We start from the raw sequence: 72,089 nt of genomic DNA, 5'->3' as shown, positions 1-72,089 counted from the left end.
ATCTTTTCTATGATTTCGAATGGTCCGACGTATCGCGGATTCAGTTTGCCCCGTTTGCCAAAACGTACCACACCCTTCCAGGGTGAGACTTTCAATAAAACCCGGTCCCCGACCTGAAATTCCAAAGGTTTTCTAGGCTTGTCCGCGTAGGCTTTCTGACGGTCGCGTGCTGCCGCCATGCGTTGTCGTATTTGTGCAATCTTTTCTGTGGCGTCCACTACAATCTCTGGACCCGTGATCTGACTATCCCCCACCTCTGCCCAACAGAGAGGTGACCGGCATTTACGCCCGTACAATGCCTCGAATGGAGCGGCTTGTATGCTGGTGTGATAACTATTATTATACGAGAACTCCACCAAAGGGAGATGCTTTTCCCAGCCGTTGCCGAAATCGATAACGCATGCCCGAAGCATGTCTTCTAGAGTTTGGATCGTTCGCTCAGACTGCCCATCCGTCTGAGGATGATATGCTGTGCTCATGTCTAACCGTGAGCCGAAAGATTTGTGCATTGCTTGCCAAAGTTCTGACGTGAATCGTGCATCGCGATCCGAAATGATGGATGTGGGCACCCCGTGCCTCGAAACAACTTCTTTAAGATATACGTCTGCGAGAGTGGAGAACTTGTCCGTTTCCTTTATAGCCAGGAAGTGTGCAGACTTGGTGAGTCGATCCACGATCACCCATATGGTATCATTCCCACGCTGGGATCTAGGTAGGCCTGTAACGAAATCCATGGAAATTTCTTCCCATTTCCATTGCGGTATCTTAGGCTACTGAAGTAGGCCAGCTGGTTTCTGATATTCAATCTTGACTCTCGCACAGGTCAAGCATTTTCCAACGTATGTAGCGATGTGGGCCTTCATGCTAGGCCACCAATAAGTAGTGCTGATGTCGTGGTACATTTTATCCGACCCTGGATGTACCGAATAGCGAGACTTGTGTGCTTCGTCCATCACAAGTTCGCGTAGACCGCCATAAAGTGGGACCCAAATACGCCCCGTTACATAGTAGGCGCCGTCTGCCTTCTGTTCCATTTGTTGTCGTGAGCCGCGTAAGGCTTCAGCCTTGACGTTTTCGGGCTTCAATGCTTCTGCCTGAGCATCTCGTATCTGTGCAGGAAGGCTAGACTGAATCGTAAGCTGTAGCGCTTTCACGCGCCGAGGTAAAGTGTCTTTCCGACTGAGGGCATCAGCCACAACATTGGCTTTGCCTGGATGGTACTTGATGGCGCATTCGTAATCGTTCAGTAATTCAACCCATCGTCGTTGACGCATGTTCAAATCCTTCTGCTTAAGGATATGCTCAAGACTCCTGTGATCGGTGTAAATCGTGCACCTGGTACCGTACAGGTAGTGTCGCCATATCTTAAGCGCGAAAACAACAGCTCCCAGCTCTAGATCGTGCGTCGTGTAGTTCCGTTCGTGAATCTTAAGTTGGCGTGAAGCGTAAGCAATAACCTTGTCGCGCTGCATTAACACACATCCAAGTCCCCGAATGGATGCATCACAATAAACCACGAAGTCGTCTGTGCCCTCTGGCAAAGAGAGGATAGGTGCACTGCAAAGTCTATCCTTTAGGTGCTGAAAAGCAGTCTCCTGGGGTTCTCCCCAGCGATAGGTAACACCCTTCTGTGTTAGTAACGTAAGCGGCTGAGCAATCTTCGAAAAGTCTTTAATAAACCGTCTGTAATAACCCGCCAAACCCAAAAATTGGCGTATTTCCGTTGGCGTTCGTGGTGCAGGCCAGTTTCTGATCGAGTCTACCTTGGATGGATCGACATGGATCCCATCCCTGTTCACCACATGGCCTAAGAAGTGGACTTCACGAAGCCAGAAGTCGCATTTAGAAAGTTTGGCGTACAACTGTTCCTTTCGAAGGAGTTCAAAATAAGGCGAAGATGCTGCTCGTGTTCCTCCTGACTCTTGGAGTAAATCAGAATGTCGTCGATGAATACTATGACGAACTTGTCGAGATAGGGTTTGCATACCCTGTTCATAAGGTCCATAAATACGGCAGGCACGTTCGTTAACCCAAATGGCATGACGAGAAACTCGTAGTGACCGTAACGAGTTCTGAATGCAGTCTTGGAGATGTCCTCATCCCGGACTCTCAGCTGATGGTATCCCGACCTCAAATCTATCTTCGAATAGTAGCACGACCCTTGCAACTGGTCGAATAAGTCGTCGATGCGCGGAAGAGGATAACGGTTCTTCACCGTCACCTTGTTGAGTTCACGGTAGTCGATACACATCCTGAACGTACCGTCTTTCTTTTTCACGAAAAGTACTGGAGCTCCCCAAGGCGAAGAGCTTGGACGAATAAAGCCCTTTTCCAAGAGCTCTTGTAGCTGCTTTGACAGTTCCTCCAATTCTGATGGAGCTAGACGATATGGTGCGCGAGCTATGGGTGCTGCTCCTGGAGCGAGCTCGATTTGAAATTCGACCTGACGATGAGGCGGTAAGCCAGGTAAGTCTTCAGGAAACACCTGAGGAAAGTCACGTACAACTGGTATATCTTCCAGTCTCTTTTCCTTCGTCGATGCATCTGAAACAAGAGCCAAAATGGCTGTGTGACCCTTACGTAAGCATTTCTGAGCCTTCAAGAAAGAGATGATGCCGACCACTGCACCACTCTTGTCACCTTGGACTTCAAGAGGTTCTTGACCAGAACGAGGAATACGAATTATCTTCTCGCTGCATAAGATTTCTGCCTGGTGTTAGGATAACCAATCCATCCCAATCACGACGTCGAAACTACCCAAAACTATAGGAATGAGATCGACAGAGAAGGCTTGACCAGCTAGGATAAGATTACAACCCTGAACTACGTGCGTGGCTTCTAGACTTTTACCGTTAGCTAACTCTACTACATGTTTGGTGGGTAAAAGTGTTGGTGCACGTTTTAGCAGTTGACACATTTTCACAGACATATAGCTTGTATCCGCACCCGAATCAAACAAAACAGTAACGTAAATATTGTCGAGGAGAAACTTACCCATAACCACATTGGGATCGTTCACTGCGTCGCCTCGACCTAGTACGAATGCACGACCACGAGCTTCATTGCCGTTGTTGTTGTTGTTTCCACCGTTGTTGTTATTCCCGTTGCCCTGGTTATTGTTGTTGCGATTCTGGTTCTGGTTCAACTGAGGGCAATCGCGTTTGTAATGACCTTCAGCCCCACACTGGAAACATCCCCGGTTTCCACGATGTGGCTGCTGCTGCTGCTGCTGGTTTTGTGGAGCTGGTTGCTGAGGCTGCTGATTCTGGTTTGCAGGACGAGGGCTCCTACAGTCTTTAGCCTCGTGCCCCATCTTGAGACACCTTTGACAACGACCCTTGTTACACGGGCCATTGTGATGTCTGTGGCAATTGTAGCACTTAGGTTGACTTCCCTGATATCTCCTCTGTCTGTGACCACCAGAGGATTGCTGACTGGGACTCTGATAGTGGTCGATCTTCTGCTGCTGAGCTTGTGGCTGAACAGTCGCTGAACCCCTGCTGGAATCTCCATCCCATTTTCTTTTGCTTTCGCTAGTAGTGGCAGGAGTAGCTGAAGGAGTGACTGTAGCAGTAGCGTTGACACGCTTAGGCAGTTTATTCTGATCCACTGCCTGGTCGGTGATGCGATGAGCGAGGCGCTGGATTTCCTGGATGTTGTCGAGGTTAGCCGAAGTAACATGGCTCTGGATTTCTGGTGCCAACCCCTTGAGATACATCTCGATGCGCTTGTATGGAGGGTCCACCATAGTTGGACACAGAACGGCCAGCTCATTCGACCGTTTAGTATACGCTTCGATCTCTGACCCAACCATTTTCAAATTATACAGCTCGTCTTCCAGCTTGTGAATATCTTCACGCGTGCAATACTCACGCTTGATGAGTTCCTTGAAATCGTTCCATGGGGTGGCGTTAGCTGCTGCCAACCCAAGAATTTGCACCTGTGCGTTCCACCAGGTTAGCGCGATTCCTTCCAAGTGCCAGTTGCATACTTAACCTTGCGAGCCTCAGGGCACTCGCACATTTCGAATACTGATTCTAGCTTTTCAAACCAATGGAGGAGTCCCACTGCCCCCTCGGTGCCGCTGAAAGAATTTGGACGACAGTCCATGAAGTTCTTGAAAGTGCAGACAGGCTGCTGCGCGTGTTGACCTATTGTGTACGAATAGGACGAAGTTAAATACGAGAGTTAATGTAGGATCTAAAGATCCTAGTGTGTGCCTATACTGCAGGATATACTACCTGCTTGAGCTGCTGCAACTGCCGCAGCAACTTGAGCTTGAACAAGAGCCTCTAGCTGGGCTTGTGTCATGTTGATTCGTCCAGACATGATCTTCATTGTAACAAGTAGCATAGGTAAGAATGGTTCGCGAATAAGGCGATGACAGAAAAGTGTAAGCACGTAGGGATTCTCATGCTATATATCATGTGTATCTAAGCGTAATGCGAGCAAAGTTCTAAACAGTTCTAGCAAACAGGCAATAAACATAAACCTTATTACCTAGGATGTCGAGTCTTGCACGTGGAGCGAAGCGTCGTTGTGGATCGTTGAGAGCACTGTTCTGGTTATAGTCTGGTTTTAATAAAAACGTTTTTCCCCATATTAAAACCAAGTTCTCTATAACCAATGGCTCTGATACCAATCTGTCACACCCCCAAAATCCCACACGCGGAGCACCACCGCTTGGGAGCGTGACTGACCAGGATCAAGCCACCAATTATATCAAACATAGCATTTAATAGTAACCATAGACATAATTGATGTTCAAAACCAAACATTGTATATGTAGCGGAAGCATTAAATGTAAAACCCAAAACATAAGTATCAATGTGTGAATGTAAAAGTGTTTAATAAGCATTCACATGTTCTTGTCCACAACGACCCGCTTCTCCTCTGGTGCAAGCTCCAAGTATACCTAAGGTCCTGCAAGGCATGCAGCAAATAATCAACAAACTAGTTGAGCGAGTTCACAGGAAGTAAGTTCATAACATAGTGCATAGGTATAACTAGTGGGGGCTTCCCATACTAGTGTGTACTAAAGGTGGGGGCTTCCCAAACCTTGTGTTTATATTACCGGTGGGGGCTTCCCACGTTTATCCTTACTAATGAGGGCTTCTCATTAGTGGTACTTACTAGACTAACTTCCGACCATGTGTTCTTCTTTACCGAGAACAGGAATACGTACTGGGTCACGTAGGCTTTACGTGACGTGCCCTTCCCCGAGGACAGTGGTACGCGTGAGGGGCTACGTAGGCTTTACGCAGCGTGTCCTTCCGACCCGGAAGACAGTAGAAGGTATTGGGTTACGTAGGCTTTACGTAACGTGTCCTCCCGACCCGGGAGACAAATGGCAAATACTGGGTTACGTAGGCTTTACGTAACGTGTCCTGACTATCCTGAGGACGATGGTCTATAGTCTTGTGAATGCGTAAGTACGAGTAACTCTTTCAATATCAACATATCCAACCCAATTCCCAACCCGGGAATCCCATGCCTTGGCTGTGTGAACTCACCTTGGTTTGCTCGGCAGATACACAAAAGAGGGTTCTTGAACTAACAATGATCAATCACGTCCTAACAGGGTTATCACACTAGTCAGGTTCGGTTCAAGTATTGCACTTATGTATCATACAGGTGAACACGTTACTAGCACGTATATATCATGGCAACATCGAATAGCACGTAGGCAGTCAAGAGTATACTATAATCGTACATTTGTGCAATTGATCCACTAACCCCAATGATACCCGGCCCAATCTAATTACCAACACCATCTTGTGCGGTCCGATCTGTGATGTGCGATCGGACTGCCCAGCCCAAAAACCTTCCGGCCCAAACAATCAAACAAACAATTTAACATTCACGGCCCAAAACATTAAATCAAATAACAAGTCTTGTGCGGTCAGTGAACTTTGTGCGACTGATAAGGTTATGCGATCGGTCATTGGGCCTGTCCGGCCCAACAGTGAGGTACAACATATAACTTGTGCGCATGGCCCAACACCTTGTGCGACTCACACTGGCTTGTGCGACCCACCAGGTGTTGTGCGATCAGGTCTGTTTGTGCGCTCAGGCCTCATGTACGATCAGAGGTCTTGTGCGTTTAGTGATCCTTGTATGATTCGATTATCTTGTGCGATAGGCACTTGTGTGATTGGTTTGAATATCCGGAAATCATGCATTCGGTTACAACTTCACAGTTTCCATCTTTTGCACCATTAATCCCAATTAAATCGGTTTCCATGTTTATTAAATCAATTAACAGTTTTTCCATAATCCAACAAGCATACCATCGATCAAACTAGGGTTTCTACAACTAATTCACATAACCCTAATATCATACACATGAACACTATACAACCGATCCAACTAAGCTCAAACATGTTCATGCAGCCGACAACCACTATTCTATCCTTAGAACAATAATATGGAATCCGATTTATCATGAATATCCTATAGTACGCATAAGTTGATTTCATGAACACTAAAATAAATTCTACGGACCCAAATCAGACACACATAAGGCCGATTACATTTATACATTCATAATCACAATTGTTCAAAACAAGCATAACAATTCATCCTCGATCATATTGAGCACACATCATAATACTATCATCCAATAGTTAATCAAACTAACCGAATAGAAAAGGAACGAGGATTGATTTGGCAGGAGAATGATCCGAATCTTATGCACTTCGATGAAGGGGATGCTTGGCTGCCTTCGGTTAGAGAGAGAGTGTGAAGCTAGGGTTCGTGTGTGTGTTCTTGTGTTGGTAACAAAATGAGAAACAAAACCCCTTACAGCTTGTTTATTCACGTGAAAGGGAAGTGGGCCGAACCCTCAATGGGCTGCCCTAATAGTCCGCGTACAAGAATGAGGCCCAAACGGCCTTGTGCGAGTGATGTGTATGTTGTGCGGTTTGGTTACCTAGTGTTGTGCGATTCGAGTTATTAACATACGTACATACACAAAGCACACAATAATAAAACATTTATTAAATCCAAACATATAACTTAGTTCACATATGCACATAGCGTTACACAAAGCGAGTCTAAAGTTCGAGTTGTCACAAAGAGTCACTGACTCGAGTGGGTTAGTTCGTTCGGCTCCTGGTAGTTGATGCTTATTTGAAAAGAAATCATCGTCCTTCTTCTTGATGAGCAGAATTTGGGGTTACCCAAAAGGGAATTTTTGGTCTGTTATCTTCGTTCTCTATCAACTTCTGAAACTACACTATCAATTCTTGCATCCCCGAAGGTGTAAGTCGTTGAGGGGTATTGACTGCAGGTGCGATGCCTGGAATCAATCTGATGCGAAACTTAACTAGCCGTGGAGGAGAAAATTCTGGCAAATCCTCGAGGAAGACCTTAGGATATTTCCTTGTCATAGGAATATCTTCGTGCTTTGGTTCTTCGGCTCCTCATGTCCCCGACATGGGCCAAGGAACAACATATCCTTTACGCAACATCCTTCGTGCCTTCAAGCAATTTGCAGTTTATAGAGGCGTATCCTACTTCATGAGTCACGATTGCTTTGTCGTTCGACATCGGGATGCGGATAACGATCTCTGCTTGGTTGCTCGACCGCGGGTCCATCCTAGTTACTATGTCGAGGCCGTTTATTAACCAGTCTTATCAAGAGTGGGTCGTCTAACTTACCCTCTACTATACTAAGTATATCCCTAAATTCATGAAATGCGAGGCTATGGTCGGCACTGGTATCAAATAACATGGATGCAAAAATTTTGGGTTAATAAAGAATGTACCAGTAACCATATCTAGATCTTGGCATGCTTCACGAGCTCCGATGTTGGATGCTCCTTCATGGTCTTGGTTAATCTCCCTTGGGCAATCTTTCCCAAGTTGCCCCATACCACCGCAGTTATAACATCCCTTACCTTCCTTTCCACTTTTCGTCTCCTGCCAACACGTTTCCCTGTTGTGTCCCACTTTGCCACAGTTGTCACACTTCCTATTACTGCATTGCCCGGTATGATGGCGCTGGCATTCTTCGCACTTAGGTAGTTTACCCATGTACTTCTTTTCCCTTTTGGCCTTGTTCTTGTTATTTGCCTGATCACCTCCTTGAAATTCACTGAGCTTTCTTTTGTTCTTCTCAGATGTCTCCACTGGAGTTTCCTTCTTCTCGTCCGGGATTGAAAGTTTTACCAATCTAAGTGCTTCCTTAGTGAGCTCCAGGCTTATCATATGGGCAATAATAGGTGTTGGTGGCATTGATACCGTCATCAAGCTCAAGGCTTGGGGTGTCGGTTCCTAAATGGATTGCTCCATTCTCTTCAACTCGGGTTCCACCAGGTATGGAACGACTCGCGACAAATCGTAAAGCCTTCGCACGTGCTCCACCACATTTGGACCTTCCTTCTGTAGTTTCCAGAATTCTAATTCCAGCCTTTGGATATCTATCTGAGAACAATACTCCTTACGCATTATTTCCTTCAGCTCGCTCCATGACATCGCATATGCTACAGCCTCGCCCAATTCTCGAACCTTAAGGTCCCACCATAACAGAGCCCCATCTTGTAGCAATCCGGAAACGTATGGGACTTGTTGCTCTGGCGTACAGCCACTCGTTCGCACAACGGCGTCCACATTCTCAGCCCATTTTACAAAAGCTATGGCACCTCCTGTGCCACCAAAGTTCAGGGGTTTGCATTCTAGAAAATGCTGGTAGGTACAACCAGTATTCAAGAATTCATCATCACAATAGGTATTAGCAAGGCACTTTGGGGACTTTCCAAACGTGTCGAAATGTCTTAGATGACTCAAACATTACCGTTAGGTAGGTTTCTCCTTGAGGTACCTTCGCTATGTTTGAGCGAAGAACCTCGTGCCGAGCTCTGACTCGTGAGGCGTGCGCTAACCATTTTGCCTCGGTCAGTCGTGTGATCTCTTGATGCGACATCTTCTAGGAAGAAGCTCAGGTTAGTTAGGTCTCTTCTATTCTGGAAATGTAAATAGTCGTTTGGAATCACATGCATTCGTACGTATTTAAATCATCATATTACACATCACGCAATTCTACAAGTAAGTAATTGGAATCATGTTTACTGAAAGTATAACAAACAAACACGTGTTTCTCAGTCATAGCACATTCCTGTTATATTGGTAGCACGTTTTATGATTAGGTTTTCATTAAACGGGTAAGCACATTGCATCATAATCATAGCATCCGCACGAAATTTGGGGATTTTGTTTAATGAGAGTATAGCAAGTAAGCACGTAGTATTAAAATTTTAATACGCACATAAGCGTCTCTGATCGTACTTAACAAGGACATAGCGACTGAGCTTTCGTTGGTTATTGGCCACAAAGTATTGTCGCATGTTTGATGATAATTGGCTCCCATCGTTTTCCGGCCACAATTTCATTGTCTTACAAAATGCATCACATTATCAGGGTCACCGGGTCACCCTATCCTTGCCCAACAAGTATATCAGCATATCTAAACTACGTAGTCAGACGTGGTCTTAAAAAGTCTTCACAATCTCGGCTCATCATTAGTGCCTTTGCCCGAATGTAATGCAATCCGCATAGTCTAGAAATCAACCATACTGGTGACTGAGGTGGAGGAGGAAAGAAAAGTAAATCGTTAACCTGAGTGGAATCCTCCTCGAGCTTGTGTATGCATCGAAACAATTAGCTGATCTGTCGCTTGGCAGTAGAGGAATAAGCATCAAAATTCAGTGTATGGTGTAATAGCAACGGTCGAGAGCGCAAAAGGAACCTTGATGCATGTGGCGGATGGAAGTATACTGGCAATAGACAGGGTGGAGGACGGGGTGTCTTGCATAGACTTTTCAGACAATATGCTGTCTTGTGATGTAGGCGCCTAAATCATGTTTTTGGTTATGTAATGTTTTGCATTTGAAGTTGCCCATTGTGGTGTCAGCTCAAGCTTCAACATTCCGCGTCTCATATCCCCAAACTGCAGTTGATGTTACAGGAGCAACTCATCCTGTGTGTGGCCTCCATAATGCGAGGAATGGTAAGGGTCTAAAGTTAGCATAGTCTGTTTATAGGAACCATTAAATCGGCTTATCGAGCGTTGTAGGGGTGAATGTAGCAAGCGGTGCGACCCGTAGAAAATGCTGCTATAGCAAAAAGGATCGTTATGCGGGTGCCGACCTGGAGCATCTCTCCGGGGTGCGGGCATGTCCTGAAAGAAAGTGATAGGCATGATGGCGCAATGGGCGTCGGTCTTCTCAGGGGAAAGGAGCGATGTTAGCGGTTTCGGGTGTAAAAACAAACATCTCAACAAATGAGGAGATTGCCCGATGCAGGTAGATATAAGGGGTGCAATGTCTGGCAGACCATAAAGAAGCAAGACCGTGACCACGTAAAGGTGTAGGTTCAGCAGGCGCAACATCAAGCTGACCTAAATGATGTAGAAGCTAGCTCAAGAGCAGGCTCTGGGTAGTGTAACGGTGTGGTGAGCATCAGCGATAAGTGTGGGAAACAAAGGTGCATCCATAGGAACTGAAACAGGGGCTGAAACAGGAGCCACAGGGGGTGTAACAGGAAACACGAAAGGTGGGTAATCATCGTCATCGTCTATCTGCCCATTACGGGTGTAGGCGTATCGTGGATCAATATGGGTCGCAAAAGGTGCACGGTCGATCGTTACCGGCACAGGATCAGGAAGTGGGGCGACAACAGGATCTGCTAACAAGAGTGGAGCATCAACATAAGCATCAACAACATGCTCATCCACTAATGGTGGAGCAACAACAGGTGCATCGGCATGAACAGGGTCATGCTCTAATGCGGGGTCAGGAGCAACAACTGGCTCAGGGGCCACAGCAGGCTCTGGATCAACAAACTCCATGTCAAAGTCAGCTGGATCAACAAACAAGGGATCAACAGGGGCTACAAGATCCTCCATGGGCTGATCTAAATGAATAAACTCAATGTCATGGTCGGGATTAAAGCCAGGTGGAAAAACAGGATCTGAATCATCACCAGCATCATGATCGAACTGAAAACTGTGCGCAGGAACCGGTGCGACTGATGACGCCATGTCCGGGTCGGCGTCGTGTGAATGGTGCTGCACTCCCTGTGTATGCGAAGGTGCGGATGCCACAGACTCAAATGAGTATGGGACAGCTGAATGGACGGGTGCCTCCTCTGCAGGAGCATCAACAAGAAGTAGGAGATCACCAGCAGTAATATGGGCCTCGCCCTCAAAGTCATCCTCGAGTGGGTCCTCATCCAATAAATCGACATCGTCATCCGAAACGATATCAAGGGGCATATCAACAGCGGGATAAGCGGCAAAGGGTACAGGAGCAGGGATCACCGCGAGCGGCAAACCCCCAACAAGATGGCCATCAGCGGGCTCTACTACGACATTGGGCAGCGCAAAAGGGCTGGAAGTCGTCATCGTCCGTGTGGTAGTATCTGAAGTATACACCTCGTGCTCTGATGAAACTATGTCGTCTGATACTATAGCCATGGGGTCCGTAATGTCTAACTCTCCAGTACCAGATGAAGGCATGACGTCTGTAACACGAACACACATATGCGCAAACAATCCATCATATAATCAAACAGGCATGTTAGTCACCAATATGCAATCAAGTAATTCTCCTAGTCCCACTAGATTAACCTCCCAGCCTCTCAGACTGAACCTCCTAGTCCCACTAGACTAACCTCCCAGCCTCCCAGACTGAACTCCTAGTCTCTCAGACTGAATCTCCTAGTCTCTCAGACTACTCACTCAGTCTCCCCGACTGAATCCTTCAGTCTCCCCGACTGAATCCCTCAGTCTCCCCGACTGAATCCCTCAGTCTCCCCGACTGAATCCCTGGTCTCCCCGACCAAACCATAAATTTTAAGAAGCAAAAGTGCTCAACTTTTGTTTGTAAAAACGTTTTGTGACCTGGATCTGGACGTAGTGTATGCAATGTAAAAATGTTTTCGTGAGAGCCCTAGTGATCTTAGTCTAGACTCGAGAAGGAATCCTAGTTTGCTATGATCAAAGCTCCGATACCAAGCTGTCACACCCTGGCTTTGCGGAAGCGTGGGTTTATTTGGTGTGACTTCTTAATACCATAGCTTAATCACAACAAAGCTATAGGAAAGTAAAACCATGCAGATCATCCATTGATTCATGTTTTAAAATAAAAGTACTACAACATTGTTTTAAAACGTTGACACATGCAGCGGAATTACAACAAGACAAAATAAAAACATTGTTCATAAGACATAACCATAACCATGAAACAGACACAGTTTAAGGACTGTGACTCATCCAGGTAAAAGCCACATCCCCTAAACTTGGATGACCTCATAACTCTTACGCAGCGTGAAAACGTAGCATACCTCGCCAGATCCTTAATTCCCTGAAATACATGTAAGTTGGAAAAATCAACAAAAATGTTGAGCGAGTTCATGTGTAGTGAGTATGTAAAACCTTTATAAGTATAAAAATCCCTAATATGTAGCAAATAAGGAAATAAAAAGATCACCAATGGTTTGCAAGGCCATTGATATGTGTGAAGTGCAGTAGGAAGACTCAAACCTAGCAGATTTTTGCGTCGGGTACCAAGTCACCCCGAGGTCCATTCTGTTGGGCCTGGGGCTGGGCTCGCTACACCCAGATAGATCTACCGCTAAAGACCCTCGGTCCTACAATGTGGATTAATGGCCTCCAGTTCCCGCCTACCCACTCACATGATCTAAGTAGTAACCCTCCTTACGTTAACCATACCATGTAAAAAGTATTCGTAATCATAGTAACATTTATTTCACCTCCGAAGTATAAAAACTGAAAACCGTTAAGAGAAAAAATGGGGGGGGGGACATGAACTCACTGAAGTGCGTCTCGAAATAGTAATCTCCTAGTCAACCTGCTGCCTGACGACCTACACGTACTAACTTCTATTAGACGGATGGCCGTGCTTTGTCTTAAGGTTCAACGTTTTTTGGAAATAGTTAGGCAACTATTTCGTATTGACACTTCTTAATTTTTTAGTAATTATATTCCTTCCCAAGGATGGGGGTTTTAATACATGTGCGTTTATATAATTTCAAAATATATTATTAAGTCGTACTTAATAAAATATATTTTTATTCATTTGTCTAAAATATTCTACTTCCAAAATATACATAATTTTTTCCAAAAATATTATATTTTATTTCATACCATTTCCAAAATAATACTTCTATCAAAATACGCAATTAAGAGTATTTTTTGAAAATACATAAGTTACATATTATGGTTCGTGTGGTAATAATAATACCGGTATAACTTAAATATTTATTGTGAGGGCGTTAGTATTATTTTGGAGTCGTTACTGTTCAGTGTATTCCAGTAATATTATTTTTACTCTAAAAATAATATTTATGTAGTTCACAAAATAATCATAAAATTCTCACAAGTGTTACTATGAAAAATATATATTCTAAATATATATTTAACAAGTTTTATTTACGAAAATCCACCTCCGACACTTGGTAATTTTGTAATAAAAATCATGGCGAACTTTATTTGGAAAAACAAGTTAAAAATATATTCATAACACTTGTTGTAAAAATATTTTCCAAGTGTTATATTTTTGAAAAAAAAATTTCACCAGAGTTTCCTCTGTAACTAGAGGTGGCCACGCTTACAAGCGTATCATTTTCTTTTAACAACTCAATCAATCAATTTTCAATCATCAATATTCAATATCAAAACATCAAACTAGTTCAAAAGTAATATGCATAAATTGCAAACACATGAACTTGTAAGTTGTGTAAAAGAATGTAGTAACTTTCCAATATTTCTAGTAGATCTTTCTATTTCTAAAAATAAAATCGGTTTCTTGAAAACTTTATTCACAAAGAACATGTAACTTTACAACTTCTTAGTCAAAAATTACGAAAATATTTCTTTGTTAAAACCTTTTGTCACGCAAGTGTTTACACACTTGTTTGTTCACAAAAATGTTTTTATTTCATGAAAGATCCGGCTTTTAAACGTGATTGCATCTTACACTAGGTTCTTCAAAAATACCACTTGTAGATCTTTAGATCTACTAGTTTAGAATTCCATTTTACAAGAAAAACTATTTTTACACAAGTTCATGTTTATGTATGAAAGGGTTCGTCATCTTGCAACTTTCCTACTTAACATAATGCTAGTTCATGTTCCATGAACATGATCTAGCGTGGTTTGATGACGATCCGTTCCACTACTAGCATCCAACACATAAAATAACCATAACTAAACAAGATTCATGAGTTTTACACCATTATTTACTCTTTAACCATCAAGTTTATCATTCTTACAAGACTTTTAGATTTGATCTTTAGTGTTCATGATTTTTATCCGTTAAATCTATTATTAACCATTTTAAACATGAACAAGAGAGTGTTTAGAAGCACTTACAACTAGCTCAAGGCTAGGGAAGAATCAAGGCGAAAACTAGGTGGATAAAAGCGATGTAGAGAGGTCCTTGTGATTCCGTAAGCACCGGGTCTCCTCGTATGAACTCTAGCACACTTGTATGTATGTAAAATTGCAAGATCAAAGTTTGAAAGTGATGATGGGTGGGTGTGTGGGTTTGGCCGATCCAAAGGAGAAGAGGGAGAGAGAGTGAAAAATGTTGAAGTGTTTTGTGAAGTGAATGAAGTGGTGGACCTCTATGCCTTCTTATAAACCACCCAACTTAATTAACCGCAAGGTAATATGTCATTTAGATATGAAACAAGCTTGATTAAAATAATCAAAAGTGTAAGGGTGTGTCCCCATGGGGGAAACCGATCGGTTGGGGGGGGGTGTAACGCCCTGCTTTTTCATACTTTCCATAATTAGAAAGCTCGCCTTGTAATGCTATTTTTGGAAATCTTGTATTATTGTAGTCGTCTTTTCGTTGTAAAATCCGAGACTTGAATCATAAATAAAATTCGTATTTCCTTAAATTCACCATCTACATATTCATACATGTTCATACGTTCGAATTCATTGTACATCGAATCCTTATTTGTAATTCATACTTATACGATACTTATTCACGATGCATGTCCATGCTTATCCTTAAATTGTTGATACCTAGAAACCCCTAATAATATGCTTATTTATACAACGGTTAATCATCTAATACGTGACATATACTTGTCACTTACAAACATGTTACATACTTGTACATTACACTTTTTACCTAGTTAAATCATGTTTTATTTCATATTTTACATTGTTACAAGTTAGGGGAGACATTGTTGCATATTATTACACAACTTCATTAACAAAATTACTCGTTATAATGTTTTAAAAATAAACAAAATAAAGAAATATGGCAGCCCCAATTCAGCAAAATTCAGCCCCATATAGTTGGGTTTTGTGGGCTAGTTTCAAGGTGTAACCCCTTCTAAACACTTCCAAAGCCCAACCCATTGAAACCCTAATCCTTCCCCCTATAAATACCACTTATAACCAGCCTCCCTACCACTTTTTCAACACTAAAAACTCTCAAAACATCCTCCAAACCGTAGCTGAAAGCAAGGGTTCGAGCAGATTGACACCCCTTCACGAAAATGAGCATAACTCACTCAATTCTTATCCGATTCACTCGATTCTTTTTCCTACTACTTTGTATTGACCTTATCTACGTTTCCATGGGTTTTTCACAGTAAATAAGTCCCTGGAACTCCGGCAAAAAGGCTCCAAAGTCCACTGATTGTTTTTGTTTTCATGAAATCCTTGTTATTTCTTACCAAACTTGAGTCTATCTCATCTCAAACCTATGTCCTAATGCTTACAACCTCACTTATGGTTGGTTAAGCTTAAAAACAAGGTTGAGACACTATAAATCAGAGGTTAAAACCTCAAATACTTTCTGTTTTGTTAGGGTATTTAACCCAGAAATCATGTCAAGCTTAGATCTTGATGAATGAGTGATTATGGAACAACTTGGGTTGTCCTACATACAATCCTCACATGATTTGATGATTTCTCTATAGTTAGGTTGTTTATGTTATTGTGCTAATCCTAGTTCGTGACCCTCCTTGGTTGTTTTTACATCAAGTGAAGTGGTGAACATTCAAGGGGTTCCTAAATGGAAGCATGTTCTTCCTACCCCATACATGACATCTATGATAACACGAGGTGCCTAAATGAAGATCCTAATCTTCTACCTTCTACTTGAATTATTGGACTAAATAATATGTAGTACTTAACCTAGATATATATATATATATATATACGCTCATTCGAACCTTTGATGTTGAACTTGTGTTTATATGTTAAAGTAGTAGAACACCACCTAAGACCTAAACCTTGTTGTGATTCTTATGGGTGTTCAACTCATGAAAACATTATCATAACCCTTGTGGTTACCAAGTGTCATACAAGTGTTAAGTGTTGAAGATGATTATTTTCACATGCTATTCTCATATCTTACTTTTATGTTGTTTTAAATACCGAATCTCGATTCTAAGCATACTTGAACTTTAACCCTACACATTCAATCTTCTAACCTCATCAACTCGTCAATAATTGGATAATTGGAAAGCATATGCAAACTTTGTGAGTATACTCGTATTTCCCCCTTTTTACTTTTACCACTTTTGGGGTATAACATGTTTACTTATCAAAAACTTACACATGAATATTTTGCTTAACACATGAACATTCCTATAACATGCTTGTATACGTGATGGCTTGATAATTTAAACTTGGGTGAAACTTATGTGTTGAATTTATCATTAACTTCGTACGAGCCAAACCGTGACATATGTAGCGCTATAGGATTAACGACCCGCCCTTTATCATCGGTAATGTCATGAGCATATTGCGTTTCCTTGGTTTGATATGTTAGACACATGCCATGTTTAAATGTTTATCTTGAATCACATGCTTGCTATGAGGAATTGTTTAAAACTTATCTTTTGTTATGTACGTACCAAACTTGTATACTCGCCTTTGCTTTTGCATTGAATTGTATTTTAAACATGTTACAGGTTGATGATGACGATGCCATAGAAAGAAGTAGCGTTGATGCCTAGATACACACATAGACATTTAGGTTTAATATGTCGTATCAATTTTGCTTATGTTATCATGTATTTCTTTTGAAGTTGTTGTTACTTGAGTTTATGTAATGTTGACAATTGAAAGTTATGAAATGAAATGGGAATTATTTAATTATCGTCACAAATAGTGTTATGATGTCTCGAGCAATCTTCACACTTCGTCTCATCCCGATGTTTCCGCCATTGGTTGGGGTGTGACAGGGGGTTAAGGGGTCTGGTTTGGTTTGAACTAGATAGTTAGGTGATATTTAGTTTAGTTAGGAGGTTAAACTAATTACTAGTGTGTTATGTATTATAGCGGGTATTAGGGTGTTCGGGGACCCTAACTAGCTCAGAAAAGGAAAAACAATGTCATTATCAATATTTTTATGTTCCGGGTAAAGTCCGGTTGTTCGGTTGGATACTGATCCGTTAAAGTGCTCAATAAGCATTTAAAGTGTCTTTAATATTATTTTTAGTGACACAATGAATTCCCGACACTTTGGAAAGTGTCTAGTATTATTTTCCCATGTTTTTGCACTTTACTAGTTAGCTTAAATGTTGAATTTTGTATTAAAGTGCAGAATTTTGTAATTAAAACATGTTTTTGGCACATCCGGTCACTATAAGTATCACCTAGTGAAGCAGTTCTACAATCCTCACCTCCCTACACTCCCTACTAGTGTAGTAAACTATTCCCGGCTCATACTGGCCTTAGAGACAGTGTCTGTCTGGTGCTGGCTATGTCAGCACGTTTACTGGGTTATCCGTTCATTGTGTTACTGTGCTTTTGTGCAACAAGTTTGTCACTGTTGTTCTGTGTAAATAATGGAGTGGCAGTAATAAAGTATGATGCATGTATATGTATGTATCAGAAATCAAGTAGCAGTTTAACCACAATTGTAAGCAAGCACAGTAATTAAGCATTAGTTAAATATTAATTAATTCGTACGGATACCTGATTTGGTGAGGGTTGTCACAACGTTTGTGTCTTTCAATCAATGTATAATTCCGAACAACTTTGTATTTAATGAAACATGTGGTTTTCTTTCCGGGATTGTATAATTACATGTGACAATTGCACGTTTTAGTCCTTGTACAATTTTATTCACTCAAACCTTTTCTAGAAGTGAAATCGTAAACTGTTACGCAAACGTAATCAGTTTAACGCAACATACACTCTGAAACAATGGCATAAACTAAACATACCCTAAATACCCTTTACATAACTTAGGAATAAGTTTTGAGGGGTTCGGTATGGCAAAACATGCTTATTCGAGCTCAGGGACTATTTGCGACAAACTACGAAAGTCTGCTGATTTTTGTATTTTTGTATACGGACCTTGTTTAGACATCCAAAAATTCATGTAATCAAAAAAATCTTGTATTTTATTGATAAGAGTGAAAAATTGCGCAACGATTTGCAATTTTGTTCGTTTTCGTGTTCGTTAAAGTGTTCATTGTAATTAAGCGAAAAACGCAACCGTACAACCGAACGAACCGACATCCATGACATTTTTGGGCATAATTCAAGTTAAATATGCTATAACATCCTTATAGGGCCTAGAAATTAGGTTAACGGATGTTAGAAGTGTCAAAACGCGACAAAACAAGTCCAGGGGCCAAATCTGCCAACTATTGAAAGTTTGAAAGTTGGTCTGAGGGTATGGCGGGGCGTGGAGCACTAAGCTAAATCCACTGCGGGTAGCCAAACCCTATCAGATGCAGAAAATTGATTTCAGCCCATGGTTTCTTTTGTTTGAAGCCCAAGTTTTTGTCTTCCCCAAGTTTAAACCTGCAATTGACATGTGTTTAAGCTACCATTGATGTGTGCCACCTATATGGACACTTGACATGATCATATTCACTCCAAATTGCTATAAATAGCAAGGTTCTTCAACCAAGTTCAATTGCTCATTTCCTCCTCTTCTCTAATCTGCTCTAATTTGGAGTTTGCTTCCCATTGGAGGCCTCCTACTGAGTATTCTTGCCATCCTAAAACACAAGTAAGTGTTCTTTCCTAGTCTTGTTCATTATTTTAGCTTATTTGAGCTAAAAGTCAAACATTTGACTTTCTGTTTGACTTTCGGTTTTGACCATAGTTAGTCAAGTCAAAGTTCAGTTGAACTTTGCAACGTGATCATAATCACGAAGGTTATAATCCATTGCGATTGCACCTTCTGATTACCTCGTTTACTAGTTGAAGTGATGAGTCAATGTTTCGGTCAAAAATGCACATTATGTGTATTTTACGACTGAACTATTTTCGGGTATCAAAACACTATGTTTTGATACCAAATCCGTTTTGCAACTTAGTTAGACATGTTTTGACATGTCTAACTCGTCACTTCTAGTTTAGTGCTTATTTAGGGTCGTAAGTCGAGCGTTCTTGACCACGACTTTGGCTTTCGAATCTGACCCGTTTGGTCGATCTTAGGATCAGACCAAACACATATTTGTGACCATAGTTGTATAGGGAATAACCTACTGAGGTTATACCTTATGGTCACGTCGTTTGGTTAGTGTTATGATAAGTCGTTCTTATGTTCTTTAAAAATGACCAAAATGCCCTTTTTACGCATAAATCCATTTTAATCATATGTAATCAAATTTTTGACAGATAAACTGATGTGATAACATTTTCAAACATGTTTGGGCATTTAAGACTTATCATAGGACATGTTTGACCATCCGAACATGTATTTACGCAAAAGACACGTTAAAGTAGCGTAAACTACCTTATCGAGTCATAACGGGTCAAAAGAACTTAGAATCAACTTCAAATCAGAATGTTGAGTTTATTAAATCATACCATATGAGTTCCAACACTCATTTGATTTATAAAACTTCTTTCTATTCGATCCGCCGATTAAAGTCCAGACATATTAAAATAGTTATCCGATGTTAGGACACACTTGATTCCTTGATGTCTTGAGCTTTCTTTAGTTTACACATTCATACAAGACTTATACGCAATCCCAAGTGAGTACATAGTTCCCCTATTTTATTTTTTAAATATTTTGGGGTGAAGCATATGTGCATATCACTACTTTCTTGTTTTCATGACATTATACATGCTATGTTCATCTAGTAGATATAGTACATGATTTCATGGACATTTTTGCTTCATATGTTGACCTAACATATCTAGCACATTGATTTCAAAGACATTTTTGCTTCGTATGTTGACCTAGCATACCTAGCACATTGATTTCAAAGGCATTTTGCTTCGTATGTTGACCTAGCATACATAGTACATAGTTTTCAAGACATTTTTCACGACATGCTTACATTGTTTATAACATTTTGGTGCGTTGAACTCGACAATGATACATTCATTAACATTGATCATGCCGACCGGTAGTATATAATGGTACCATAGGATTGACTATCCCGTTCCCGCTTCCTAGGTTTGTTTGGAAGTGACCTTAGGGAACGAAAGAATCCGATGAACATTGATAAACCTTTGACCTGATAAGGGTTTATCTGACAGTCGACAAGGCTTGAACGTATTCACCAACAAACCTAATAAATATTTATACAATAAATGCAATGGTTTATAAAACAAAATCTTTGATTAAACAAAACTCTTGTTCATTCAAAAACATTATTTTATACAAGACATTTTGGTTACACTAGACATTTTGGTTATACAAGACATTATTTAATGTGGTTTAAGCAAAGACCTTTTTGCTTACCATACAAGACATTGGTTTATACATGACATTTGTTTAGATAAGACATTGTTTATACATCACATTGGGTTTTCACAAGACATTGGTTTAAACAAGACATTTCATTTGATGGTTTATGGTAAGTGATATAAATAACAAGACGTGTGTGATGTGATAAAAGCATGGTGGATACGATGCTGGTACTTCCTATATATAAGTGCTTTTATTACATTACATATTGTAGCGTTATCTAAATCACCTCGAACAAAGACAAGACTGACATCTTTTACACAAAACAAGACATCTTTTATACAAGACATGATATTTTTATACAAGACATGACATATTTTCATGCAAGACACTTTCATTTGGTTATTTATTTAACCATATATCATTTCTTTTAAATTATTTGATTTTTCACTTGATATTCATATGATTTAATAAAAGAAAACATTTTTATAAAGGTTCATGGCTACTTTTTAGCTAAACATTTCTTTTAACATTTAAAGCCATGAATCTTCATCACAAAACCTATGTTACTCACAGGCATTTTTATTCTGACGTATTTACTTTCACATATGTTTCAGGAGCGAATGCTTGATGTTGAGTATGCTACACTTAGGGCGGACTTGGGCCTTAGTGACTTAAAATCGTGAAAGACAATTTATTTTATGTTCTATTTCCGTTTAATCCAAGACAATGTAAACATTTCATCTAATAATACCAAACTTTAAATACATCTAATAATACCAAACTTTAAATACCATGTGTTATGAGACAATGATTCTGTGACATGACTCCCCGGCGTTTCCGCCGCGGTTTGTTATTTTACGCGGTCGGAGTGTTATAAGTATCAAACCATTTAGTTAGTGACTTTTGAATCGGTCAATCCAATGTTATGTTTATCTCTAACCTGCAAATGCGCCTAGTTAAAGGGTTCGTTTAAAAGAAGATGGATAAAGGAGTTGAAAAAAATTGTATTTTTAATGCATACAAACACTTAAATTTGTTGATGAATAATTTGAAACAAATTTGTAATAATATAGTTTTTTAACCATATATATCACACTAATAATTATAAAAAATAGACAAATAGTGGTTTGATAAGTGATAGATATATCATATATAAGAGTATGCATTACATGAATTATAACATAATTTGATATTGCCATGATAACAATTCACAAATTACAATGATTGAACTAAATCTAATGATATTCATCATAAGCCAACTTCAACTATTCTTGATTGAAGCTTCATAACATCTCAAAATTTCACACATTTATGAATTGTTCTTGATCTAAATGTTCATAACATCTCAAGACTTCACATATCCACTATTCTTGATATGAATCTTCATACATCTCAAAACTTCACATATTCATCAAATATTCTTCATCATGGATCTTCGAACTTAACATTATAAAGTCAGGAAAATTTTATGTTACGTATGATCTTCAAACTTAATATTATAAAACCAGACAATTTTGATATTAGCCTACTCATGATAATTTCTTTTGTTTTTCCTTACACAATGAAGGAGTGAAATTATAGTTGTACTTACAAGCCGAAATATGGCACTTTTATTGTTCATTACATCATCAAGGGTCGTGGTGGTCATTTGTAACAGTTCATTCAAATCAGAATTCTGTAAAGATTTTTTTTTTCAATCAGTCAAGTCTTTATTATTCTTGATACAAGGATCCTGTGGAAATTGAATCCTTTTGTACTATTTTTTATCTGTTAAATGTCAATGAACTGGGAAGATAAAAGTAGATTGACAATACAGGGTCTAATTAAGTTGATTTTAATGATTTCATGTATTTATCAATAAAAACATAACCATAAACCCCATGACTATCCTCATCCACTACCTTGATACTTTGAACAATTATTGTCTTTGAATTTGGGCACTAAATCTAATTTAAAGCGTAAAACAAATAAAAGAACAACAGAGTAAATCATTTTAAAAAAAGTTGATAAATATTGAATGACTTAGAGGTTGTTTGGCAACTTCTGAATGGTTAAGTACTGAACCAACAAGAAGTCTGAACCATTAAGAGCCAACATAATGCTTAACCATTCAGAGGCAGATAAATGTCTGGCCAATTTAGATGATAGGTCTTAAATTAAGAGCTATACAAACAACCCCTTAAACAATTACAACAGGTGTCGTCATGATGGGGATTCTAAATTTGGCCGAATTGCTAAATTCTCAAAATTACAAAGAAAAAAGAAATACTTAAATTAAGGACATAGATTCAATCAAGGTGCATTGTAGGCTAAAAAAAGAAAGTGTTGAAATTTAATGAAATTGGGGGAAATCTTGATGGATTAAATCAGAGCCTTTGATCAAGGAAATTAGGCTTGAAAATCGGGTTAAAGCACTTACAGCTTGTTAGGACTTGTTAAGACATATCTGTCCGTTGCTCGTGGGCCCCGTAACTCCACTCATAGCCTAAGTTATGCTCGTTTAAAGTTTGAGTCATATTTGCCTTGTTTCTCCTTATCAAGTTGGTCTATGTAAGATTCAATTAACTAACTCTTGAATCTAAGTTGGTATGAGGGCTCATTAGCATCCTAATGATAACTGTCAAAGGTGTTCAACAACCTTGTTTCAATGAAGGGGATGGGAGCTTGAAGAATGTTAGGGCGCAGTGGAAGAATTTACTCCTAGGTACGACAAACTCACTACCAAACTTGAAGAACTATGTGCCTCGATCGCAGGTGGTTGTAATGGGTCTGGAAATCGAGAAGGCCATAACTACGCCATTATTACAACCGCCAGTTTTTGGTTTATAATTACGCGCAAACAGACATTAAGGCGATTATAAATAATGTTTTAAGACGCCAACTAACTTAATTAGGCATTTGGAGTGCTTTGGAACGTCTATCCAGCTTTACAATACTCGAATGGTGATTTCCGGGAAAACTGTTGAACGTTAAACGGTAACGAACTGACACCGGACGAAATACTGACAACACCGAAAAATACGAGTTTCATACGTATAGTTTAAACATATGAACTGGTTATACTAAATTAACATGCTTCCAAAACGCCACAAAACGCATATGAGAACGAAAAACACGCCCACGGGAATGCACCGACAACAAAACGGAAGAATCAGACTCGTGTATTACCTTCAAAACTGAAATATTATGATATATTTAGCTTCATAATCGAATTTTAATATCCACAGTCAAAATCGGATTGAAAAACGAATTAAAAACGATAATCGAAGCATTTTACGCAATCTTAACGCAACCGACGAATGTACGTGTCAAATGTCGACTTCCGACTAAATTTACATGTTTTTGACCCTAAAATAATATCTTACGACATACCACGAAGTTCGGGTGCGGAAAGGAGCTGTGGAAACGCGATTGGGCCGCTCGAAAGACTAATACACGCTAACGGGCTTTAGGCCCAGCCCACTCACAAACCCTAGCTATATATCACCCTTTTCTCTTTCTCTGTCCCTTTCATTTCCTTCCCCAAACCAAACCCTAGCCCCCTCTCTCTAATAAATTCGGCCACCGGATTTCGGATTTCGGCGCTGGCCGGCCACACCTAAAACCACGTGAAACACCTCTCTCTTGTACCTTTACACACCGATACCCGTCTGAAGCTTTAAGAGAGATCATTAGAGACAGAGAGAATGCAACAAGAGAGAGATCGAGTGAAGTGTGGGAGAGCCAGCCAATCTCCGACGACCTCCCATGGCGGTGTAGCGATGACATTTTTAACGGTGGCAACAACTTTTCAGATCTACAGTGGCGGTGGTGGATGATCGGTGTGGGGGTAGATGTGGTAGGAAAGTGGCGGAGATCCAAGAGGAGCCGGAGGGGTGGCGGCGCCCCGCTTTTCCGATGGTAAACAGAAGTAACAGTGGCGAGGGGCATGATGGCGAAGGTGGTGGTGCACGACAGTGGTAAAATGCCGAAACCGATGACGACGATGGTGGGGTTTGGTGGTGGAACAAGAATCGTAGACGGCAACGCTAGGGCCGGCCGGCGGCGGTGGCGACGGTGGTGGATTTGGCTCGGGATTCGGGTTATGTTTTGAATACGGGTTGTATTCGGGACTTGGTTCTCTTGGTTCACACCTTCAGATTCAGTTCGGGTTCTGGTTAAACATAGTCAACATCAGAGCATGTCGGATTCGGTTCAGGTCAAACCCCGGTCAACACGGTCAAACTCAGTCAACGGGTCAACCCAAGACTTGGAATGTTATAGATTGCATGCCAGCGAGTTACGTTTTGGAAAAGACATTTTGAATCATATTAAGCTAGCTTTGCACAAGGATATCGAGGTGAGTTCATAACCCCCACTTTTACAGTTTACATTTGTATAAATGTTTTCGAGGGCGAAAAGACATGCAAGTTTTGCAAAAGCGTACAATATATTTCGATGAACGGAAATTTTCTAAACCCTACTACAAACAAGTTTCAACTGACACAATGGTTCATGAAAGGTTTATGCTAAACATACTGGTTTTACAAAAACATATGCGTATTCTTTTTCGAAACATGCATGAGTTTCATGACAAGTGACGGTGACGGGATTGTCCTAGTTACAATTAGGGACTTGATTGTCCTACATCTAAACATAGGGACTGGGTTGCTCTACATCTGAACATAGGACTGGATTGCCTTACATCTGAACAAAGGACTGGATTGTCCTACATACAAACATAGGATGGGATTGCCCTACATCTGAACAACAGGAGGTTTTCCTACCTACGAACATAAGGACTGGATTGTCCTCTACTCAACTGTAAGGGTCGTGGGATCCTTAAAACTATAAAGTGAAGTCCACGCTACATATCGGAACTATAACCGCCTGCTAGTCTACCGTCTTAAGTAAACGGTTTGGCAAGGCACTCTCTAGCACCGGGTGGGTTATAGGCTCATGCGGGCATGTTGTCTTTGCCCTATGCGGACATTGACGGTTAAACAAGTTTTACAAATACAAAGTTTTCATATGACCCGCCGAGGAAAATGATTTTATTACGTTTCTCAGCACTATTTCAACCGTTTATCAAAAAAAATTATTGCAAATCTTTTTCAAACAAACTATGAACTCGCCAACTTTATGTTGATTTTTTCGCATGTTCTTTCTTAGGTTGCATTTTCAAACTATGGCACAGTTGGAATAGGAGAACTCATTGTGATTCGAGTACTTAGTAGGCGTTCACCTTCTAGAAGTCTTAGCATTTTATACTTCCGCTGTGCAATGAAGATACCAGTCAGATCACACCAACTCTGATTTTGCAGGGTGTGACAGCCATCATCCATCATCACACAAGCTTTGATGGCGTTGATAATAGTAGGAACGACCAACCCTTTTTCATCCAACGAGTTGTAGCACATGATGAAGACATGTCGCTAAAGGACGAGATATTTCAATCCAAATGATCCAAAAACAGTAAGGTATGTTCTTTCATCATTGAAAGTAATAGTGGCATAAATCATGTTGGTATCAAGAGTTCAAAAAGTTCTATATTTGATGAAAAAGTGAAACGAGACACTATGGTGAATGCATTTACGAACGTGATAAACTTACGGTATACCCAAGGACGAGTTCTTTTCAAGTTGGGAGAATGACGAAGGACCATGTAGTAACATGTTAAGACCGATTACGATATGCTCAAATGTACAACTGGTTACGATTACTTCGTATCTCGGGTGGAATCCGAGTACAAAGATGACTTGAACAAGAACAAGCTAATTAATAACGTTTCAATTGATGATTTGATAGTACAAAACCGTGAAACCAAATGGACAGAGTTTCCCCTCTCTAGTCCACCGTTCTCTCCAAATGACAAGACATGCAAGCTATTTATAGTAGAAGCCCATTCGCACAAACTGGTAAACATGGATGCGCAGGTTAAATGCGGATGTGTGCGCGGATGTCCTATCCGTGCGGATCTGCCATGCGCAGATCCGTGCGAACCTTCTACACTCCCTAATGTGTGTTACACTTCAAACCCTGTCTTGTCTTAACCTATAAACTACAACTCGATACATTTGACACTAAAACACATGATTGACGGAAGTGATAGACATAGTGCATTCACAGACCAATTGTACAAATGGTAGACCCGTACATGGAACAAGGGGAATGTGGAAAAAGAGAGAAGGAAAAAAAAGACTATCTCACTCCTTTTGAATTTGAATTTAAAATCAAATTTTGGAGATTTTTTTGACTTTTCATAATAAAGAAAGTACGAGTTGTCAGCAACTCATGTGATTAATTATTAGTTGTCAAGTTAATTTTATTGATTATCTTATTTAATTTCTTAGGCTATAGGGTGTGGTTATGATCCTTATGAACTCCATGATCCTCCACATCAGCGCCATGTCACTTGCTTTTAATTCATCATTCAAAACCATTACCCTATGGGTATGGTCATGACCCAAACCACTATTCTTTTATTTTAATTTATTTGTAAAAAAGGAAAAAAGAAATATTAAAAAAAGAAAGGAGGCTCATGGTTGCCATGGTTTAATCAATGCCAACCATGGTGGATGAAGCAAGGGGATGGTGTAGCAATCTATTAATGGTCCTACATGGCAATTAATGACCCACTCCCCACACCCTTTACCCTTAGGTGTCCCATTTGTTATATATTCCTGAAAGTCCATATAAAAAGAGAGTTCTATGTAAGCGTTTTAACCGTTGAATAATATGTCATTTTTCTCTTGAAGAGTATTTCTATTTGTTTATCCTTTTTCACTTCATCCTTGCGTAATACATGATACATTGCAATTTCGTCCCTTGTTAGAGTCCTTCACATTAAATGTTTTTTTTTTTTTTCATCTTGGAGTGAGTTAATCATTGACACATGAGCTTTAAGAGATCCCATTAGTCCATTGAAAAAAAAAATGAATCCTTTGATCCTTTGATGGTGACAAAAACATGATCAGCAATGGTTTAGTAGAAAATCTTCTTATTACAAGACCATATTTGACTAGCCATCATCATACTTGTGAAATGAGTGACATTGTGGAATAAGTGACATATTAGCTCTGATTGCTCGAGTGTTACACTAAGATTGCTTTAAATCCATCTACTAAACCTCATTTGCATATTCATACGTGGTTCTCAAACACAAACAAATTGAACTTGCATAAAAAGGGAAAGAACACAAAATTTTCGTGAGGCCAATTCAACCGATGTAACAAATTACTACGTTCATAGCTGAATTGGATATTTATTATACTTTGATATGGTGATGCACGTTTACAACTACTAGATGTAAGGCTTACTTCAACCAATTAGCAAAACCAGACCCAAAGCCTAATAACTTGTAATAACTCATAGTACTTTTATAGCTATCCTTGGTTACTATCATAGATTATGTAGGTTGTTTATGTTGATTTTGTGTAGACTTTTCTATAGCTATCCTTGGTTACTATCATAGATTATGTAGGTTGTTTATGTTGATTTTGTGTAGACTTTTCTAACTGCCACTGTTAGGCTTGTTACTAATCAAACTATTTGAGTTTATTATCTTCTCTTAGATTAGAGTATAAATAGTACATAAGTCTCTTGTATTGTAAAATGAGAAAATAATACAAAATACGTTCTCTCTGACCTTTTTGAAATCTTTTAGTTACAAAGTACAAACCAAATAAAAATAACAATCAACAAAACATACACATTACCAATTAACCTAGATAGATGGAAAGCCTGAACCATGGCTTCAACGAGATAGTTCCTGAGAGACAGTTCTCATCGTGGGCCGAGATTTTGGATCTGTGAGAATGCATGCCTGTGCTACTTGATAAACACGAGCAATGTTCAACTGAATCAGCTTATCGTTAGAATAAGGAAGTCGCGGGTCCAATACATCTTCCAGTGATGTTTCTTGACCTGTAGAACGGTTTAATGATGACAGGAGCTCTCCTGGATGCTTCCCTACAATTATTTCAAGTGCTACGACCCCAAAGCTGTAGACGTCACATTTTTCGGTCACAACCATGCTATAGGCAAGTTCTAAATGATCATACCAAAATATTGTTAGCAAAGTTTTCACTGCTAATTAATTTATATAGATGTAAAAGAAGCAATTGGATTCAATACAAATACCTGGAGCAATGTATCCTAATGTTCCTGCAATTATGGTTTGGTTGGACGAATCAGGATCGAGCAATCTGGCTGCTCCAAAGTCAGCAACAAATCCTTCCATCTCATTGTTCAAGAGTATGTTATTGCTTGATATGTCACGATGAACGATAGGTGGGATGCAATCATGATGCATGTACGCCAAAGCGTGGGCTACATCCTTGATAATTTTCACCCTCTTCATCCAATCCAACTCAACAGCTAATTCACTGTCCCTCAATGCACAAAATAGGCTCCCCTTCTCCATGTATTCATATACAAGGAAGTTGCATTTGTTATGAAAACAAAAACCATAGAGTTTCACGATGTTTTTGTGCCTTAGGTTAGTTAACACTTGGACTTCATTCTTGAAACTCTGGTCAAATTGCTCAACTTCAAACCGATGGAGTTTCTTCAAAGCAAATGTTTTACCGCTGGGTAGTTTCGCTTCATATACACTACCATAGCCACCTGTTCCTATACAGTATTTGAGGTCAAAATCGTCTGTAGCAGTAATGAAGTCTTCATATGCAATGTTCCCATCATAATTCAACACCGAGCATACATCCCCGTGTTCTTTTGTTTCCAGCTGGACTTTTTTCGTGGAGGCCTTGGAGTAATGACGATACACATAACCAAGAACAAGGAAGCAAATTCCAACAAGGACCGGAACAAAAATGGATAAATAGAGAATGAGTTTCTTTCTCAAAGAATGATCATGAGCAATTGCGGTGAGATGATTTTGAGACAGGTTTAAGAACACCAAGTTTGGAAAGTCAGAAACTTGAAGTGTTTGTCCAACAAAATTATTATTCCTAATGTCCAGATATTCTAAATAAGTGCAAGCATATAGTCCTGAGATATCTCCAGTCAATTCATTCATAGAGAGATCCACATGTTGGAAATTGCACGGCTTTTTAAACGATACATTTCCTGACAACTGGTTGGATGAAAAATCAAGATAAAAGAGTCTTGAGACCATACCAAATTCAGGATGAATCAGACCAACAAGATGATTATGATTAATGTCAATTTTTTGTAAGTTAAGATATGCTATTTCTAAAGGTATGGGGCCATTGATGTTGTTCATTGAAAGGTTCAATTCTTTCAAGTTGCTTAGATTACGCAATGATGAGGGAATTGGACCATCAAGTTTGTTGTCACCTAAGTTTAATCTTTCTAGCTTCTGCATCTTACTTAGTTCCTTTGGGATTGATCCATTAAGTTGATTTGAGCTCATGTCTAGGTCAGTGAGATTGGTCATGTAACCAAAAGATGGATGTATTAGGCCTGTAAATAGGTTTCGACTAAGATCTAGAATAACCAAATTCTGAAAACACCTTATTTGAGATGGTAGAATTCCAGTGAAATTATTATTAGAAACATCAAAAGATGAAAAGATTGGACCACTAAATTGGTTTCGACTGAGATATACGGAAAGCAAACTCTTCAAACTCCAAATCTGTGTAGGGAGAATGCCGATGAAATGGTTATTCGAAAGATCAAGGAATTCTAAACGAAAGAGATTCGCGAGGGGAACAGGTAACTTAGTTCCGGAGGGAATTGGACCAGAAAGTTTGTTATCACTCAGGTCCAATGTTTGGAGACTTTGCAAGTTACAAAGCTCCATTGGGATGGACCCGTTAAGTCGATTTTTGCTCAAGTCCAAGTAGGTGAGATTAACCATGGAACTAAAAGATGATTGAATTGGACCAGTAAACTGGTTTTCACTAAGATCCACAAGTTCCAAACTATTCAGTTTCCCTATCTGAGATGGGAAAACACCCGTGAAATAATTACTAAATAGATCAAGATAAATCAATCTGGTGAGATTGGTGAACGAAACAGGTACCTCGCCAGTGAGATGACATTGACTGAGTTGAAGGTGGGTTAGATTTAGTAGCAAACCAAGCTGATCTAGTATGCTTCCTACAAGCATGCAGTTTCTAAGAAGAAGTTGTTCGAGGTTCGGAAATGAAAGAAAATCAAGGCTTGCTTGTTCACCTACACCTTCACAATAATGGTCTATGTAAATCACACTACCTGCTTCATTGCATTTGATCCCAGACCATGTACAATGATCATCTAAATCATGTCTGTCTCCCCACCAGTGAGTTGTATGCAAAGCCTTTGCTTCTAATGATTTGTTGAAGTTATTAGCAGTTGTTTCTGAAGGCATGAAAATGAGCATTAAAAGAACAGTGACAGTGTGAATAGGCCTCATTGTCTGTGTATAAACCAGTGAAGAATATATGCAACTGATAGCTAATGAAAATGAGTCATTCAAAATCATTAAATATATGCAAACTCAAAGAGTCAAAGCTGTGTAATTTGGAAGTCTGGGGCAAAGAATAGATGTTAGTCAAGAAGAAGCTTCCTTCCAGAATTTCTAACCCCTCATAAAAGTTGAGTTGATTTGTAGAGTAACAAAAGTGATTCAAAATCACTAGTTTCTTTATTTTGACCAACTTACCTCTATGTTACATATGTTTATCTTTTATATAATTTACTGAAAATTATTAAACAGTTTCTAGAAATATTTTCTTTTATGAAAAAGTATCTAGATGTCTACAAAACCATTCAACTTCATTATTTTTTAATCACATATACATATATATTTTGTTACCCATTATGTATTTAATGTTATGTTATGTCGCATTTTAATTACTAATTAATCTGGATAATCATTTTATAATATATATGTTCTTGAATATATTAATATGTGTTCTATGTATGTTGTTAAGGCTGGAGGGTATGGAGGGCGCCACCCCGCCACCTCAGCCTCCATAGCGCCGCTACGGCGCCATCAACCACACCGAGAGAATTAACACTACAAGAAAGGGAGACTTTTAGCGGCGACAGGTGTCGCCGGTATTGGTCCACTTTGTCGCCGCTATTGACCTTTACCGGCGACATGTCGTCGCTAAAGGTTCGCCGGTATTGATAGGCCGGTATTGGTCCGCTGTCGTCGCTAAAAGTCTATGTCGCCGGTATTGCTTTCTTACTTTTAGCGACGACACGTGTCGCCGCTAAAAGGTCGCCGGTATTAGTCTGGTCGCTAAAGGTGACATATCAATAGCGGCGACACGTGTCGCCGCTAAAAGTCTTTTTTTTTTTTTTAATACAGCTGCTGTATTTACAGCACCCAGCCTTTTTTTCGGCCGAAAAAACAGAACCTGCCTATTTCAATCAACGCAAACATACGCCACAAACATATACAATCCTACAACGTTTAATTACAATCCACAAACATACGCAAACTACGTTTTAGTCGTACATTACAATCCTACAACGTTTAATTAAATCAAAGTCATACTTTAAACCAAGTCAATCTTCCTCGGATTCTCTATCGTATAAGTCGTCAGAATCGTAGTCCTTTGACTTTCCTTTTCCTTTCCCTTGTGAAGCAAGATAGTTGTTAAGTTGGCTCAAAAATGACGGAGTTTGGAACAAGCTGTTAACAAAATCCTACAATAATAGATATCAAAACGTATATTAGCATATTAATTAACGCTACCAACATATATTTAACAAGGAAACATGCGTTCGTTTGTCATTTTATAAATTATAAATTGCGTAGTTTACCTCGGAAAAGGGTTCTTGCGTCCGAGCTTGCGAAGACGACATGTTTGAGGACGTGTTCGAGGACGTGTTGGAAGAAGGTTTAGGCCCCATCCCGCGGTACCATCCTCGACGCTCTCCCAACGCTTCTTGATACGGGGCAATTGGAGGACCATCGCTGCTCCATTGATCTGTGGCCTGTTGTATGCTCCGCTGTATTTTACGAAGATGATGATTAAATATATATGTGTATATATATATATATATATTTGTTATAGAAAATAATACTTAAAAGAAATACTTACGTAATTTTGTTCAGCAACCGGATCAACCCAATTCCCTTGCTTGTCAGTGTGGGTTTTAGCATACGTAGGTACCCAGTCCAAATTCTGTTTAACATTACACCTAGATTAGACATTAAATAAACAAAAGCTTACACATACGCACACATACATAAAACATTACATTTTTATAGGCGGTGCTACCGTACGAAGATGTCCCCCCACGATATGGGAATTGTTGTTTCTCGCGTACTTGCTTACAGGCCTTGCTTTTTTTAATATAATCTTCTTGCTGGAAACCATCAATGGTTCTCAACCAGTTTTCATAGGGCATATCCACGGGATGGAAAGCCCTTGCCCTCTCAATATCATCGTAACCTCCCTCCCTATCAAATAATTGTCTAGCTTCATGCTTGCGGTCAGAGTACCGCTTCATAAGCACAGTCCTAAACTAACAATATCATCGTAACCTCCCTATCAATTTACATACTAACAATTATACAAACATACATACTAACATACACAATTTACATACCTAAACTAAAAATTATACAATTTCTAAACTTTAAAAAAAAAACTAACCATTATACAATTTACATACACATTTTTCAAATACACCTACATTATACAATATAAACATACTAACAATTATACAAACATACATACATTCATTCATACACTTATATACCTACATACAACTTAAACTAAAAAATATACAATTTACATACTAACAATAATACAAACATACATACTAACATACTAAACTAAAAATTATACATTTTCTAAACTTTAAAAATTATAGAATTTCTAAACTTAAAACAAAAAAAAAATAAAAAATAAAATTTCTAAACTTAACATACACAATTTACATACCAAAACTAAAAATTTACATACCAAAACTAAAACTTAACATAAAATTTCTAAACTTAACATACACAATTTTCATTCATACACTTTACATACTAACAATCATACAAACATACATACTAACATACACAATTTACATACCAAAACTAAAAATTATAGAATTTCTAAACTTAAAACAAAAAAAAATAAAAAATAAAAAAAACTAACCGGTTTTTTAGGTGGTGACCGGAGAATGACCGGAGAAGTGAAGGTGGTGACCGGAGAAGAGATGGTGGTGACCGGAGTTTCTTCCACAAACACAAAAATACATAAAAAATAGCAAAAATTAAAGCCTATAACACGTATGTAACAAATGTATAGAAGAAATGTAGCATAAACATGTTAAACTAACCGAGTGGGCCAAAATTCGGGAAGAACCGGCGGTGGAAGGAAGAAATTTGGGGGGAAAGTGAAGAAGAAAGAGGGAAAGTCGCTGATAAAGTGTTTTTACGTTTCGACTTTTAGCGGAGACACTTCGTCGCCGGTATTGATCCCCTCGTCGCCGGTATTGGGTTAATCAGGATAAGATTTGTGTGGCTAGGGTTTAATGTGGGACACAGACTTTTAGCGGAGACAGCTGTCGCCGCTAATAACCTAATTTTGTCGCCGGTATTGCCTTTCAAGTCCCCAACCGTTAGATCAGGATTTTGATCAACGGCTGGGGTTTGGTCTCAGGTTGTGTCACACGGATCGACCAATAGCGGCGACAAAAGGACCGTCGCCGCTAATAGTGTCGCCGCTAAAAGCCTCCCTTTCTTGTAGTGTAAATGGAGGCGCTATCAAGTCTTCGCCAACCTGCTAACGGAAGAAAGGTGGCGGTATGAAGGGAAGAAAGGAGGCTAAGATTGGTTAAAGGGTGCGCTATGGTGTTAAGGGAGCTTTATCTCACACCCTGCAAGTTAAACGGAGGGGTCTTAAAGCCCCCTGTATGACGTGACATTGACGTAACGCTTAAATGGCGTGATAAAGCCCCCACCCACACCCTTCAGCCTAATAATAATCCTTGTATGCTCTTACATCACCATAGTGTTCAGTTGTATTATCTTTTAGTTGACTTTTGAGGGTAACAAAAGTGGTTTATTCAACCCACCAATTTCTTTATTTTGAGTTTGACAAACTTACCACTATATTACATCTTTTTGTCTTTTATTTACTTTGTTGAAAAATATTAGAAAAAAAAAACTTGTGAGAACATTATTTTTATTAAAAAAATCTACATTTTTACAGCATCATTGAATTTTGTAATTATTTAACCACGGAAATTATATTTTATTTTCCATTAATTAAATTATTTAATTTTATCTAGCATACTTTTTTTAAACCACCAACAAAATTATCATCATTCCACCAGAAAGCTAGCACTACAAGTACTATTTTAAACTTTTAATTTGTACTATACATGTTTACGAATGGGCTAATCACGAAAATAGCCAAGTTTTGGTCAAAGTTTCAAAAATAGTCAGTTAACACATCATAAAATAGGCTTTCATGAATTTCAACGCGGCTCAAATTAAAATTTAAGAACTTTCCCCATGACCAATCACCTTTTGCCACGTGTGTTGCTGTCATCACCATGTTCCCTTAGTCTCTCTCTCTCTCTCTCTCTCATCTTGTCTGTCATCTTGTCTGCGTTCTGTCCTACTTCACTTATCAAGTTCACCTGCTGTGTAAACTCAATTATAACAAATTGAATCAATCATGTGACACCCCATCATCTCTCCAAATATTCAGACATGCACTTGTACCTTGAGCATATATGTTTGTACCCTCCATGAAAACACAGATTCAAGCTATAAAAAGAAAACCCAGGTTCTAAAGTATGAATTTTTATGCTCATGTTTTCAAATTAAGCCAACAATTAAACCCATCTGGATCTCATAGTCCGTTTATTCATGTTTTAACGTCAATAAGTCTCACACCGTTGAACATATACATTCTCGTATCACTTAACCGAAAACATAGGTTTGTACTAGCTTGTTCATATCATCATTTCAATCAATACAAATAACGTATTTCTTTCGTTCAAACAGTGAGAACCTTGAATTCAACAGGGTCTTTTGAATAAAACATAAACAGTGGAAGCTCATAAATCCAACTCCATCGCCAGCTCTACTTTGTCTCTTGCTAAAGCTATGGCTGCTGAGTGGTGGTTTAAGGTAGTGGTTGTGGTGGGTGGAGGGTGGTGGTGCTCGGTGAGGGTGGTGGTTGGTTGCAGGGTGGTGGTGGTTTACGGTGTTGGTTGTGGTGGGTGGAGGGTGGTGGTTGGTTGCAGGGTGGTGGTGGTTGTGGTGGGTGGAGGGTGGTGGTGCTCGGTGAGGGTGGTGGTTGCAGGTGTGAAGTAGAGTCAACGATGGTGCTGCTGCGGTTGTATCTGAAGATGCCGCCATTAATGGTGGTAATGAAGGTTTGGTGTGTGCGTTGAGTGGGTAGGAACGAGTTGTCACATCTTTGGCAAATGTAAATGGGGACAAATAATAATCAGCAGCACAAGATGATAGGGTGACAGACAAGATGAGAGAGAGAGGGAGAGACTAAAGGAACATGGGGATGTTAGCAACACACGTGGCAAAAGGTGATTGGTCATGGGGAAAGTTCTTAAATTTTAATTTAAGCCGCGTTGAAATTCGTGAAAGCCCATTTTATGGGGTATCAACTGGCTATTTTTGAAACTTTGACCAAAACTTGGCTATTCTCGTGATTAGCCCGTTTACGAATATATGTTCTAGGTATGTTGTTGACCATCTTCACTTAGAATAATGATACACTATTAGATCATCATCAAAATATATATTGATACTAAAAAATGTTCAATTGGATTAGACTAAGGGGTTTTTGTTTCAGCTCTTAACGGGCTCTTAATATTTTAGACATTTTACTGGTTCAACACTTAATGGTTTAAACTGAATAATTAAGCATTATACTGACTTTGGATGGTTAAGACCTCTTATCTGAATTGGTCAGACATTTGTCTCTAAATGATTAAGCATTATATTCATTGGCTTTTAGTGGTTCTGTAAAATGATACGAAGAATCAACACAAACAATATAAAGAATCAACACAAACAGCAGAGAAGCGACAAAACAGTGACAAAACTTTTATTGATTACCCAAACTAGAAAAACACCCCCAAACCCTAGATCTCACAATATGTGAGATCTGTAATCAACACAAATACAAACAAATACCTAGATGATTATCCACAGATGATCATCAACACCAGAAGATCAAACTCTCACAAACAACTGATAGTTTTAGACAGAAAGATCTTCAAACACTCAACAAACTCTATAACAAACCCTAACAAGATACAAGAGAACTAGAGAGAGGTATGCGAGTGGGCAGGAAGGTGAATAATGACTTCTCTCAGCAGCAACAACCCTTTTAGATGTCTCATCAAATAAATTACATCCAGGTCCAAAAGATATGCACATGATGATCGCAGTCCCTGAAAGTTTACACTTAGCCCCCTTGAACATTCAACCTGCAACAACTTGAACCAAACAGTTACAACAACTTGTAACAACTTCTAAACCAGACTGGGCCCATCATAACAACATAATGAGAGCCCAATAACAAGTAACCCAGCACCGTAACATAAATCCATTAAGTCCACATAATATGTTTGTGTATGAAACATTATTTTTAACATCCCCCCATGATTCATACAGCAAACATATCAATAAGACCCAATTGAGAACACAACTGATCATGCTGAACACTACTCAACCCTTTTGTAAACAAGTCTGCCAACTGATCTTCAGTGGCAAATTTTTCTGGAGATACAATACCATCGGCTATTTTTTCTCGCAAAAAATGAAGGCCAATTTCAAAATGTTTAGTTCGTTCATGAAAAACTGGATTTAATGCAATAGAAATAGTTGATTGACTATTACAAAACAACTTAACTGGCAATTCATAACTGACTTTCAACTCTTTCAAAATGTTCAAGATCCACATTATTTCGCATGTGGCAGAGCACATAGCTCAATACTCTGCCTCTGCAGTGGATCGAGAAACAACACATTGTGTTTTACATTTCCAGGAAACCAAAGAGTTTCATAGAAATATTCCAAACCTAGTTACTGACTTCTTTGTAGCCAAACACTTCACCTAGTTAGAATCTACATACACTTTTAGGTCAAAAACACTTCCCTTTTTATACATAATCCCTTTACCTGGTGACAACTTTAAGTACTTAAGCAACCTTAAAGCAATTTGTAAATGACCAGAAATAGGAGCATGCATAAACTAACTTAAAAACTGAACAGCATAGCTAATATCAGGTCTGGTTATTGACAAATAAATCAGTTTCCCAACTAACTTTTGAAAACTTGTAACATCTTTAACTAACTCTAACTTTTGATCTAACTTACCAACTAAAACATGACTTTGCTCAATAGAAGTATTAACAAGTTTTACTCCTAAATACCCAAATTCATCTAGCAACTCAAGGCAATACTTCCTTTGGGTTAAACATAAACCATCATTAGAATAAAAAACTTCAATACCTAGAAAATATTTTAAAATCCCCAAATCTTTAATCTGGAAATTCACACTTAAGATTTGTTTCACATTTAATACTTCAGACTCAGAGTTACCCGTAATGATGATATCATCTACATATACCAAAAGAACAATAAACACAGAATTTTTAGACAATGTATACATAGAATGATCACACACACTCTGAACAAAACTCATATTAACTAAGACCTGGGTTAACTTCTCATTCTACTTCCTGGGAGCTTGTTTAAGTCCATACAAGGACTTAACAAGCTTACAAACTTTGGTTTCATTTTTAAAAAAATACCCTGGAGGTAAAGACATGTAAATATCTTCTGAAATTGAACCATATAAAAAAGCAATGTTAATGTCAAGCTGAAAAATAGACCAATTATTATGAACGGGCTAAACTTAAAACGCAATGAATAGTAACCATCTTCACAACAGGTGAAAAAGTTTCACCAAAATCCACCCCTTCTCTTTGGCTATAACCTTTAGCCACAAGTCTAGCTTTAAACCTCTCAACCTCCCCATTAGACTTATACTTTACTTTATAAATCCACCTACATCCTATTGGTTTTCTATCCTTAGGTAAACCAACAAAAACCCAAGTTTCATTCCTATATAAAGCTTCCACACTCATAAAATTTTAGTCTTAAAGGGATGTACACACTCATAAAATTTTACGTCTCTAAAATAAAGACCTTTTTACTATCCAAACTCCACAGTTTATATCCTTCTTAACATTAGACTATCCAATTAACACACACTTATCAGCATGATAAGCAAATTTATCTGACTTAGTTAAAATGGTGCTAAAACACAGACAACCAAAGTTCCTTAAATGAAATAGAGAGGGCTTAAAACCAAACATGACTTCATATGAACTTTTACCACCTAACACCGACGAGGGCAACTAGTTAATTAAATACATAGCTGTCACGGCCCCTGACCCGGTTTGACCCGGTCCAGGAGCCGCGGGACAGAAATCCGTGGTATTGTTTATTGTGACAGCGGAAGTTTTAACAGGATCGTTTAAAAACTCGAAATGCCCGATTATTTTATTTCACAATTCGGGATAAAACCCGTAATTTACAATAAGGGAATTTCACCGAGAAACCCCTGGTTTACAAAACATGTTTATTTATTTTATTAAGCCACTACTTCAAGCTTGTTAGTGCTCCACAGCACTTTTTCCTTAATTCACAGCAGATCACCTGAAACATGTTTTAAAAAGGTTTTATCAGCAAGAAATACTGGCGAATCATTCAAGTTGCACAATACGACACATTGTTATAATCCACAGTATTAAGGGAGATTACAATGCTTCTATCAACCAATTACCCCAAATCGGTATTTGTCACTCGACTGTATCTGTGACTATGGTCAGATCACCCATTGGCTAACTCGTCGTCCAATGGTGACGGGAAACAAGTTATGTATACAAAACCCCACATACCGGCAGTAATTGAAGATTCCAGAAACTTAATCCCTGTAGTTATAACTTTAAAACCAAACATGATTTTTAAAGTAATTTTAGTAAAAAGAGAATGACTCACACTGCAAGTTTTTACGGGCAGAGTTTTGCCTACTGATAAGCCGAATAACCTAGTTTAAATAACAATGCACACGAACTAGGTTAGTAACTAATACAGCATTTACGATAACTCACGAGATACAACCCTCACAACGAATGACAAAGTGCCATACTAAACATCCATCGAATTTACGACGAATGACAAAGTATAATCCTAATGCGGGCAGTACTTAAACATCCATTGGATAGTTTTAATCAATCGGATATTGACTCGTAGCAGCGATCGAGTTAATACCCGGTATCGTGGCAGCACCTCACTATATGACATTTATAGTTTTGAGCAGTATAACTTCGTTTTTGAAAGTTTTCGTCGACATAGAATGAAAGCCCCATGCACAGGCTATATATAGCTTGAATTTGGGTTTTACGCGGCCCGCGTAAACCCATACATAAATCTTACGCGGCCCGCGAGGCCGCCTAGTCTAGGTGTAGGTCTGGTTGGTCACTAGTAGGGTCACCAGGTAGTCAACACGTGGTCCCGGAACACTTATCCGGTCAAACATGAGTTGACGCGGCCCGCGTAAGTTTCCCTTTATGGCTTACGCGGCCCGTCTAAAACCCTAAACGCTTATCTGATAAATTCCTAGTTGACGCTGCCCGCGTAAGGCTATGCTCAACCTTTACGCGGCCCGCCTAAAACTTATTTTTCTTGTTTTCTTGGTTTTTCATACACAGTAGGGTTTTTAGGGTCCGGGTTTTCATTTATGGGTTGTTTTGGGACATTTTTTGAAGGTCCTTACAATAGCTGCCAGAACACAGGCTGACCAAGACCTAAGTGGTAAACCACCTTGAAACATTAAGGCTCTAGCTGTCTTTAAGAGATGTCTGTGTTTCCTTTCCACTACACCATTCTGTTGTGGTGTATAGGAACACGATGTTTGATAAAAAATACCTTTAGATTTACAAATCATATTCATTTGATTGTTAACAAATTCAGTTCCATTGTCACTCCTAAACACTTTTATCCTTTTCTTAAACTGTGTTAAAACATGTTCATAAAAATTACTAAGATTTTCAAAAACTTTAGTTTTATTTGTTGAAAAATAACACCAAATAGTTCTGGAATAATCATCCACAACTGTTAAAAAATATTTATATCCTGTTTATAAGGTCGCTATAAATCTAGGTGAACTAAGTTGACGTGCGGGGGTGAGTATATATTTTTAGTTCTATTTTTAGCTCTTTTTACTCGCCGATTTCAAGTTTTAAATTTATAAAACACGATATTCTACTATCACTCTACACACACGCTAGGGCAAGTATATCCATCGCGGACGTAGTATAGTGATGGCAAGATACCAGGTTCGTCTAAGGACAAAAGCTTTTAGTACCGGCTTATCGTCAACGTCTAATCGAACCAATTTTTGAGAAAAGATTTTTAAGCTAATAAAAAGATAAAAACAGAAAATAAAAATAAAAATAAAAATGATAGACAAAAAGAATCACTTGGATCCAACTTATCTTTCATGTACCCTTTTAATGATTTCCGCACTTTGGGCATTTTAAGAGATTATCTTAGTTATAGTAGTGGGTCCCTCTTTTGGAGGCGACATTACCCTCAACCTAGTGGTTTGAGTCAGCAAGGATACAATCCCACTAGGTTGGAATATTGAAAGATAATTAAGTAAGTTATTAATGCAAAATCGGTGGACCCCTCGTAAAAGGCGGCGATCACCCTTAACCCGTTGGTCTGAGTCAGTAGGGATACAGTCCTCGTGGGGTTGGTTTAAAGTTTTAATAGTAGTTTAAGAATAAGGGATTCAAGCTTTTTGCACCTCTCCCGTGGTGGGTAAAGGGATGGCAATGGGTTGGGTTTTGGATGGGTTTAGGTAACCCCAACCCCAAACCCGATTAGATAAGCTTGTCCCAAACCCGTCCCAAAACCCGTCGGGTTTCTAGCGGGTAAATACCCATTAGGTATCGGGTATACCCGCGGGTTTCGGTCTTTCGGGTAACCCATTAATTTAAAAAGTTTACCCGTTGGGTATACCCGACCTAAAACCCATCGGGTAACTACTAATCAATTACATTTAGTATTATAAATAAAGAAATATATCAAATAACTACAATGTATACGGGATAAATACCTATATGTATAGAATAAAGGATGTATTATATATTTACATATTTAAAAATATAAAAGAAATTATATGGGGTATACAATCAGGTAAACGGGTTTACCTTATCGGGTAATTGGGTCGGGTAAACGGGTATATCACCAAATCCCAAACCCGTGAAAAAAAATAAAAACTAGTCCCAAACCCGATTAACCGACCCCAAACCCGTCCCAGATGTGTCGGGTTTCAGGTTTACCCATCGGGTTCGGGTTTGATTGCCATCCCTAGTAATGCCCACTCTGACTCGTGAGGTGTTACTAGGCTTGAACCAGGTTCTCGCAGGATCTATACACTGAACGAGACATAGAATTACCCAAACCACCCTTCTAATCTCCCTTTCGGGTTAGTTAACATGCTTTATATAGACCGTAAAGACATGAACATGTTGAATAAACAAAACATATGAAGAGTATTTGAATAAGTTCGCCTTCAATATAAGAAAACTAATTATTAAAGTCAATAATACATACCCAATTAAAAAGTATCCAAAGATTGGAAATCATAAAATAAATACATAAAAGATAAGTCTTCACCAAGTGATATAAGAATTTAGCCAAGCATGGCCTTTGTTTGACAAAGATTCTAACGATCAATCTTGGATCCCAAGACTATACACACACTCTAAAGATGGAAAAGTGGATGATGGTGGTGGATGATGGTGTTGTAGTGGTGGTGGAGTGATGGCAAGTGAGAGAGAAGTGGTTTTCCAAGGGATGAGTTGAAGTGGAACCAAGCACTTCTATTTATAGCTGTCTTCGAAAGCTTCAGCACGGCCCGTGCCCGGCTGGCATAACCCTGTGTTCATCTCTCTCTCTCTCTCTCTTCCTCATTAACTGCTTGTTAGATGTTGTACTAACACTGCCCCGTGTGTCAACGGCATGGCCCGTGGCCAAGTACTTGTTGTACTATCGTAGATTCTACAAATCTTTGAGTTGATCACGCCCCGTGTTGGCTTAGCACGGCCCCGTATAGGTTGCTATTTTTGTCTTTTGCAGTTGTCTTTTTCTTCTGTCCACTATTCATCCTTAGACACGGGCCGTGTCAGGTGGACACGACCCTGTGTCAGCCTTCTGTTCTTGTTATTTTGAGGTTTGGATGTGAATCGGGGCTTGGCGAGCTGTGGTAATTCCTTCTTCTTTACAATTATGTTGGATTTTGCTGTCTATTTGCTCCTTTTGCAAATTTAAGCTATTTTATCCCTGAAAATATAAAAGGAACGAAAACACGAGCTTTTTCCAACATTAGTACTAAAAAGGGTTGCTTTTACGCCGTATTTGACATAATTTATATGTTGTATTTTAATCACATCATAAGTCACCTACAAATTTGGATTTATGTTGACTAAGTGGAAATGGAACTCTAACCTGCTTAGACCTATGCCAAATTTCACAAGGACCATGATTAACATTTTTAACATCAAGACTCTCTTTTAACACAGCTAACACTTGATCAAATGGATGACCTAATCTACTATGCCACACATTAGACTTAATAACACTATTAAAACACACATTCATAGAATTACCATTACTACCAACAAAGTATAAACCACTATCCTAACTACCAATCACCAGGACTTTCCTTGATTTGGAATCCTGTAACATACAAGTATTTTCATTAAAAATCACAGAAATCTGATTATCTTTAGCTAGTCTATGAACAGGCAGAAGATTCACATTATATCCAGGAACATAAAAGACATATTGTAAAACCACCCCATTTATCAGTTTTATATTACTAATTTTCATAACCTTAACACTTGTTCCATTAGGGTGACCAACTTTAAGATCAAATTCTTAGACATCAATCATATTAAACATTTCTTTATCACTATTAACCATGTGTTGATTAGCCCCATAATCTATAACCCAAATAACACTACTATTAAACATACCAGAACTAGAAGAACTCACAGAGTTATTGACACAAACAGACTCACCTCCCATATTTGAACACTGTGGATCAGATCCACTTTTTTCACCAACTAAACTCAACAACTTTGTTATCTGCTCAGATGTAAAAGGCAAACCAGAAGTTCCAACAGTAGCAGATGAACCAACAGTAGTGTTAGACTTATTATTATTAAATTATTCCTAAAAGATTATTATTATTATTATTATTATTATTATTATTATTATTATTATTATTATTATTATTATTATTATTATTATTATTAGTTCTTCTTTAAAACCCTGGAGGATACCCTATGACTTCAAAACACCTATCAACAGTGTGCCCTAACATATTGCAATGTGTGCACTTCAAGTTTGGGTTGGTCCTCTAGACACTCTTCTTTTAGGATCAAAACTGTTTTGATTACACTTAGAAACAAAAGCCACACTCTGTCCTTTTGAACTAGTACTAGACAGCCTATGTGACTCTTCTCTAGAAACAATAGATAATGGCACTTTAACAGAAGGAAATGGTTCTCTTGTTAACAAATTTGTTCTTACTGGTTGATAAACATCATCAAGCCCTATAAAATACTGCATTAATCTTTTATGTTAAAAGTCATTGTAGTCCTTAGCAGCTTGACAAGAACATGAAGACAGATGCAACATAGCATCAAACTGCTTCCACATTGTTGTCAATCTATTATAAAAATCAGCCACAGAACTACCAGTTTGTGAAATATTGTTAATTTTTTAAACAAATCATATACAACAGAATCATCTACCTTATAAAAAGACTCCTTGAGATCATTCCAGACCTCAGAGGCCAACTTAGAAAACACTTGACCAAGAAACAGTTTCTCAGAAATAGAATTTAACAACCAAGTAAGCACAACTGAGTTACACCTATCCCATTGGGCAGACAACACATCATCATCCTCAGGTTTTTTACATTTACCATCTATAAAACCGTATTTATTTTTAGCTTCCAGTGCAAGCTTCATTGCACTAGCCCAGAAAGTATAATTTTCAGTACCTTTAAGTTTTATACTAACAATGGTCAAGGCACTAGAATCACTAGGATGCAAGTAAAGAGGGGATCCTATATCTAACTTACTAATGAGAGTAACAGAGGGACCACGAGGAGCACCCATGATAAAAACACAACAAATAAGCAGATAGTAACACACAACACAAAGAGATGAACAACAAGAGAACACAAGTTATTAACAGATAACTGATCATAGAAGTAAACAACAATATCAGAAACAAGAACCTAGGGCGAAGCTGAGTCATGGATCAAATTCCAGGGTCATCACTCTATGGTGCCTGGACAAGCCTTTACTTAGAAGCCAGAAACTAAAACAAACAGACCAAATACACAATATAAACACAAGAAAACAATATCAAGACATAACAAATAACAAAAACACGAAACAGGCATAAGAAGAGCAACTAACAGATAAACCAGTCCTCACTACCCTGGTATCAACTAGACAAATCAACAAATAAAGCCGGTCCTCACTACCCCAACATCAACTAGATCAACAATAAATAATAAAAAACTAGGAGATAAGACAAGAACAATCTTACAGAAGCGTTTAACTCCCTCCAAATAGATCTGAATTTGTAACCTTCTAGGGTTACAAAACACAGATCAGAGAAACAAGTCACAACCTAGTCAGTTTGCCCTGAAACTTTCTAAGAGTTCCAGAGACCAACATAGGAAGTAATAACAACCAGAAGATGAGAAATCTCCCAAAAACAGTAGCAAACCTTAACTTAGGGTTTCAGCAACACCAGATCTGCTTAGACACTCTTCCCAAGATCCAGATCCAAGCTGTTCTTCAAGAGAAGAAGAACATAATCTACAAATAACCTAAACACTCATAGTGAAACAACCAAGATCAGTAACAGAGAGCCAGTAGTGCTCTAATACCATGTAAAATGGTATGAAGAATCAACAAAAACAATATAAAGAATCAACACAAACAACAGAGAAGCGACAAAACAGTGACAAAACTTTTATTGATTACCCAAACCAGAAAAACACCCCCCCAAATGCTAGATCTCACAATATGTGAGATCTGTAATCAACACAAATACAAACGAATACCTAGATGATCATCTCATCAATAGCAGAAGATCAAACTCTCACAAACTAAGAGTTTTACACAGAAAGATCTTCAAACACTCAACAATCTTTATAACAAACCCTAACAATATACAAGAGAAACAGAGAGAGGTATGCGAGTGGACAATAGGGTGAATAATGACTTCTCTCAGCAGCAACAACCCTTTTATATGTCTCATCAAATAAATTACATCCAGGTCCAAAAGATATGCGAAAGATGATTGCAGTCCCTGAAAGTTTACACTTAGCCCCCTTGAACATTCAACTTGTAACAACTTGAACCAAACAGTTACAACAACTTGTAACAACTTCTAAACCAGCTTGGGCCTATCATAACAACATAATAAGAGCCAATAACAAGTAGCCCAGCACCGTAACATAAATCCATTAAGTCCACATAATATATTTGTGTATGAAACATTATTTTTAACAGGTTCAGACCTCTTACTGGTTCAATACTTAGGTGTTGTTTGTTTTTTGGCCAGAAGCACTTCTGACCACTTATGTCTGCGTCGCGCAGACACGCGCAGACCTTTAGGTCCTGCAGCTTGTTTGATTTCCAGAAGCACTTCTCACTTTTTACCTCTTCCCCACCTCTTCCCCACGCAGACATAAGCTCACCTCTTCTCACCTCTTCTCTCTTTCTTCTTCAACTTAAAAACCCTAATCTTATCCCCCACCTCCATATCCTCTACAAACACGCACCACAGTCGATCCCTCTCTCCCTCACACCTGTTCGCCGGAATTCGGCGACGGTGCCGCTCGGCTACAGTCAAACCCACACCCCCTCCAACCTCCTTTTCGTCTCACACCCAAAATCTCATCTCCAAACATGCTCACCCCGGCACCCCTCCTCTCCTCTATCTGCTCCGACGATCAGAGCCGCACCTCCATCAACCTCCGGCGTCTCTCCGGTTACAGGTTTCCTCGGCAGGAGTTTGTTGGCTATTGATGTGTGTAAAATGCAACATATAAATTACATCAAATGAGGCATAAAACTAACCCTTTTTAAGTACTAATGTTGGAAAAAGTGTATTTTTGTCTTCCTTTTGTATTTTCAGGATTAAATGAGCTCAAATTAACAAAAGAAGCAAAAAAAACAACTAAATCTAACATAAATACAAGAAAGGGAACAAAAGTGGACTGCCCGAACCCTCGACAGCATCCTCCCAAGCAAAACAAGGAAGACAGAAAGCTGAACACGCCCCGTGCTCAGCGAGCACGGGGCCGTGCCCAAGAAGCAGCAGAAAAGACAAAACAGTAGAAGCTTCTATTGCTCACCACGGGGCCGTGCCCAGTGAACACGGGGGCGTGTCCAAAGTACTGCAGGCGCATTAATTGTAATTGCGAATTACAATTAACGAGGAGAGATAGTGTCAGACGGGCATGGGGCCGTGCCCAGCGGACACGGGGCCGTGCCCAGGCTTCTGTTCAGCCTATAAATAGGAGTGGTTGGAGCCATTGCAACTCATCCCTTGGCACACCACCTCTCTCACACTTCATCCACCACCCACCACCATCACAACACCATCATCCACCACCATCATCCATTGTCCATCATAGAGTGTGTGAGTCATCTCGGGATCCAAGATTGATCGTAAGAGTTCTTGACAATCAAGGCCATGTTTGCCTAAGTCTCTTACATCACTTGGTAAAGACAAGTGTTTAGTATAATACTTTTATTTTTAATCTTTTGCACTTCTTAATTGGTTTTGTATTAATGACGTTAATAACTAGTTTCTTATGTTGAAGGTGATTCTTCCTTATCGTTTGTCCGTGGTGTCTTGGCATTATTTTACTGTCTATATAAAATAAAAGATTTTCACCATTCATATCTCCACAGTCTATATGGAGGTATGTTGGCTACCTGGTCGGGGGTTAAGGGAACGGTTTGGTAAGGGTCTTGCCCTTGTTCAGCGTTTAGAGGTCCTGCAAGGGACCTGGGTCAAATTTAGTAGGACCTCCTTCAATACCCAAAGGTATTGGATGGCGGGGGTCCAAACTCTTTGACCCCCTCATAAGTTAACTACTATTAATACTATAACCCGGCTATTTAGGACTGTATCCCTGCTGACTCAGACTACTTAGTCGAGGGTAACGTCACCTCCAAAAGAGGGGCCTACCATAATTTGCATTAATAACTTAATTAATTATCTTTCAATAATCCGACCCTTTAGGATTGTATCCTTGCTGACTCAAACTACTGGGTTGAGGGTAACGTCGCCTTCAAAAGAGGGGCCTACTACAATAACTAAGATAATCTCTTAAACAAGTGCAAAAGTGCGAAAATAATCAAAGGTTATACTAACACACGAGTCGGATCCAAGTGATTCATCTTGTCTATCTGTTTTTATTTTTATTTTATTTTTCAGCATTTAGTTAGTTTTATTTTCTTAGTTTAAAAAAATCTTTTTCTAACATTTTGATTTGATTAGACGTTGAGGATAAACCGGTACTAAAAGCTCTTGTGTCCTTGGACGACCTCGGTATCTTACCAACACTATACTACGTCCACGATGGGTGCACTTGCCCATATGTGTGTTTAGTGTTAGTAAATATCGTGTTTTATAAATTTAAAACTTGGCTAAAGTGTAAAACAGGGCTTAAAATATATACCTAAAACATATACACACCAACACACATCAAGTTTTTAGCGCCGTTGCCGGGGACACAAGGATTTTAAGAAAGTTAGGAATCAACGGCCTAATCATTTTTTTTATTTTCTTTTTATTTTTTTAGGATTTTCTTAAATTTTCAGCTTCTGCAGAGCTCAGCACGGGTCGTGCCTGGTCAGACACGGGCCGTGCCCAACAGTGTTACTAGCAGTTTTTAGTTTTCCGAGTTACAGAAGGCTGACCACGGGGCCGTGTCGGTGCAACACGGGGCCGTGTCCAACTCTTCAGTAACAGGGATCCGGAAAACAATCACTGTAATTCCGACCACGGGCCGTGTTCACTGAGCACGAGGCCGTGGTGAACCTTCTGACCGACATTCTTTTCTGTTTTTGTTGCAGGACTTGGAATCAGACGCCACCTCTACGTAGTGTATGAGCTCCAGTTTTAATAAAGACATAAAAGAACCTCTAGAAGAACCCGAACGCTTTCTCAGAAAAAGACTAAAAGCTAAAAACCAAGAGAAGGTTTCAGGGAACCCACTTCCAATGGCGGACCAACGTACCCTCATGGATTATCTACGACCCACCGTAGGTAATCTCGGCGCCGCTATCAATGCACCGAACGTTGAAGCCAATAACTTCGAACTTCGGCCGCATTTGATACAGATGCTTCAAAACTTTGCAACCTTCCATGGGCTTGCGGATGAGGATCCCCATCTACATATTACTAATTTCTTAGAAATATGTGATACCTTTCGGATCAATGGAGCATCAAATGACGTCATCCGCCTTCGAATGTTTCCTTTTTCACTAAAAGACCGAGCAAAAGCTTGGCTTAACGCCCTCCCAGCTGGATCGGTAAACACCTGGGATGAACTAGCCCAAAAATTTCTATATAAGTATTTCCCTCCCGCTAAAACGGCTAAATTAATGACTGAAATTAATACATATTCACAAGAGGACGGGGAATCCTTATATGAAACTTGGGAAAGGTTCAAGGAGCTATTGCGAAAGTGTCCACATCACGGCCTTGCGATATGGCAACAAGTATCCACTTTCTATAATGGGTTGTTGCCACACACAAGGCAAACACTTGACTCTAGCTCCGGGGGACTTTTAGGTAATCGTCGCCCACATGAAATATATAATCAAATTGAGGAAATTGCTCAAACCAATTTTCAGTGGCACACTCCCCGAGGCAATAAATCTATTGCGCCGGGCGCCCATAAAGTTGATGAAAGCACTTCTTTACAAGCCCAAATTGAGGCCCTCTCTTCAAAAATTAAAAAGTTGGAAATGACAAAAACGGTCTCGGTTATGGCTTGTGAAGGGTGTGGTGGGCCACATGAAAATTGGAGTTGTATGAAAGAAACAGATGATCAAAGAGAATCGGTAAACTACATTGATAATAGGCCTAGGCCGTCGGGTCCTCCAACGGGCACCTACAACTAAGGATGGCGAAACCACCCTAACCTTGGTTGGAGGGAACCCGACAATGGTAGTAACCAACAAAATCAACGAACAAACTTTCAACAACAAAGAAATGAGTCACAAAATTTCCCTCAACAACAAGGTGGACGAGAAAGGCTTGAAGATACTATATCTCGCCTTATCTCTGACACCGAAAAGAAAAACTCGGATAGATTTCTACAATTAGAATCAAATTTTAGAAATCAACAAGCTAGTATACAAAACATCGAAAAACAAATAAGTCAACTAGCCCAAAATTTCTCCGAGAGACCGCAAGGCGCGTTACCAAGTAATACCGAAACAAACCCAAAGGCGCAAGTTCATCTCATCACTTACGGAACCGTACCGTGGGTACCGCGGAAGGGCCATCGCCTACTAAGGAGACCACATCACCGCCCCATCATGAGAAGGTTACTCCGCCACCATCAGATCCTACCAAGGCTCCTCCGGTTCCGTACCCCGGTAGGTTAATCCGCCAAAAGACCAACGAGCAATTCGCAAAATTTGAAAGTCTACTAAAACAATTGCATATCAACATTCCTTTTATTGACGTCCTAACTCAAATGCCTAAATACTCTAAGTTTATGAGGGACTTCCTCACCCATAAAAGGAAAATTGAAACATTGCAATTAGTTAATTTAGGCGAAGAATGCTCCGCCCTCGTACTCAACAAACTCTCCCAAAAGAAAATTGATCCCAGAAGCTTCACAATTCCTTGCTCGATCGGGGACTCCCCCGTTCGTAATGCACTAGCCGACCTTGGGGCTAGCATTAACCTCATGCCCGCATCAATGTTCAAAAGACTCGGCCTAGGAAAAACGAGTCCTACAAAAATGAGTATACAACTTGCTGATCGATCCGTCAAGTTCCCACAAGGCGTCATTGAAAATGTCCTAGTCAAGGTAGACAATTTCGTTTACCCGGCCGACTTTGTCATACTTGATATGGAAGAAGATACCGAAGTCCCCCTCATACTAGGGAGACCCTTTCTCGCCACCGCACAAGCAGTAGTGGACATGAATGACGGGACGCTCACTTTAAAATATGGGGATAATGAAGTAAAATTCGGGGTTGGGAAGAGAATAGAGGACGATGACCCGGTCAATTACATGAAGGTTATTGATTCGAGTTTGGATGATGCTCTCCGACGGTGCAACATGGGATGCAAAACATCCCACTCAGAAAACATATAACCTCACCTTGGGTCTAGCCAAGGACCCTTATAAACGTGGCACACCACGGAGGCATTCCGCGGAACTATCCTTAGTTTAGTTTAATCTTTTAGTTTTACTTTGCAGAAATAAAACACACTAGGGATGGTCAAGGATTACAAGGGAAACGAGAAAACATAGGCCCATGCACGAAAACAGGGCCATCCGACAACAATTTCTTCATTTCAGTAAGCTCAGCACGAGTCGTGCCCAGCCAACACGGCCCCGTGCTGAGCATCCTGCAGACAAACGCCCAGTTCAGGTAACTGGACACGGGCCGTGTTCACCAAACACGCCGCCGTGTCCAGGCTTCTGTTTCTTTTCTTTAATTATTGTTACTGGCACCTGAACACGGGGCCGTGCCCAGTCACCACGGGGTCGTGTCCAGACTGCCAAGAACCTAAAATTTTGCTTTAAACACCATTTTACACATTCAATCAACCTAAAAAATTATTTTTGGGACACATTGAGGACAATGTGTAATTTAAGTGTGGGTGGGATGCTAAAACCTTGAATTTTGCAAGTCCTAATAACAAGCCTTACACAAAACTCTATTGGAACCGCTAATCACCCCAATTTTTTTTTCAAAAATTCTCATTTTTTTTACTTGTCTAAGTTTAAGTTGGGAATTCTAATTTTAACAACGTTATATTCTTACAAATTTACAACCGATAGCGTCGTGATAAAAAGAACCAACATAAGAAAATTATGAAACGGCATGACAAGCTTAGTTAAAATTTGATTATATATACTTGATCACATAAAAACCCATTCCCACAAAAGTGAGTTTTGAGCCTTTATTGAGCATACAAATATATATCTTTACGCTAAATGCTCATTTTTCGTTTCTTGTGTGAATAGCCGCTTGGTTCTTACGACTCTAGAACTTGCCACGACAATTCATTCCCTTTCCTTACCAACAACCCAAGTAAGTAAATGATGGAGGCATTAGGACTAACCCTTTTTCTTTCAACACCATGATTTTTATTTTTCTTTTCACCTACCCAAAAATTCCCCCTAGTTAACCCCTTTGAGCCTAAACCTTTTCATTTCTTAACCCAAAACCGTTTTTACTCACCAAAAACCCTTTTTATTTTTACCTTTTATTTTAGTAACAAGCTCGGTTTTCGTGTGACTATCGAAAATATATATATATATTACAATGAAGTTGGAAATAAACAAACAAAGCTCCTAAAACAAAAGCTTGTTTGAAAAAATGCTTTACGAAAACCAACGCTTTTTACGCCTTTCGCCCTTTTCTACTAACCACTAACCCAACTACCCACCTTTAGCCCAAGCCTAACCCTTCACCCAAAAAGTCCTCTTGATATTTACAAAGGTATAAAGTTAAAAAGGAGGAGGATTGATTGCTTGGCAAGCTTATGGTAGGAATAAGTTCCATGCCGCTCTCGAGTGATTCACTAAAAGTACACCTTCGGCCGAGTGTGAGTGATTTCCCCCGTGAGGTATGTGAACCTGTATATAAATGGAATTTTAGAAAGGCATGTTATGCCTTAATAAATAATTTACCTTATGAAAAGTTTTTAATAAATCATGACGAATAGGATTGTAAATAAGTAAAAATAAAACCTAAACAATCTTGGAAATTCCCGACACTCTATGACAAGCCCAAAACCTTCTCTTCTACCCATTCCATTTGGGAGTGTAAGCCACATATTAAAGAGTTTTGCTAGAGGACAAGCAAAAATTCAAGTGTGGGGATATTTGATGTGTGTAAAATGCAAAAGAAGCAAAAAAACAGCTAAATCTAACATAAATACAAGAAAGGGAACAAAAGTGGACTGCCCGACCCCTCGACAGCATCCTCCGAAGCAAAATAAGGGTCTTGCCCTTGTTCAGCGTTTAGAGGTCCTGCAAGGGACCTGGGTCAAATTTAGTAGGACCTCCTTCAATACCCAAAGGTATTGGATGGCGGGGGTCCAAACTCTTTGACCCCCTCATAAGTTAACTACTATTAATACTATAACCTGGCTATTTAGGACTGTATCCCTGCTGACTCAGACTACTTAGTCGAGGGTAACGTCACCTCCAAAAGAGGGGCCTACCATAATTTGCATTAATAACTTAATTAATTATCTTTCAATAATCCGACCCTTTAGGATTGTATCCTTGCTGACTCAAACTACTGGGTTGAGGGTAACGTCGCCTTCAAAAGAGGGGCCTACTACAATAACTAAGATAATCTCTTAAACAAGTGCAAAAGTGCGAAAATAATCAAAGGTTATACTAACACACGAGTCGGATCCAAGTGATTCATCTTGTCTATCTGTTTTTATTTTTATTTTATTTTTCAGCATTTAGTTAGTTTTATTTTCTTAGTTTAAAAAAAAAATTTCTAACATTTTGATTTGATTAGACGTTGAGGATAAACCGGTACTAAAAGCTCTTGTGTCCTTGGACGACCTCGGTATCTTACCAACACTATACTACGTCCACGATGGGTGCACTTGCCCATATGTGTGTTTAGTGTTAGTAAATATCGTGTTTTATAAATTTAAAACTTGGCTAAAGTGTAAAACAGGGCTTAAAATATATACCTAAAACATATACACACCAACGCACATCAGCTATGGTGGTGGCAGGAGTGGGGGCGGTAGTGCTTGACGGTGGTTGTTGGTTGTGGTGGTGGCAGGTGGACAGTGGAGGAGGTGGTAGCGGATGGTTGTTGTTGTGGTGGTGGTGGTGGTAGATGAAGGCAGAGAGAAGAGAGGAGTGTTCTGTGTGTGTGTTGTGAAGTGGTTTTTATAGAAGTAAAAAAAAACAAACCCTCTTCTCCTTGCAGACTATAGACCTTTGGTCCACCTCTTCTCCTGCAATGCCTGCAGATGCGGTCCGCAGACTGCAGACATTTTGCATCTGAAAAAACAAACACCACCTTAACGGTTTAGATCTGTTACCGCTTCAGCACTTACCAATTTAGAAGTTGCCAGACAACCCCTAAGAGGTTTGTCAAGAACCGAATTTGTAATCGTGTTTTGAAAAGAAAACCGTACCGTCGTGTTTGAATACGTTGACGAAGATGAAAAACCATGTCACTTTTGTTGTGTTACTCGGCGTCCCATCCACAATCACCATCGGTTTCTTGTTTTAAAACAATTAGACCCCAAAACCTATTGTTGGATTCATTATTAATGCCCCAATAATTATCAAAGGTCCAACTCCGGTGCAATGTTTCAATTAAACAAGCAGATACCATTTAAGCCCAAGCGATAAAATCGATAACATATTGATCAAACCCATCAAATATATAAACTATATATTTAATTGAAAATAGAAACCAATAAAATGCCAAACCTTATTAAATTAACTTGGTTGACAAGTTAATCTAGTATCATCAAAATCCGTTCATAACACTAATATTACAAACACCATATTTAAAAATAAATATATTATATCTAACTACAAAAAGCAACTTGGGTTATGTCCTTTCATTACTTAAGATTTGTACCATTTCATTTAAAGGTTGCCTCGGTTAAAAATTATCTTTAACGGTGGCAATGAAAGATTGTGGATGTGATAACATATTGTCGGTTCGTAAACTAATTCATCATTTATTAAAGAGTTAAATATCATTTTAGTCCCTGTGGTTTGGGCCATTTTGCCAGTTTAATCCAAAGGTTTCATTTTTCTCTTGTGGGTCCAAAAAAGTTTCACCGTTGCCATTTTAGTCCACTAGGTTAACTTCATCCATTTTTCTGTTAGCGAGAAAGGCAATTCGGTCATTTTATATGGCTGAAATATCCTTCTAGTTAAGAGAATTACATATAAAATGACCGAATTGTCATTCTCGTTAACAGAAAAATGGATGAAGTTAACTTAGTGGACTAAAATATCAACGGTGAAACCTTTTTGAACCCACAAAAGAAAAATGAAACTTTTAGACTAAACTGGCAAAATAACCAAACCACAGGGACTAAATTGACATTTAACTCTTTATTAAAATAACATAGTGCGTCGATGTGCACCTTCTCATTTATTAAAATAACATAGGGAAGCGGTGTGCACCCTTTCATTGATCAAAGACTCAAAGTTAACGTTGCAAATTGATGTGGTTTTTTTCATTGATGATAATTTTTTCATCCACTTTATTTCGAGCAAGTCAGGCACTTCGAAACATAGATTGCGATATCATTCTTCATTCTAGGCCACCAATACCGTTGACGAAGGTCATGGTACATCTTGTCGGCGCCAGGATGAATGGAATATCGAGACTTGTAGGCTTCGTCCAAAAGGATTTGTCGCAAGTTAGTGCGTTTGGGGATCCAAATTCGGTCCAAATAATGGAATATCCCATCCGATTTATTCACTAACTGCTCGCCGTTATGGTGAATCCTTTCCTTCTTCAAGGTGCGTTCGGTAAAACAAGTATGCTGAGCGTCACGGATAAGAGTTTTGAGATGATGCTGGGCGTGAACATTACGAATGCTATGCAAATAGCTTCGTCTGCTGAGGGCATTGGCAACGACATTTGCTTTGCCAGGATGATAACGGATCTCACAGTCGTAATCGTTGAGAAGTTCTAGCCATCGGCGTTAGCGCATATTCAGTTCTTTTTGGCTGAGGAAGTGTTGCAGGCTCTTATGATCTGTGAAGATCGTACACTTGGTACTGTAAAGGTAGTGTCGCTAAATCTTCAACGCAAAAACAACTACGCCTAGCTCGAGGTCATGGGTTGTATAGTTCTTCTCGTGGATCTTGAGCTGACGAGATGCGTAGGCGATAACCTTGTCTCGTTGCATGAGAACACAACCAAGACCAAGGTTCGAGGCATCGCAATAGACAATCAAGTCATCGTTTCCGTCAGGTAACGCGAGAACGGGAGCATTGCAGAGCATATGCTTGAGAGTTTGAAAGGCAGTCTCTTGTTCGATTCCCCAAACAAAAGGTTGGTCTATATGCGTCAAAGAAGTAAGCGGGACAAAGATTTTCGAGAAGTCAGCGATGAATCGACGGTAATAGCCCGCCAATCCGAGGAACGAACGAACATCGGATGATGATTTTGGAGTAACCCAACTCTTAACAGCTTGATCTCGGGGTCAACATGAATACCTTGACTATTGACGATGTGACCGAGGAATTGAATCTCCTCTAGCCAGAATTCACACTTGGAGAACTTGCCATAGATTCGATTCCCTTGGAGTAGCTCGAGAACCAAATGTAGATGCTGCGTGTGTTCGGTTTTCGACTTCGAATAGATAAGGATATCATCGATGAACACGATTACGAAGCGGCCAAGAAATGGTTTGCACACAGGGTTCATCAAATCCATGAAAACCGTGGGAGCGTTGGTTAAACCAAAGGGCATTACGACGAATTCATAATGGCCATATCGGGTTCGGAATGCGGTTTTTAGTATATCTTCTTCTTGAATACGTAACTGGTGATAGCCTGAGCGTAAATCGATCTTCGAGAAACATGTAGCACCTTGAAATTGATCAAACAAATCATCGATTCGAGGCAGGGGATAGCGATTCTTGATTGTTAGCTTATTCAACTCTCTATTGTCGATGCACATCCAGAACGACCCGTCCTTTTTGACGAAAAGGACTGGTGCGCCCCAAGGGGAGGTGCTAGGGCGAATGAAGCCTTTGTCAAGTAATTCCTGGAGTTGACTTGAGAGTTCGCGCATTTCAGACAGAGCGAGGCGATAAAGAGATTTAGCAACAGGGTTGGCTCCAGGAATGAGGTCGATACGAAAATCAATATCACGACTCGGGAGTAAACCAGGTAGATCATCAGGAAAGACATTTGGAAAATCATGAACCACAGGCACCTTATCGATTGCCTTAACTTCCTTTTTCTCTGCTACTACAATGTGTGCCAAGTAAGCTTGGTATTCCTTGCGAAGATACTTGCTAGCCTAGACACACGACATGAGTTGGAGTTTCTTCGAAGCGACTTCACCGTAGACACACAGTAGATCACCATTAGCGAGCGAGAAGCGAATCATTTTATCAAAGCAAACAACTTCAGCACGATTTTCGCGAAGAAAATCCATGCCTACTATGATATCGAAACTACCGAGCTGCATCGGAATAAGGTCAATAGGAAAGATGTGATTGTTGAGTTCAAGAGTACAATCATGAAGAACAGAATTGACAACGATGGTTCTTCCAGAGGCAACTTCAACATCAAACGTCGAGGGGAGATGGGCGCGCTTACGATTAAGGAGCTTTTCGAATTCTAATGACACAAAACATTTATCGGCTCCAGTATCAAATAAACACGAAGCATATATACCATTTACGAGGAACGTACCATAAACCACATTGTTATCAGCTTGGGCCTAGCGGATGTTGATGTTGAAAGTACGTCCGCGGGCTGCTGGCTGCTGCTGCTGTTGTGGCTCTTGCTTCACCACTCAATTTGGGCACATGTTTGCGAAGTGGTTGGGATCACCACACGCAAAGCAAGCTCTAGCGTGGATCGCGGGTGTAGGAGCCGCTTGTTGACCTTGAGGAGCAGGAAGTAGAGCTTGTTGGGCAGGAGCTTGACCTTGAGCTGGAGCTGGAGCTTAACGTGGAGCAGTACGTCAGTTGGCGGTGAAGTGGTCGTACATATTGCAGTGCACACAGTATCTGCAAGCGATTCCCACTGGATGATGATAAGTACAAGTAGGGCAAGCCGGGTGAGGACCAGTGTATGCACGCTTAGCCAGCGGTGCATGGGTAACCGGTGCCGCTACTTGGCGGTGTTGAGGCTGCATTTGAGCTGGAATAGCTTGAAGGGGAACAGCAGCTGTGACAGAGCAATTTTTGCTACTGTTGTTGTTGCTATTTCTCTTGCGACGGGAGGACTTTGAAGACTGTGGTGCAGCGGCGGTTTCAGCGGTGGGTGCAGTAGTGACTTGATGCAGATTCTTGGAGGCTTTATCCCAGTAACCAGCCTTGACTTGCTTGTCGTTGATCTCAGCAGCGAGTAAGAAGGTCTCCTCAATAGTTGTCGTCTTCGCAGCTTGAACGAAATCAGCCACGCAATCCTGTAGAGCACGGATATACTTCTTGATGGTGATTTCGGGAGTAGTAACTTGGCCTGGACAGATTATACTAAACTGCTTAAAGCGAGCAATTAAACCAGCATTGTCGCCATCCTTTTGTTTGATATGCCAAAACTCATCCTCCAACTTTTGAAGCTCGTGGGGAGGGCAGAACTCTTTCATCATGATGACCTTTAACTCGGCCCACGTAAGCCCGTAAGCTGCATCATTTCCACGCTTGTTTCTTTCGGTAGTCCACCAGTCCAGAGCCCTGGACTGGAAAACATCGGTGGCGTTAACAGTGCAGAGATTATCAGGACAGCCGCTTTGGCGCAGGGTGACTTCGATAGAATCAAACCATTGAAACATGGCAGTAGGACCATCTTCTCCGGTGAATTCTTTGGGTCCGCAGGCTTTGAACTGCTTGAAGCTAAAAGTAGACTTAGGAGCATCAGTCCTAGATTCTTCGGAAGACTTGCTAGCATTTTCATTCAACTCACTAACAATCTGGGGGATAACTTTCGCCATTTGCTTAGCGACGAAAGCGGCGATGCGTTTGTAATCATGATTGCGGCGAGCTGAGTGGGAGTGAAACGATCCAAATGACGACATTATCTGCAACAGACATTGCCATAGGACTCAGACACTATATAATCGATTAACCCTAGTATAGACTCTCACTCTGCTCTAAACTACTTCATATAAAGCTCAGGAACACGATCACGTAACACATAGGCACATAATCACAGAACCACATAAACACGTAATCACAGAAGCACATAAACCACAGAAACCACACTATATTTTGCACGTATTCACCTTCATATATTGCACGTATTCACCTATCATCCAAAGTCCATGGTTTGAGAATAGCGATTGCGATTAGCGAGTACACAACGAGTGTGTTGTGTGTGTCGATCAAAGCGAAAAGAGAGAAGCGTATAAACCACCAAAAATCAATCACATAAACAGGTAAAACCACATAAAACACATAAAATTCCACACAAAATGACAAATATCAGAGTCAGCAATTGCGGGCTCAGAATCAAAACACATAAAATCAGCGATTGCGAGCTTGAAATCGAAGATAGATTGTCTGAGGCTGATAGACGTTGACTACCCAAAGTGATTCGACTATTCTCAAGGACCTTAAGTATACGTTTTGGCCTAATAGACTGTGCTCTATCACCGACACACGGTGAATGGCACGCATCATTTCGGTTATTCACCGACATACGTTTTGGGTCATTGGAATCCATCGAGACTTTGGTGAGAGTTTTGTAAAAACCAAAAATTGGGAGCGGAACGAGTCATCATGATTCGGGTTTGACCCCTAGCTTAACGACTACATTCCTGTTTGTGTGGTAGAATCACGAGATTGAGAGAGGAATTTGTGTCGAAGTACGGATTTCACTCCTGATTCAACGCAAATTCTCTTGTTTATAGTACAAATGAGGGTCGAACAAGCGATCAAATCGAGAGTTTGCGGTTTTCACACCTAATCTTGATCTAATCACTCGTTCATTTTCGAAAATAGTGCAGTGCGACTCCCTTAGGAAAGGCAGTGTGATAGTATAGGGTGATTGCGAGTCGATCGATTACCAGAAATAGGCTCGTGCAGAACCCCTAACGGGTTCGCACAAGGCGGTCTGTTGGTACTTGACTATAGACTAGGTTATTTCTAAGACATCTACCCAGACTAGGTCGAGTCTTGCCTAATTCCCTATAGTTATGGCTCTGATACCAATCTGTCACACCCCAACCGATGACGGAAACATCGGGGCGCGACACTGAGCGAAACAGATTGTCCAGGAGAATCCATAACAACTATTAGTTATAATATATTAAAGGTTCACGTCCCATACCACAAACATATAAAATAAAAACAGTTATTATAGATGATGTTCTCATAGACAAATATCCATTCCGAAAACTCAGATTTATTTAGGTTTGTTTCTAAGACTCCACCCTAGCTTGATTACCACATAGCAGCAAAACACAAGCATCTTAAACACATGTCACATACGTTAAAATAGAGGTCAATACACATAGTGTAAATGTGAGCATAAAAGTTTAATAGTATAATGGAGTTCGAAATCGTTTACGCATAACTAGCATGTAACATGTAATAAAGTGAAGGCTAGTAGGTTATCGATATAGAACTATGCACAGACATGACTGCGAGTTGTAGAATGCATAACACATATCCCCACTGGGACACGTGAAGTAAAGCCCTTAACAACCCATGTCCACGACAGGTGCTGAGTCCAAATCATAGTACTATCATTGCTAAGGTGTCAGGCAACAATCACTGTGTTAACATAACATACAAGCATTCATCGAATGACACGTAGCATGCAACAACGGTCAGCGTATAAATAGTGTTTGAGTTGTGTGTCGATTGTGATTTGAATAAGTAACGTATGTAACACCCAAAAGTGCATAAAGAAAAAAGGGTTCGAGTATACTCACAGATTGTGTTTAAGTAAATAAACACTCTCTTGGAGTGAAGGGAGCGCTAAGAGATTAGCCTGAACAGTTAACGATAGCATAAGCGAAGAACGACGCATTAAACGGTGAAAAGTGGCTAAGTGTCGAATGGTAATCCGATCGGATGGCAATCCTATCGGATGGTAATTCGATCAGATGTCAATCCATTAGGATGGTCATCCGATCGGATGGCCAATCGGTCGGATTGACATTCGTTTGAGAAGGATGTGTTTGTGTATGATGGCTTTAAAGTTTTTGTTGTAGCATTTGAAAACAGAGAAGTATCTCTACCCTTCTGGTCGATCGATCGAACTACAATTCGATAGGAGAGACATTTTAGTTGAGAACAAGTTCACAGCAGGATGGTCATTCGATCGGATGTCAATCTGATCGGATGGCAATCCAGTAGAACTGATGATCTTTGAAAATTATGAAAATGTTTAAGTGTTGAGGATCCAAATGTCGACCGATCAGATGGCAATCCGATCGGAAGGCAATCCGTTCGACGTTCAGATCTTTGAAAGTTTGAAAATTGATTAAGTTTTGGAGACTCAAGTGCAATCCGATCGGATTGTTATTCGATCGGACGGCAATCCGATCGGATGGCAATCCGTCCCAACGAACCTGATCGTCTTAAACTTGAGTATTTTGTTAAGTTTTGAAAGTTTTGTGGTTTGATCGAGACGATATGATAACGTGCTAAAAAACGTGGACTCCATCAGACCCAGGTTATCCGATCGAACGGGAATCACCCTAATCCGATCAGTTAATTGTTCGTGACGGTTGTTCCTGTTCAACCTGAAATCGGTTGTCTCTTTGATGGAGATCAGATGTCAGACCGGCACTTCACTAAGAAATGAGTAGAAGACCTGAACGAGCTCTAATTCTATCGATTTTGAGTGCATTGAGTGTAAAAGAGTTGAAAGAAGGTTGGAAAAGCTTCTTTCAATCCTTTTAACTTTGAAAATGTTTAGATCTATGCGAAATCGTTGCTTAATCATGTGGAAATCCTTTAGATCTTAGTTATTCTTGGTGGAATGAGGTCAAAGTTTGAAGTTCATAAGAACTCCATGATGACATCACCCTAGAACACCTCCAATCCACTGATTTCACGGTTAAAAGTTAAGATTCAAAGGTGAAAATGATGAAGAAGTGTGTGTAGATGATAGATGTACAATGAGTTGAAAACTTACAAGAATCGCGAGAAATCGAGAGAAAAGAGGGCTTAAGCGTGCTGGTCGAACGAGAGAGCTGTCACACAAGGGTATTTATAGGTTGCCAAAAGAGGAAAGTGCACAAGTGTCGGATAGGATGGCACTTCGATCGAAGTGGCTTTGCGAGTTGGATTTCGACGTTTCGTTTTGCGTTGCGATGCATTTAAGCGAGGGTCGATTAAGCGATGCGATAGATTAATAATAACCTCACAAATACTATATCTAACATACAATCATTCTAAATAACTTGCATTTAGCGTTTGCGATTGAATTGCGTTGCGATAGAGTTGCGATTGCGTTTCGATTAATCACCACAAACATAAAGTAAACATGCACAGGTATCACATAAATAACACACACACGTAAAAAAATATTCAAAATCTATCAATCAAGTTGCGAATGTGATTGCGGTGCGATTAGTGATAAAGTGATAAAGCGATAAAACAACGATTAAATCTCGATTATTAATAGATACCCCACATAATAAAACTAAAGCAATTAAAATACAAGAATCGATTACAAGTCGATGAAGTAAAGTCATCAGTCAAGCAAGGAGTGACAGATCGCATTTAGCAATCTTTCCTTCCTTTGACTTTGACTTTGACTTTTGTAACAGGGGGTGTTACAACCACCGCCGGTTACGACCACCACCATCACCCCGCCGCCAACCACCACCATCTGTTGCCAACCATCACCACCACTCCCTTCCCTTTTAGATCACTGTAACCAACTATATCAAAACCATGAAATCTAATCCATACTTCTGTTTGCCATTTGTAAGATGTTACATCGGAATTTAAGCTTTAACTATTATCATAGTTAGAAAACCATCAGCAACACTTAATCCCCAAGAATCTGCATATCCATTCCATTATGAACAACTATTAAACTTATTTGTGGAGGTGCAAAACTCAAAAAGCTCCACCCACTGCAACCAATTTGCATCTCCAACCAAAAACCTCCACTATCACTTCCAATCTTTAAAATCTTTTACAAAACACAACAACCACTGGTCCACTGCTAACATCTCACGGCCTGACATCTCACCATCGTCTTAACATCACCACCCCAGCCACCATAATAACCACCCGTCAACCATGACCTGCCCCACCCTCTCTCTACCTCTTCACTTTTATCGGTCACTGTCTCCCTATCTCTATTAGGTTGCAGATCAGATCTGAACCATATTTGTGATGGTGAATCGGAAAAACGACTGGTGGCGGCTAACAATCACGCCCAAATCACCACCATCGGTGACTAGTGGCGGTGGCGTCCGAAGACAATTAGTGACTTCAAATGGTGACAGGCTTCAGGTGACAAGTTGGGTGAGACATAGTTGAAAGGTGGGATACGGTGGTGGTGGCTAGATTTATTAGTGGTGGTTGAGGTTGGTTGTATATATATAGAGAGAGAGGGAGGAAGAAGCAGAGAGATGGCTGAGTGATTAGGGTTAGGAATTGGGGGAGATACGTTATATATGTAATTTTTGTTTTATTTATTAAGAAAAATTTAAATAAAAGCAGGAAATGACCATGATACCCTTAACTGAATGGATTTAACTTAAATTTTTAACATGGTCAGTGTTAAAGGACGAAAGGTGTAATGAGTTTTCCAAATAATGGATTGTGACTGTAATTATTAAAATTAAAAGTCATCCATTGCAACCCGCTACAAACATAAAGGATGAAAAGTGTAATTTACCCAAATTAAAAATGTATACATATAAGTTTTATCATAAATTAATAATAACTTTATAATACTTATACACTTACATGTATATACTTCAGAACATACAAAATATAAATACTATTATCAAATGCATATACTAAAAGAAAAATTAGTTTTTCACATTATGAAAATACAAAAATAAATCAATAATAGACAAAGGTTAATGGAAAATAAAAAATATTAATTAAAAAATTGGGTATATGATCAGGTATATAGTTCAGGTAAATGATGGAGAGGGTGAAAACTGGGTGTTAATGCGTTTATAATACGTGTTTTATTGAGTTTTAGGAGATTATCTGTGTTGAATGTGATAACTACGAGAATTTGTGGTTTTACAGGTTAATCACTTAAATTGGTGAAGTTAGAGTGCTTGGTGATGAAGCGGAACTACCGAGGATGATAATCAAGGTATATTACATTAATCGGAAGTTGTTTTGGGTCAACAGGTAGCTTGGAAGCTCAAGACGTGTGAAAGAATGAAGTCAAGGGGCTATAGAGTCATTATACGAGAGTTATATGTGTGAAACAAGTGGAATGGGAAAAGCTCGACGTAAGCTACGGTTGTTCGGGCATAGCTTACGGTTTTGTGGAGTGTTGAAGAAACATACAGCAGACTCGAGACGTAACCTACGGCCTCAATCCATAGGTTACGGCTTGCATCATCTGATTTTCACATCAAAGGTTAACCGTAACCTACGGCCCCTCTAGCGTAGGTTACGCCGGGAATTTTAGTGGCGTGCATGTTGACTTTTTGGGACGGGTTTAAAGGGTTTGTAAAACCTTATCATCAACACCATCTCTAAGCCTTGCTAGCCCAACCGATATTGAAGAATACTTGGAATTGAAGAAACGGTAGGCCAAAAGAATGGTTCTTGAAAGAAATAAAGGGAAGGATGATAAGAAAATCATGCAGATTCTAACAGAAGAATATAAAAAGGTAGAAGCCCTGAGAGGCTATGCTAATATGATCTGCAAGAACCTATCCGATGATCCTATCACTGATGCAGATCTCAAGAAGCTGCTCAGGGAAAACTATCTCAATCACATCATGGAAAAGAAACCATATGATGCTGATAAGGATCAATTTACTAGATGGCCAATTGGATCCTTACTAGATGAAATAGTAAGGATAGAGAAGTTGAAGCACTTTCCAAATATTACTCCTTCAACCCCAAATTGGTTAGATGGCAAAAAGCCAAACGACAAAAGGGCTCTGAAGATGAGAAGAATATAGGAAGAATTGGCAGTTGCAAAAAGAGGCACCATGAAAATTCTCGCCAAATGGAATGAGTCAACAACCTTCGAAGGCTACAAATAGTTGGAAATCCAAAGAGAAAAGGACCCCTCATTACCAAAAAGACCAGAGTATGAACAACTAGACTTTCCTATTAAAACATTGATTAACCCTTCTTAATTCCCACCAGCAAGAAACATAGCCAAAGCTGCAAGGGAATTTCTTATAAAGAAATATGATTTTAAGAAGGATACCAGGAAAGAAGATCTAGTTAGCACAATCATGGGAAGAGCAGTATCTCCAAACTCATCAGAAATAACTCTGGTCCCGAAAAATCCCCCTAGTCAAAATATTTTAAAGTGGAAGTCATACAAAGACACCCATGAACTGACTTTGCTCAGGGCTAGTGGGGAGGTGGAGAAGATCTCAATGAAAACTGCCTCAGGCCTGAAAATTGAAGATCTCCAAGACTTGATAAGTCTGCCACTGGAAAGAGACCCAGAAGACATTGTTTCTCTTGACTTTGAATTACAATTCAAAGGTCAGGTAGGAGAACAGTTGATGAGAAAATAAAAGTTGATCCAATAACCATCATCTATTCTAGGGTGATATTGTTGGGCCTACAAAAGAACAAATAGTATCCAAAAGCCAAAACATGACTCTTATATCAAGAAATAAATAGTTGATGAAGAAATTCTCTCCCCAAAGATAGTGAATCTGAACACCTATTCAGAACATCTGTTCAAGTGCATGGCTAACATATGTTGAAGCCTTGGAACCGCTGTTCAAGAGTACAAGCATCTATTGAAGACTAGCATAAGACCAAAGCCCTGATCAAGCAAAGGTCTAATGAAGAAGACCAAACATCTGTTAGGCCAAACAGATGTTTGGACAACTGCAACAGAGCATAGCTTAGACAATGTTTTCTCAATGTAAGAATACTTATTTCCTTAGTGTTTTAGTATAGCCTAGATCAGATAATAAGACCTGCTTAGATGTTTGCAAACATCTGAGAATCCTTTCTGTTAGGAATGTTAGATGTCGCTATCAGGGTGACGTCAGCACATCACGAACAGAGCTTTAGTACTTGTATAAATAGATCACACCTGTTTGTGATCTATTTATCACTTCACACACATTCTCTTTTGTAAGAATAGTTCTAGTGAGTGATCGGATGAGGTGGAGATTGTAAAATCATCACTAGAAAACTTTTTACTATTTTGAATCATTGGAAAACAGTTTATGATAATGTCTCTCTATTTGTGAATATTATTGTGATAATCAATACTTATTTACAAATATCAAACTCAGATCCTATCAACTTGTGATTGACGCACTAAATGCGCATTATGTTATTAATAATAGGAGAAAATGCTCGGATAGTCCCTGTGGTTTGCTCATTTTTCACCTTTAGTCCCTAACTTTCTAAAATTACAGCTATAGTCCCTAACTTTTGCAATTTCATTCTCGGATAGTCCCCGACACGGATGGAGGTTAACGTTTGGTGTTAAGTGGGTGTGAAATGACCAAAACACCCTTACTAATAAACAAAACATAAAAATATAATTAATTATTTAAAACCCTACCCCGCCCCCACCCTCATCCCATTTCTTTCCCAACCGAAGATTGACGGAAACCGGAGATCCGCGGGGACTGAGAACTCAAAAGTTGTCGAAGAGTGACAATGACAGAGTGACTATGGTGAATGATAGTATACGATGATGGCGAAGAGGAGTCACGGAACCGTCTTGAAACCCTGAACTTGTGAACACCAGTGATCGGGAGAAGTGTTATGTGTTGGTGGTGACCGGTAATAGTGAGGTTAGAGGTCGAACGATGTGGGTGAAGGATGATTCAGAGGTAATGTCGCTGGTGATTGAAGATAGTTAAGTTGGTGGTGATTGTCGGTGTAGAAGGCGGTCGCTGGAAGTAATGGTATGGAGATGATGATTGACGGAGGTGATTACTGATGAATATGATGTCCAATGATTGGTAGCCGGAGTTGCAGGTGGTTGTTACAGGGATGAAGATGATGACTGTAACTTCGAAAACTATGGAACTCGAAACCGGTGGCAACTCGAAACCGTGGAGGTGATTGTGACACGAAACATTGAGTCTCAAAAAACTCAGTTAACTCGAAATCATTTTGTTAAAATCACAGACTCGAAACCTCAGGAGAGATGGGACATATAGGTTTTCAATAATTTTGATTTTGGGAAGAATAATGGTTGGGAAAGAAATGGGATTGGGGTGGGGGTGGGGTAGGGTTTTAAATAATTACTTATATTTTTGTGTGTTATTTATTAGTAAGGGTGTTTTGGTCATTCACATCCACTTAACACCAAAAGTTAACCTCCATCCGTGCCAGGGACTATCTGAGAACAAAATTACAAAAGTTAGGGACTATAGTTGTAATTTTAGAAAAGTTAGGGACTAGAGGTGAAAAATGAGGAAACCACAGGGACTATCCGAGCATTTTTCTCTAATAATAATGTTGAAAAAGGTTTAGATGTATTAGTGTTTAAATAACTTGATTGTAAATTTTGTAATTTCCTTTTCTGAAATATAATGTTATTAAATAGCGTTTATGCTTTGTTTGTATATGTTACGCCTTAATTTGTTAGCCTCTAGCCGCAACGCGACGGGACTGCCATCTAGTTATCTAAAGAAAACAAAACCACTTAAATGAAAATAAAAAAAAAATATCAGGATTTTTAACCCTTGAGTTAACGTGGGGACAAGGACAAATGCGTCTTGTGCATGAAGCATCCCGTTTAGATTCCTATTTAATTTAATTAATTTCTATTTAGGTACACGGTACAAGGCTAATTGATATATTATTATTATTATTATTATTATTATTATTATTATTATTATTATTATTATTATTATTATTATTATTATTATTAAAGTAAAATTTGTTTCATAGAAATAACATTTTTCGGATAAATATAAAAATAATATGAAAATAAATATATGTGTGAGAATAACAATGGGAGAATCAAAGCTTGTAAGAACATCTAAGTTGAAAAGGTAATAAGTTTAAATCTTACAAGAAATAAAAATTGAAATTAGCTAAACCTCCATATTAGCATGTCATATAAGATTTCAAACCTTTATTATAAAAAAGCATTCACTTTTCAATACTATATATAATATAATATAATATTCCAAACCCTATTAAAGATTTTAAATTAATATTTATATATATATAATATATAAATATTACTAGTTAGAGAATAATTAATAAAAAAAGTTATAAACTATTTAGTGTTTTACCATTATATCTTTTTATTTTTCTTTTTCTTCTCACATTAATTTCTTCTCAAAAGATCTCTATCTACACACACACTATTAGCAAACCCGCACGATGCGACAACGGTTACAATTTACAATGCAGTACTCGCTTTCCTACTTGTTTACCAATCCACTTGTAATCTATATTGTTAGCATGGTCCGGTGGCCAGCTGAGGAGAAAACACTTTTTCAAGACATGAATTCCTCAATATCTTGTTCATTCGCAACAAAATATTTTCTTTGTGCGTCGGTAAATTTATTTAATAATAACATAACTAACTTTCTTTGTGTTCTAAACAGATACAATACTTGCTTAATATGTTTAAGGATAAACTATATTAATAGAAATTAGTAAAGTATATAAATTATTATAATTTAACATCAATCATCTGATCTGATCTCAACTAATAACAAATGACTAAAAGCCATTAGTTATAAGTACTATATAATCCATAAGACTATATTTAGTAAAACTTTTAATTATGCTCTTTATGTTTGTTTAACCTCTTTGCCATATTATCAAAGTACAGGGAACATGGAAAAGAAAGGTTAAAGAGCTATAAGTGTGCATATAAGAGAACTAAAATGAGCATGAAAAGTTATCAAAAGCAATATTTTAAAATCCGGTTTCTATACCGTACCGGATTTGGCTCAAAAACGGTTTAACCGGCGGGTGTATCAGGCGGTTCAGCCGGGTGTACCGAGCGGTTTTACCGGATGATTCAACCGGTACAACTGGCCGGTTTAACCGGTTTTTAAAACATTGATAAAAAGTTGAATGGTAAATATGTGTGTGAAAAGAAACTTTCAAAATTAATACATGGATAAGGTATAAAGGAGATGTTGAGAATGGGGCACACAATCTAATTTAGACGAGGTTTCTAATTTCGGACAAACTACAAACGGATGGACTCTACAACAGGCGAAGGGGCTGTTTGGTAGCCTGACCATTCAGATGCTATCTCTTAATGATTTAAAACCTCTGAATAAATAAGAGGTAATCTCAAGTCTGAATGGTTAAGAGGTAACCTCTGAATGATAAATCATCACATGTCAGATTCTTCTACTTTCTCATTGTTAAATTCTTAATGGTTCCATTAAGAGGTAGCCTCTTAATGACCATTCAGAGGCTACCAAACAGCCCCGAAGTCTATCAAGGGCTGGCTTTGAATTTAACCATGTTACGTTTCTTGCGTTGTGCATTAAGTTAAAGATAATCAGATTTTTTTTATTATTATAACTAGCATATGCATGTTTGGATTAATATGTTTTACTCGTTTACGTGATCAGATTATAAACATGTCGCCTTCAACTAGTTTAAACCTAGAATCTCCTCCAAAAAACAAAATATTTTTGTTTTAATTCAAACCCATTTGGAGACGGCAAGGAACTGTCCTTTTATTGAAATCTCACATGGCCGTTTGATGTCATCATACGTTATTCAAAGTTGACTAAAAATACCACCGGTCCTTCAACTTTGATCCATTTACATGTTACAACCCAAATGTTTAAATAGTCAGTAATTGGTCCTATAGTTCTTCCTTCATGTCAATTTTGACTCCATTGTATAGTAATTGTTGAATATATGGACTATACTATTATATATAAATATATATATATATATATACATATATATATATATACATACATATATATATAGGGGATGGTTCAAATGAAAACCACTTTTATTGTGAAAACTCGAAAACTAACTAAAAAAGCCTAAAAAAACCTAAAAAACATACAAAATTTTTTTTTTTTTTTACAATTTTTTTTAGAAAAATCGCTACTTTTTATATATGGAAAAAAAATTTCAAAAAAAAAAAAAATTTTTTTTGGTTGTACTGCACATGTGCACTAATACGGAAAGCCTAAACTAGAATCAAAAAACTAATTTTAAGCATGTAATGCACATTGTAGTACATGTTATATTACACATGTGCACTACTATAATAATAGTATTGAAAACAAGACGACACCATAAATCTTTTTTTATGTCATAAAAAATATGCTCGAATATACTTGAATGAAAGATAAGAAAATTTGTGATCTTATGGTGCCATTTTTGTTTTAAAATAATAACGTATGGAGAAATGGGAAATGTTTGAAAAGTTATATATTTTTTGTTCCAATTTTACCCCTCCTTCATTAAAAGTCTTCCCTCCCTCCTTTTTAGTGGGTTTTAGTTAGTTTTCTAGTTTTCACAATAACTAGTGGTTTTCATTTGAACCTTCCCCTATATATATATATATATATAGGAGAAGATCATGCGAGAACCACCTCTTATTGTGAGAACCGCGAGAACCAATGTGAACACACCAAAAATGCCTAAAAATAGCTAAAAATCACACAAAATTTTTTTTTAATATTTTTATATAAAAATCGCTACTTTTCGAAGCCAAAAAAAAATTTATTTTTTTTTTAAAAATAAATTTTTTTTTTGCCACTAAAAGTAGCGATTTGAGCATAAAAAATATTAAAAAAAAATTTTTTAAAGATTTTTTTTTATTTTTTTAGGTTTTTTGAGGATTTAGTTTTTAGTATTTTAGCTTGGGGTGGGGGGAGGGGGGTTTAGGTTTTTGGGGGGGTAGGGGAGGGGGGTTTAGGTTTTTGGGGGTGGGGGGGGGGGGGTTTGGGTTTTTTTTGGGGGTTTTAGTTTTTAGCATTTAGTTTTTTTTTTTTTTTGGGGGGGGGGGGGTGGGGGGCTTAGGTTTATTTTTTTGGGAGGGGGGGGGGGTTTAGGTTTTTTGGGGAGGGGGGGTGGGGGTTAGGTTTTTTTTAGGTCTTTTTAGCTATTTTAGGTTGTGTTCACATTGGTTCTCAAGGTTCTCACAATAAGGGTGGTTCTCGCATGAGCCCCTCCCTATATATATATATATATATATATATATATATATATATATATTAATTAAATATATATATTAATTAGTTAATTTTAATTATTAATTAATTAACTATAATACATTTATGAACTTTTATAAACAGTATTTCAAATTTTGGATTTTTTTTGTCTTTTTGTCTCTTTATTATTTGTTTTTTTTGTGTTCTTTTTACTTTTACCTTTCAACTTTTAGTATTAACATTTACAACCCTTAACTTTCTAAAGAACTTTTAATCGAGTTTACGTGTTTATATTTATCTACGTGTCCGTATAATTTTAAGTTGATTTACGTTTTAATGTAAATTTTCGTGTTTCAAAATTTTGATTTTTTTTTGTCTTTTTGTCTCTTATTTTTTTTGTGTTTTTTATACCTTTACCCTTCAACTTCTAGCATTGACATTTACACTTTCTTAACTTTCTAAAGAATTTTTAATCGAGTTTTACGTGTTTCAATTTATATACGTATCGGTATAAATTTAAGTTAATTTACGTTTTGATGTACATTTTCCTCGAAAATGAGTTGGGTCAAATATAATATGTTGTTATGCTTATTATTGTATACGTTTTCAATTGTTCTACGTTTTGACGTAATATTTTTTTCTAGAAATGAATCAGGTCAAATATAATACGTTTTCTTACATATTTGGTCTACGTTTTGATGTAAGTTTTGTTCGGAAACGACTGAAGTCAAATATAATATGATTTCATTAGAAAGTATAAATTTTAGTCACTTTACGTTTCGAAACCGCTGCAATGCGTCGTACCATTCTTCAACTTAAAAAACAATATTTTCTTAGTAGTTTATTTTTATACACGTGTCGGTATAAATTAAAGTTGGTTTATGGTTAGACTTAAATTTTCATTAACAATTAATTTAAATCAACCACTATCGCAGTCCAATTTAAATATATTTTTATGGTTTTCGATAGATGTAAAACATGTGTAGATATTCATTTGAGCATATTTCTTTCGGCTACTATACTTGGGGTGAATAGTGATTTGGGTTTTCTCCTTTTTTGTTGTCTTTTTTGTCCGTTTGTTTTTTTCCTTTTGTATTTTTTATCTCAACTTTTAGCATTAATACTTACAAACCCTAATTTTCTAAAGACTTTATAATCGAGTTTTACTTGTTTATTTTATGTACATGTGTGTATAAATTTAATTTG

The 72,089-nt window shown here is 38.8% G+C and overlaps 1 protein-coding gene and 1 non-coding gene across 2 annotated transcripts; both read right to left on the bottom strand.

Annotated features, from left to right (window-relative positions):
* Positions 1–28,247: 28,247 nt before the first annotated feature.
* On the bottom strand, positions 28,248–31,056 carry LOC110901604 (MDIS1-interacting receptor like kinase 2). The gene is made up of 2 exons (XM_022148414.2): positions 28,785–31,056; positions 28,248–28,691 (listed from the first exon to the last, which is right to left on the bottom strand). The coding sequence occupies exons 1-2, from the start codon at positions 31,021–31,023 to the stop codon at positions 28,399–28,401; spliced, it is 2,532 nt and encodes an 843-aa protein (XP_022004106.1). The 5' UTR covers positions 31,024–31,056; the 3' UTR covers positions 28,248–28,398.
* An 18,272-nt stretch (positions 31,057–49,328) lies between these two features.
* LOC118486110 lies at positions 49,329–49,435 on the bottom strand. The gene has a single exon (XR_004877966.1). It is a non-coding gene; the product is annotated as a small nucleolar RNA R71 (small nucleolar RNA).
* Positions 49,436–72,089: the final 22,654 nt, after the last annotated feature.

This window comes from Helianthus annuus, chromosome 13 (assembly GCF_002127325.2).
Source record: "Helianthus annuus cultivar XRQ/B chromosome 13, HanXRQr2.0-SUNRISE, whole genome shotgun sequence".
Taxonomy (NCBI): Eukaryota; Viridiplantae; Streptophyta; class Magnoliopsida; order Asterales; family Asteraceae; genus Helianthus; species Helianthus annuus.
The sequence above is the reverse complement of the archived record's forward strand: the minus strand, read 5'-3'. Positions and strand labels throughout refer to the sequence as shown.

Coding starts and splice junctions, on each gene's coding strand:
- LOC110901604 (XM_022148414.2), bottom strand. CDS start 31,023: ATGAGGCCTATTCACACTGTCACTGTTCTTTTAATGCTCATTTTCATG. Junction 28,692..28,784: donor ATTAGGATACATTGCTCCAG/GTATTTGTATTG, acceptor ATGATCATTTAG/AACTTGCCTATAGCATGGTT.